Below are 72,089 nucleotides of genomic sequence, written 5' to 3'. Positions count from 1 at the left end.
ATGCTGAGATCACACACACACTGATGCTGAGATCACACACACTGATGCTGAGATCACACACACTGATGCTGAGATCATACACACTGATGCTGAGATCACACACACACTGATGCTGAGATCATACACACTGATGCTGAGATCACACACACTGATGCTGAGATCACACACACTGATGCTGAGATCACACACACACTGATGCTGAGATCAGACACACTGATGCTGAGATCACACACACTGATGCTGAGATCACACACACTGATGCTGAGATCATACACACTGATGCTGAGATCACACACACACTGATGCTGAGATCACACACACTGATGCTGAGATCACACACACTGATGCTGAGATCACACACACACTGATGCTGAGATCACACACACTGATGCTGAGATCAGACACACTGATGCTGAGATCACACACACTGATGCTGAGATCATACACACTGATGCTGAGATCACACACACACTGATGCTGAGATCATACACACTGATGCTGAGATCACACACACTGATGCTGAGATCACACACACACTGATGCTGAGATCAGACACACTGATGCTGAGATCACACACACTGATGCTGAGATCAGACACACTGATGCTGAGATCACACACACTGATGCTGAGATCATACACACTGATGCTGAGATCACACACACACTGATGCTGAGATCATACACACTGATGCTGAGATCACACACACTGATGCTGAGATCACACACACACTGATGCTGAGATCACACACACACTGATGCTGAGATCACACACACACTGATGCTATATATGTGCACCTCTAGAATAAAGCGCGGCTGAAGAACTAACAGAGTTCATCTCAGATTAACAGTTTTTTTTTTTTTTACTTAAGTAAATAGTTTTAAATATAAACTTGAAATGAGTAACATAAAACAACTGAACAAACACAAAAGTAAAATGGTTAATTACAGTTTGTGGTCATTGAAATATAAAACAGGAGAAGCAAATATTGAACTCACCAATGACTGAACTGTGATATTAATCTGGCTGTGAGCTCAGTCACAGTGTCCGTTCACGCGTCCGTCTCCTTTAACATCACGAGAGTCAACAAGCTTTTGCTGATCTTACATTTCTGGGCCTGTATGAAAACTAATAACGCTTTTCCACTGCATGGTACGGTACGGCTCGGTTCGGTACGGCTCACTTATGGCGCATTTCCACTGCATGGTACGGTACGGCACGGCTCGCTTCGGCTCGCTTTAAATGGTACCACCTCTGTTGAGGTTCCAAGCGTACCGTACCGATACTAAATGTGACGTGAAAACACTGCAGATCACTGATTGGTCAGACAGAATCGTCACTTCAGCGTCATTGTATTTGCGATACGAGACACGACTAAACCCGCTAGATTTAAATAGCCAGACATCAGCCAACGCGGTAGCACCTGTTTTTAGAGTATTTACTTGACAAAAGAAGTTAAAAAAAATCAAACAAGAAATGGCTGAATCGTGGTCAGTGGACGAGGTGCAGACGTTCCTCTCGTTGGTTGCCGAGGAGCGGATCCAGCGAGCGCTGATGGGGCAACACGGAATGAAAAAGTGTTCCAAGAAGTAGCACAGCTCTTATCCGCACACGGCTACCACCGGACCTACAAACAGTGTAGGGACAAATTAAAAAAACTAAAAAGTGACTACCGAGCCAGTAGAGGCGGCAACTATTAACGATCAGTCCCACCCACTTTGAAGTGGTACTAACTGCAGTGGAAAAGCAACCGAGCTAAAGCGAACCGAACCGTGCCGTGCCGTGTCGAGTCGAAGCAGCATCTGAGAAGGTTTTTAGATGTATTTACACGTGTATCCATGTGAACTGGAATCATTTTGACAACGTTTTATCTGTACAGAGGTAAAGGGAAGAGAAGGAGGCCTTCACAGGGGAGAGACTAGTTGACATAGAGATGAACACAACAGCCCTGAATGTCAGCAGAGATCGTGACAACTAGACGAGGCCTAGAGACAGACCGCCTGTGAAGACCTTGTCGACTAGACAGCCGTCGGCACAGATCCTCAGCAAAGACCAGATCCAGACCAGATCTCTGCACAGACCCCTATAACAGCTTCATCTCCTCCTCCATATGCCGGCGTGATCTTCAAGCAGAAGGAGCTGGATGAAATATCATAATCACATCATGTACAGAGGAGACCTGGTCCTTCGACTGAGTCTGCTTTCTCCCAAGGGTTTTTTCTCTTTTTCTGTCACATGATGTAGTTTGGGTTCCTTGCTTCTGTCGCCTCTGAACAGTTAATTGGTGAAACTTAATATATTTGGCAATATCATTGACTTGAATGCACTGACACTATTGAAGGATTTACAACAGAATTGAAATGAGGTTATAGGACTTAGTTTGGCACTAGAGTTTTGGGTTATTTACACTTCAGGTCCTAAAGGGTTAAAATGTCTGAAAACACTTGCTATTAAACAAGACTGAACTGAGATATTTATCTGGTTGTGTGTGAATACTCCCCCAACCTCAGTTAGTTTCCGCTCACACCCCCGTCTCCTTTAACATCACGAACATCTACAAGCTTTTGCTGATCTTACATTTTCAAATGAATTCAGATCAGACCACACACACAGATGTTTGTACAGATAAAATAAAAGAGAAAAACCATAGCAGGGTCCATTTGACGCAAAAAACACTAAATCACATGTTTAATGTTTTCCTGAGTTTTTACAACAAAATTCAAGAGTGAAAATTAATACAAACATACAGTAACCTGTAATTGTAGTCGTTCATTTAAAGAAATATAATTTGTATAATTTAAATTCATAATCAGATGTTTTGCTTTGGATTGCAGACTTTGGTATTTTGGTGAATATGAGCAAAATAACTCTTTTAAAACTCTAGTTGAAACACATGTGCTTAGCTAAATGCTAACACATGCTATGATTGGCATAAAACAGGAAGTTGTTGTAACTCAAGCATGTAATGTCCAATCTCCCCCAAACTTCACATGTTTGATAAATGTCCAGGCCTGAAGACTCTACATGCCTAAATGCAGTTATAATCATAGCGCCACCAGCTGGCAGCAGGAAGTGCTAAACTGAAGCGCCGCGTTGACATTCGCGCTTAGCAGCTTTTGTCAACATAAAGCCCGCCTTCTTTGATTTGATTGGTCATCTCAAATATTTTTTGACAATGATGAGCATCCACCAGACGGCTGAGGCATCTCAGATGAGAAGGTCAGTTTAATATTGGTGCTGTGCAATATCTCTGCAGCACCAAAGAAGAGTCAATACTATATTAGGCAATTATTTCATACAGTTCAACTCTGAAAAATACCGGTTACCTCATTTCAAATTTGTCCATTGTCCATCATGGCCTCCTAATCATCCCCATATATATATACTTATTGTCTTCATCACTTTGTCTCCTCTCCACCAATAAACTGGTAACTCGCGTTCTGGCGCAATATGGCTGCCGTCGCATCATCATCCAGGTGGAGCTGCACATTGGTGGTTGTTGAGGAGATTTCCCCGTTCTATGTAAAGCGCTTTGAGTACCCAGAAAAGTGCTATATAAATGTAACAAATTATTATTATTATGAGGCACAGCTGGGTGTCATTTATAAAATAAAAAAAAGTTTTCAAGGAATGTTCGCCACAAGCACCATTTCACACACAAAAAAAACTTTTCTGTGTGACAACGCGAGGCTCAATTTTTCTTTTTTTCTGTGTTAGGACTACTAAATGAACAGAACTATTCGACTGATTTTAGTCTCACAGTGTAAAGGAGGCCAACTATTAAGAGTTAGTAGAGGTCAACGGCGGTCTTTAGTGTCCTTGTTAGCGTGCCCTCCTCCCATGCTGGAGACGCTGGTTTGAATCTTGCTTCGAGCAGGCTGAGTAGGACTGGTTACATGTGGTGCCGTGACCCGGGTGGGAGTGAAGTTTAAGGGGACAAGTGTGACCTGATCTCAATAGACGCACTATACTAATGCAATAAAACATGGAGAGACTCTTGAACCTCAGAGTGAGAAAACTTTATTGATAAAGGCAAGCAAATACATATGGCAAATATACAGCAGTAGTAAAGTGAGATCTGTGTCTCTTTATTCATTTCTTTGTATCTGAGAGAAATATAAACAATAAAGTGACACTTATAAAATCTGACACTGAAGGAGAGCACAAACTCAAATAATCATCAGTATTTATTATGAAGAAGTAAAAAACACTAGAACAAAAAACACACTTGAAGAATCTTTAATATTCAGCGTTTGCTTTAGATGTTGATACTTCCTGAAAATTATAAATATAAAAAAACATAAATTAGTAAATCTCACAAATACTTATACATGCAAAATCAGTTTGTGAGAAATGACATCATCAATCATGCACCTGATGTGTGAATATCTGCTTGATCTCGTTCAGCTCTTCTGGATCTGATGTCATAAACCACAATAATGACAGTAGCCACGCCCACCAGAGCAGAGAGGACCAATCGGATCACAGCTTCAGTAGGACAACAACAGTGGACACATCAAACTGAGATCAGATCAGTCAATAAACACTAATATCAGCGCTGTCGTACCTGCACATGTGTGGCAGAGTGTGTGGATGTCCAGATGTGTGGTCTGGTTGCTGATGGGATTGTTCAGCACACAGCTGTAGGTGTTTTTATCCTGATATTCCACCTCCAGAGGCAGAGAGAGACTGATGCTGAGATCACACACACTGATGCTGAGATCACACACACTGATGCAGAGATCACACACACTGATGCTGAGATCACACACACTGATGCTGAGATCACACACACTGACGCTGAGATCAGACACACTGATGCTGAGATCACACACACTGATGCTGAGATCACACACACACTGATGCTGAGATCACACACACACTGATGCTGAGATCACACACACACTGATGCTGAGATCATACACACTGATGCTGAGATCACACACACTGATGCTGAGATCACACACACTGATGCTGAGATCACACACACTGATGCTGAGATCACACACACTGATGCTGAGATCACACACAGTGATGCTGAGATCACACACACTGACGCTGAGATCAGACACACTGATGCTGAGATCACACACACTGATGCTGAGATCACACACACACTGATGCTGAGATCACACACACACTGATGCTGAGATCACACCCACACTGATGCTGAGATCATACACACTGATGCTGAGATCACACACACTGATGCTGAGATCACACACACTGATGCTGAGATCACACACACTGATGCTGAGATCACACACACTGATGCTGAGATCACACACACTGATGCTGAGATCACACACACTGATGCTGAGATCACACACACTGATGCTGAGATCACACACACTGATGCTGAGATCATACACACTGATGCTGAGATCACACACACACTGATGCTGAGATCACACACACTGATGCTGAGATCACACACACTGATGCTGAGATCACACACACACTGATGCTGAGATCACACACACTGATGCTGAGATCAGACACACTGATGCTGAGATCACACACACTGATGCTGAGATCATACACACTGATGCTGAGATCACACACACACTGATGCTGAGATCACACACACTGATGCTGAGATCACACACACTGATGCTGAGATCATACACACTGATGCTGAGATCACACACACACTGATGCTGAGATCATACACACTGATGCTGAGATCACACACACTGATGCTGAGATCACACACACTGATGCTGAGATCACACACACACTGATGCTGAGATCAGACACACTGATGCTGAGATCACACACACTGATGCTGAGATCACACACACTGATGCTGAGATCATACACACTGATGCTGAGATCACACACACACTGATGCTGAGATCACACACACTGATGCTGAGATCACACACACTGATGCTGAGATCACACACACACTGATGCTGAGATCACACACACTGATGCTGAGATCAGACACACTGATGCTGAGATCACACACACTGATGCTGAGATCATACACACTGATGCTGAGATCACACACACACTGATGCTGAGATCATACACACTGATGCTGAGATCACACACACTGATGCTGAGATCACACACACACTGATGCTGAGATCAGACACACTGATGCTGAGATCACACACACTGATGCTGAGATCAGACACACTGATGCTGAGATCACACACACTGATGCTGAGATCATACACACTGATGCTGAGATCACACACACACTGATGCTGAGATCATACACACTGATGCTGAGATCACACACACTGATGCTGAGATCACACACACACTGATGCTGAGATCACACACACACTGATGCTGAGATCACACACACACTGATGCTATATATGTGCACCTCTAGAATAAAGCGCGGCTGAAGAACTAACAGAGTTCATCTCAGATTAACAGTTTTTTTTTTTTTTACTTAAGTAAATAGTTTTAAATATAAACTTGAAATGAGTAACATAAAACAACTGAACAAACACAAAAGTAAAATGGTTAATTACAGTTTGTGGTCATTGAAATATAAAACAGGAGAAGCAAATATTGAACTCACCAATGACTGAACTGTGATATTAATCTGGCTGTGAGCTCAGTCACAGTGTCCGTTCACGCGTCCGTCTCCTTTAACATCACGAGAGTCAACAAGCTTTTGCTGATCTTACATTTCTGGGCCTGTATGAAAACTAATAACGCTTTTCCACTGCATGGTACGGTACGGCTCGGTTCGGTACGGCTCACTTATGGCGCATTTCCACTGCATGGTACGGTACGGCACGGCTCGCTTCGGCTCGCTTTAAATGGTACCACCTCTGTTGAGGTTCCAAGCGTACCGTACCGATACTAAATGTGACGTGAAAACACTGCAGATCACTGATTGGTCAGACAGAATCGTCACTTCAGCGTCATTGTATTTGCGATACGAGACACGACTAAACCCGCTAGATTTAAATAGCCAGACATCAGCCAACGCGGTAGCACCTGTTTTTAGAGTATTTACTTGACAAAAGAAGTTAAAAAAAATCAAACAAGAAATGGCTGAATCGTGGTCAGTGGACGAGGTGCAGACGTTCCTCTCGTTGGTTGCCGAGGAGCGGATCCAGCGAGCGCTGATGGGGCAACACGGAATGAAAAAGTGTTCCAAGAAGTAGCACAGCTCTTATCCGCACACGGCTACCACCGGACCTACAAACAGTGTAGGGACAAATTAAAAAAACTAAAAAGTGACTACCGAGCCAGTAGAGGCGGCAACTATTAACGATCAGTCCCACCCACTTTGAAGTGGTACTAACTGCAGTGGAAAAGCAACCGAGCTAAAGCGAACCGAACCGTGCCGTGCCGTGTCGAGTCGAAGCAGCATCTGAGAAGGTTTTTAGATGTATTTACACGTGTATCCATGTGAACTGGAATCATTTTGACAACGTTTTATCTGTACAGAGGTAAAGGGAAGAGAAGGAGGCCTTCACAGGGGAGAGACTAGTTGACATAGAGACGAACACAACAGCCCTGAATGTCAGCAGAGATCGTGACAACTAGACGAGGCCTAGAGACAGACCGCCTGTGAAGACCTTGTCGACTAGACAGCCGTCGGCACAGATCCTCAGCAAAGACCAGATCCAGACCAGATCTCTGCACAGACCCCTATAACAGCTTCATCTCCTCCTCCATATGCCGGCGTGATCTTCAAGCAGAAGGAGCTGGATGAAATATCATAATCACATCATGTACAGAGGAGACCTGGTCCTTCGACTGAGTCTGCTTTCTCCCAAGGGTTTTTTCTCTTTTTCTGTCACATGATGTAGTTTGGGTTCCTTGCTTCTGTCGCCTCTGAACAGTTAATTGGTGAAACTTAATATATTTGGCAATATCATTGACTTGAATGCACTGACACTATTGAAGGATTTACAACAGAATTGAAATGAGGTTATAGGACTTAGTTTGGCACTAGAGTTTTGGGTTATTTACACTTCAGGTCCTAAAGGGTTAAAATGTCTGAAAACACTTGCTATTAAACAAGACTGAACTGAGATATTTATCTGGTTGTGTGTGAATACTCCCCCAACCTCAGTTAGTTTCCGCTCACACCCCCGTCTCCTTTAACATCACGAACATCTACAAGCTTTTGCTGATCTTACATTTTCAAATGAATTCAGATCAGACCACACACACAGATGTTTGTACAGATAAAATAAAAGAGAAAAACCATAGCAGGGTCCATTTGACGCAAAAAACACTAAATCACATGTTTAATGTTTTCCTGAGTTTTTACAACAAAATTCAAGAGTGAAAATTAATACAAACATACAGTAACCTGTAATTGTAGTCGTTCATTTAAAGAAATATAATTTGTATAATTTAAATTCATAATCAGATGTTTTGCTTTGGATTGCAGACTTTGGTATTTTGGTGAATATGAGCAAAATAACTCTTTTAAAACTCTAGTTGAAACACATGTGCTTAGCTAAATGCTAACACATGCTATGATTGGCATAAAACAGGAAGTTGTTGTAACTCAAGCATGTAATGTCCAATCTCCCCCAAACTTCACATGTTTGATAAATGTCCAGGCCTGAAGACTCTACATGCCTAAATGCAGTTATAATCATAGCGCCACCAGCTGGCAGCAGGAAGTGCTAAACTGAAGCGCCGCGTTGACATTCGCGCTTAGCAGCTTTTGTCAACATAAAGCCCGCCTTCTTTGATTTGATTGGTCATCTCAAATATTTTTTGACAATGATGAGCATCCACCAGACGGCTGAGGCATCTCAGATGAGAAGGTCAGTTTAATATTGGTGCTGTGCAATATCTCTGCAGCACCAAAGAAGAGTCAATACTATATTAGGCAATTATTTCATACAGTTCAACTCTGAAAAATACCGGTTACCTCATTTCAAATTTGTCCATTGTCCATCATGGCCTCCTAATCATCCCCATATATATATACTTATTGTCTTCATCACTTTGTCTCCTCTCCACCAATAAACTGGTAACTCGCGTTCTGGCGCAATATGGCTGCCGTCGCATCATCATCCAGGTGGAGCTGCACATTGGTGGTTGTTGAGGAGATTTCCCCGTTCTATGTAAAGCGCTTTGAGTACCCAGAAAAGTGCTATATAAATGTAACAAATTATTATTATTATGAGGCACAGCTGGGTGTCATTTATAAAATAAAAAAAAGTTTTCAAGGAATGTTCGCCACAAGCACCATTTCACACACAAAAAAAACTTTTCTGTGTGACAACGCGAGGCTCAATTTTTCTTTTTTTCTGGGTTAGGACTACTAAATGAACAGAACTATTCGACTGATTTTAGTCTCACAGTGTAAAGGAGGCCAACTATTAAGAGTTAGTAGAGGTCAACGGCGGTCTTTAGTGTCCTTGTTAGCGTGCCCTCCTCCCATGCTGGAGACGCTGGTTTGAATCTTGCTTCGAGCAGGCTGAGTAGGACTGGTTACATGTGGTGCCGTGACCCGGGTGGGAGTGAAGTTTAAGGGGACAAGTGTGACCTGATCTCAATAGACGCACTATACTAATGCAATAAAACATGGAGAGACTCTTGAACCTCAGAGTGAGAAAACTTTATTGATAAAGGCAAGCAAATACATATGGCAAATATACAGCAGTAGTAAAGTGAGATCTGTGTCTCTTTATTCATTTCTTTGTATCTGAGAGAAATATAAACAATAAAGTGACACTTATAAAATCTGACACTGAAGGAGAGCACAAACTCAAATAATCATCAGTATTTATTATGAAGAAGTAAAAAACACTAGAACAAAAAACACACTTGAAGAATCTTTAATATTCAGCGTTTGCTTTAGATGTTGATACTTCCTGAAAATTATAAATATAAAAAAACATAAATTAGTAAATCTCACAAATACTTATACATGCAAAATCAGTTTGTGAGAAATGACATCATCAATCATGCACCTGATGTGTGAATATCTGCTTGATCTCGTTCAGCTCTTCTGGATCTGATGTCATAAACCACAATAATGACAGTAGCCACGCCCACCAGAGCAGAGAGGACCAATCGGATCACAGCTTCAGTAGGACAACAACAGTGGACACATCAAACTGAGATCAGATCAGTCAATAAACACTAATATCAGCGCTGTCGTACCTGCACATGTGTGGCAGAGTGTGTGGATGTCCAGATGTGTGGTCTGGTTACTGATGGGATTGTTCAGCACACAGCTGTAGGTGTTTTTATCCTGATATTCCACCTCCAGAGGCAGAGAGAGACTGATGCTGAGATCACACACACTGATGCTGAGATCACACACACTGATGCAGAGATCACACACACTGATGCTGAGATCACACACACTGATGCTGAGATCACACACACTGACGCTGAGATCAGACACACTGATGCTGAGATCACACACACTGATGCTGAGATCACACACACACTGATGCTGAGATCACACACACACTGATGCTGAGATCACACACACACTGATGCTGAGATCATACACACTGATGCTGAGATCACACACACTGATGCTGAGATCACACACACTGATGCTGAGATCACACACACTGATGCTGAGATCACACACACTGATGCTGAGATCACACACAGTGATGCTGAGATCACACACACTGACGCTGAGATCAGACACACTGATGCTGAGATCACACACACTGATGCTGAGATCACACACACACTGATGCTGAGATCACACACACACTGATGCTGAGATCACACCCACACTGATGCTGAGATCATACACACTGATGCTGAGATCACACACACTGATGCTGAGATCACACACACTGATGCTGAGATCACACACACTGATGCTGAGATCACACACACTGATGCTGAGATCACACACACTGATGCTGAGATCACACACACTGATGCTGAGATCATACACACTGATGCTGAGATCACACACACACTGATGCTGAGATCACACACACTGATGCTGAGATCACACACACTGATGCTGAGATCACACACACACTGATGCTGAGATCACACACACTGATGCTGAGATCAGACACACTGATGCTGAGATCACACACACTGATGCTGAGATCATACACACTGATGCTGAGATCACACACACACTGATGCTGAGATCACACACACTGATGCTGAGATCACACACACTGATGCTGAGATCATACACACTGATGCTGAGATCACACACACACTGATGCTGAGATCATACACACTGATGCTGAGATCACACACACTGATGCTGAGATCACACACACTGATGCTGAGATCACACACACACTGATGCTGAGATCAGACACACTGATGCTGAGATCACACACACTGATGCTGAGATCACACACACTGATGCTGAGATCATACACACTGATGCTGAGATCACACACACACTGATGCTGAGATCACACACACTGATGCTGAGATCACACACACTGATGCTGAGATCACACACACACTGATGCTGAGATCACACACACTGATGCTGAGATCAGACACACTGATGCTGAGATCACACACACTGATGCTGAGATCATACACACTGATGCTGAGATCACACACACACTGATGCTGAGATCATACACACTGATGCTGAGATCACACACACTGATGCTGAGATCACACACACACTGATGCTGAGATCAGACACACTGATGCTGAGATCACACACACTGATGCTGAGATCAGACACACTGATGCTGAGATCACACACACTGATGCTGAGATCATACACACTGATGCTGAGATCACACACACACTGATGCTGAGATCATACACACTGATGCTGAGATCACACACACTGATGCTGAGATCACACACACACTGATGCTGAGATCACACACACACTGATGCTGAGATCACACACACACTGATGCTATATATGTGCACCTCTAGAATAAAGCGCGGCTGAAGAACTAACAGAGTTCATCTCAGATTAACAGTTTTTTTTTTTTTTACTTAAGTAAATAGTTTTAAATATAAACTTGAAATGAGTAACATAAAACAACTGAACAAACACAAAAGTAAAATGGTTAATTACAGTTTGTGGTCATTGAAATATAAAACAGGAGAAGCAAATATTGAACTCACCAATGACTGAACTGTGATATTAATCTGGCTGTGAGCTCAGTCACAGTGTCCGTTCACGCGTCCGTCTCCTTTAACATCACGAGAGTCAACAAGCTTTTGCTGATCTTACATTTCTGGGCCTGTATGAAAACTAATAACGCTTTTCCACTGCATGGTACGGTACGGCTCGGTTCGGTACGGCTCACTTATGGCGCATTTCCACTGCATGGTACGGTACGGCACGGCTCGCTTCGGCTCGCTTTAAATGGTACCACCTCTGTTGAGGTTCCAAGCGTACCGTACCGATACTAAATGTGACGTGAAAACACTGCAGATCACTGATTGGTCAGACAGAATCGTCACTTCAGCGTCATTGTATTTGCGATACGAGACACGACTAAACCCGCTAGATTTAAATAGCCAGACATCAGCCAACGCGGTAGCACCTGTTTTTAGAGTATTTACTTGACAAAAGAAGTTAAAAAAAATCAAACAAGAAATGGCTGAATCGTGGTCAGTGGACGAGGTGCAGACGTTCCTCTCGTTGGTTGCCGAGGAGCGGATCCAGCGAGCGCTGATGGGGCAACACGGAATGAAAAAGTGTTCCAAGAAGTAGCACAGCTCTTATCCGCACACGGCTACCACCGGACCTACAAACAGTGTAGGGACAAATTAAAAAAACTAAAAAGTGACTACCGAGCCAGTAGAGGCGGCAACTATTAACGATCAGTCCCACCCACTTTGAAGTGGTACTAACTGCAGTGGAAAAGCAACCGAGCTAAAGCGAACCGAACCGTGCCGTGCCGTGTCGAGTCGAAGCAGCATCTGAGAAGGTTTTTAGATGTATTTACACGTGTATCCATGTGAACTGGAATCATTTTGACAACGTTTTATCTGTACAGAGGTAAAGGGAAGAGAAGGAGGCCTTCACAGGGGAGAGACTAGTTGACATAGAGATGAACACAACAGCCCTGAATGTCAGCAGAGATCGTGACAACTAGACGAGGCCTAGAGACAGACCGCCTGTGAAGACCTTGTCGACTAGACAGCCGTCGGCACAGATCCTCAGCAAAGACCAGATCCAGACCAGATCTCTGCACAGACCCCTATAACAGCTTCATCTCCTCCTCCATATGCCGGCGTGATCTTCAAGCAGAAGGAGCTGGATGAAATATCATAATCACATCATGTACAGAGGAGACCTGGTCCTTCGACTGAGTCTGCTTTCTCCCAAGGGTTTTTTCTCTTTTTCTGTCACATGATGTAGTTTGGGTTCCTTGCTTCTGTCGCCTCTGAACAGTTAATTGGTGAAACTTAATATATTTGGCAATATCATTGACTTGAATGCACTGACACTATTGAAGGATTTACAACAGAATTGAAATGAGGTTATAGGACTTAGTTTGGCACTAGAGTTTTGGGTTATTTACACTTCAGGTCCTAAAGGGTTAAAATGTCTGAAAACACTTGCTATTAAACAAGACTGAACTGAGATATTTATCTGGTTGTGTGTGAATACTCCCCCAACCTCAGTTAGTTTCCGCTCACACCCCCGTCTCCTTTAACATCACGAACATCTACAAGCTTTTGCTGATCTTACATTTTCAAATGAATTCAGATCAGACCACACACACAGATGTTTGTACAGATAAAATAAAAGAGAAAAACCATAGCAGGGTCCATTTGACGCAAAAAACACTAAATCACATGTTTAATGTTTTCCTGAGTTTTTACAACAAAATTCAAGAGTGAAAATTAATACAAACATACAGTAACCTGTAATTGTAGTCGTTCATTTAAAGAAATATAATTTGTATAATTTAAATTCATAATCAGATGTTTTGCTTTGGATTGCAGACTTTGGTATTTTGGTGAATATGAGCAAAATAACTCTTTTAAAACTCTAGTTGAAACACATGTGCTTAGCTAAATGCTAACACATGCTATGATTGGCATAAAACAGGAAGTTGTTGTAACTCAAGCATGTAATGTCCAATCTCCCCCAAACTTCACATGTTTGATAAATGTCCAGGCCTGAAGACTCTACATGCCTAAATGCAGTTATAATCATAGCGCCACCAGCTGGCAGCAGGAAGTGCTAAACTGAAGCGCCGCGTTGACATTCGCGCTTAGCAGCTTTTGTCAACATAAAGCCCGCCTTCTTTGATTTGATTGGTCATCTCAAATATTTTTTGACAATGATGAGCATCCACCAGACGGCTGAGGCATCTCAGATGAGAAGGTCAGTTTAATATTGGTGCTGTGCAATATCTCTGCAGCACCAAAGAAGAGTCAATACTATATTAGGCAATTATTTCATACAGTTCAACTCTGAAAAATACCGGTTACCTCATTTCAAATTTGTCCATTGTCCATCATGGCCTCCTAATCATCCCCATATATATATACTTATTGTCTTCATCACTTTGTCTCCTCTCCACCAATAAACTGGTAACTCGCGTTCTGGCGCAATATGGCTGCCGTCGCATCATCATCCAGGTGGAGCTGCACATTGGTGGTTGTTGAGGAGATTTCCCCGTTCTATGTAAAGCGCTTTGAGTACCCAGAAAAGTGCTATATAAATGTAACAAATTATTATTATTATGAGGCACAGCTGGGTGTCATTTATAAAATAAAAAAAAGTTTTCAAGGAATGTTCGCCACAAGCACCATTTCACACACAAAAAAAACTTTTCTGTGTGACAACGCGAGGCTCAATTTTTCTTTTTTTCTGGGTTAGGACTACTAAATGAACAGAACTATTCGACTGATTTTAGTCTCACAGTGTAAAGGAGGCCAACTATTAAGAGTTAGTAGAGGTCAACGGCGGTCTTTAGTGTCCTTGTTAGCGTGCCCTCCTCCCATGCTGGAGACGCTGGTTTGAATCTTGCTTCGAGCAGGCTGAGTAGGACTGGTTACATGTGGTGCCGTGACCCGGGTGGGAGTGAAGTTTAAGGGGACAAGTGTGACCTGATCTCAATAGACGCACTATACTAATGCAATAAAACATGGAGAGACTCTTAAACCTCAGAGTGAGAAACTTTATTGATAAAGGCAAGCAAATACATATGGCAAATATACAGCAGTAGTAAAGTGAGATCTGTGTGTCTCTTTATTCATTTCTTTGTATCTGAGAGAAATATAAACAATAAAGTGACACTTAGGTGTGTGAATGGGTGAATGTGAGGCAAAATGTAAAGTGCTTTGGAGGCCATTGGGTCTGTGAAAGTGCTATATAAATGCAGTCCATTTACCATTTACCATTTATAAAATCTGGCACTGAAAGAGAGCACAAACTCAAATAATCATCAGTATTTATTATGAAGAAGAAAAAAACACTAGAAGAACAGAAAACACACTTGAAGAATCTTTAAAGTTCAGCGTTTGCTTTAGATGTTGATACTTCCTGAAAATTATAAATCTAAAAAGCCATAAATTTGTAAATCTCACAGATACTTATACATGCAAAATCAGTTAATGACATCATCAATCATGTTCCTGATGTGTGAATTTGTGCTTGATCTTGTTCAGCTCTTCTGGATCTGATGTCATAAACCACAATAATGACAGTAGCCACGCCCACCAGAGCAGAGAGGACCAATCGGATCACAGCTTCAGTAGGACCACAACAGTGGACACATCAAACTGAGATCAGATCAGTCAATAAACACTAATATCATCAGCGCTGTCGTACCTGCACATGTGTGGCAGAGTGTGTGGATGTCCAGATGTGTGGTCTGGTTGCTGATGGGATTGTTCAGCACACAGCTGTAGGTGTTTTTATCCTGATATTCCACCTCCAGAGGTAGAGAGAGACTGATGCTGAGATCACACACACTGATGCTGAGATCACACACACTGATGCTGAGATCACACACACTGATGCTGGACAATACACTGATTCCTGCGTACCAGGAGAGAGTCACATGACTCACATTCACCACTGATGAACATGAGGATGAACAGTGTGAAGTTACTGATGATGACAGGAACAGGCAGACGAGCTGAAAACATGAGAGAATAAAGATAAATGAGGATGAATGAAGATATTCAAGCAGACGAGGAAGAGACATTGAGATGTAGAGCGTTTTTAAAAATCTGAAATAGAAAGTTAAATATTAACCTGGAAAAAAAGCTATTTAGCATGTTCAGTTGTGATGTGTGTGATGGTCAGAGATCCAGTTTGATTGTCCAGTCATAAGTCTGTCTCTGAATCTCCCATCAAGAACATCTTCATATACAGTGAATCTGTCGGTCCGTTTATTGATTTCTGCTATTAAAGTGTTTTAAACCTCCATTGAGTCCAGAATTTGGAGAAAAGGCATTTTGAGAGTGACTGGTTCTCCCTCCTTCACTGACACGGACACACACACACTGATGCTATATGTGCACAAGCTTTTGCTGATCTTACATTTCTGGGCCTGTATGAAAACTAATAGCAGAGTAAATGTTGCATGAGAGTTGGATTGGAGATTCGTATCTACAGATGTGTTATTTAGTGCTGTGAGCTGTAAATCCTCTGACTAGGGCTGTGCAATATTGACCAAAAAATCATATCTCAATATAATTTTGTATTGACAAAATCCATATTTGCACTGCAGAAGTGACACAAAAGCAGCATCTGAGAAGGTGTTTAGATGTATTTACACAGACTGATTAATTAATGCAGCTCAGATGTAGCATAAATGTGCATAATTTGCAATTACATAAATAATGCAATGATATTTTTTTTATATAATGCAATGATATTAATGTTATGAATATAAACTATTGAATACTAAAACATGAAAAGTTTAAATTATAGTTTAAACATGAAACTCATTCCGCCAGTAGGTGGCAGCAAGTCACTGTTTTAATGAGTAAGTCATTGAATCATTCATTCATCTGATTCTTTCAAAAAAGCTGATTGAGTCAAGAACGAAGCAATGACTGTATTTACAGTATTAACCGGTCATTGGATCATTGACTCACATGACTCAGATTCATTCAGTAACACACATTCAGCTGGGAGACACACAACTGCTCTTCTGATTGGAACTGTAACCCAGTAGAATATAATTATATCGGTAATGGGTTTATTTCAATGTATTTATTTTTGTTTTTAATTTATTTATTCTAGCCCAGAGCTAAAATGTGAATGAAATATAGGCCTGCATCTCAATATATTGATGTATAAAGGTTTGTGTGTTCCTTTAAGAGCGCAGATCATATCAAGTTTGATTGATATACACATGTGAAAAACGTGGTTTTAACCTACAAGTTAGGTCTCTCTTTATTTTATTGGTTTATGAGTGTTAAGTCCCGCCTTCACCGGTGTTTTGTGTAACGTGAGTGGTTGATCTGGAGGAGAGATTGCGGTTGATCTGATTAAAAGACTAATTGTGCATGTGTGTGTGTGTAAAACACAAGTTTTTAATAAATGTTGCCTTTCTTCATTCTTTTTGTGGTACAAATCGTCAATAGACAATGTTTCAAGTTATTCTAAAGATAACTGATGAGAGACTCAAAGACTGAAGACACTCGCGTTAGTTGTTGTTTGTTGATCTGCGTGAGGACCAGAGAGTGCTCAGTTTAACGGGAGAATCGGGAGTTTGCTGGCCGGAGGAGACTGTGCCTCGTCTTCAGAGAGAGCCGCGCACCGGAGGAAGATTTCCCGGAGATTTCTACAGTGCAGCTGAGTCACTTATTGCTCCACAACGGAATTCAGGTACATTTGTGTGCGTTTGTTTTTCCCGCTCAGGACAGTGAAGAGCCAGTGTGTCGTTTCTAAGGTACGTCAGTCTCAGGCCTACAACGGTGTGTGTTGTGAATAACTGGTGTGTGTGGGCCGACGGTGTTTCATATTCGTTCATATGGTGTAATTCAGTGCTTAAAAAACTGATTTTTCAGAGTGATATTTTGATACTCTGCGTTATTTTGACCATTTTATCTCATGCGTGACAGACAAATTCAATAATTTGTCACCTGATATATTTCAATATCAGTGTAATTTTGTCAATTTTCGATTTTACATGAAATCTGATTCTGAACAAACAGACCATTTGAGCTATTTTGACATTTTGTTGTTCCTATTAAGTCCTTTATATTTTGTTACTTTAAAAGTTTTATTCTTTCATATTGCGATATTGAGAGCCATAACACCAAGCTAAAGTCAATAATTACCATTCCATGATATTAATAATTTCACTAATAAGCAAGCTTCATTGCAAGTGACAAAAAGGTCATTTCATATTTTATTCCAAAATTAGAACATTTCTGTAAACGGAAAAGCAGAACGCATTTAAACAGCAGCTTTACACCATACCGCCTGTCTGCGCCGTCGCTCCCACCACGTGCATCACGCGCTGTGCGTAGCACCAAGAGCTGAGGGGGCACCAAAATATGAAAAATTAATAATTATAATGCCGATATTATTTCAGTATAGAAATACAGACATCCCAAGTCTCCCGGAAGTTCCGGCAGTCTCTCGCATGTTGATAGCGGCTCACTGATGCCCGCAAATTAGTTAAAATCTCCGGAATCTAGAGCGAGCGTGCCCGCGAGACAGAGACTGTGCTCTAAACCGCGCAGCGCGTGCACGGCAGAGAGGGAGAGAGAGCACGAGACCGTGGTGCGCGTGCCTCATGAAGTGCATGTAATATCTCCCGCTGGTGCTACTGTGCTATACCCTTCACGTCGCATGTTCCGGCGATGTGCGAGTGAGCGATAGTCACATCGCAATGTCGATGTTAAAACAGAATATCGTTCAGCCCTAGGGGACACACACAGAGATTTTGTGTTTACACCACTATTTTGTGAATACGTGCTGGTATTCAGTGACATGTTTCGTTTTGAGGTGGTAGAACAGATTAGTCGTGTGTGTTACCGAACTGTTGCCCCACACACTCTGTATCGATTGGACCTCACTACATACACCGTCTGTATAGTCTGTTTGCTGCTGCTCGTCGGACGGCTTAAATCCGAACCAAGTCCAAATAATTGATGTTGCACCGATCTTTTTCACCAGCTCCTCCATTTCGCTTTCAGCCATGTTTACACAAGATGACGACGAATATGATTAGTTTCAGCCGGTTGCAGCTCGTGGCTCTAAATTTCGCGGGTAGATTGCGTCATCAACATGCATTATCGCGATAGTGCAATAGAATTAAAATCTCTATCGTAGGCCAATTTTGTATCGTTTATATCGCCCATTACTACTTTACATCATTCGATCCAGTTAAGTTTCTATTTTTTTTGTGTATACTCGCAATAAAAACAAAGTGTTGTCTTTCGCCAAATAAAGAAAATAAACATGATGCGAGTTCTGCCTTCTCTCTGTCAGTGAAGTCCATTCTGAAACGCGTCCGAAAATGAACTGTAACTCAGCGAATACTTGTCACTCAGGAACGAGAGATTTGTCTTTATGAAGCTAGAATTCTCTTCTTTTAAATTAAGTAATTTATATAAAAAACTAGGGATGTTAACCGATGACCGTTTGACCGATGGTTGACCGTATCAACTTTAACCGATCAAAGTTGTCGGTAGTCGGTAAAAAAAAAAAAAAAAAAGTTATCTCTAAATTAGGCTATTATAGACAGTGGACTAAACGCTACTACAGTTAGCCATTTCATTCCAATATCTTTTTGTGTGAAGTGAACAAATCCCTCACTCAATTTTTCAAAATTCGCCTGTTTGTACTTAATAAACCAATAACAACATTTGGCGCGAGGTCACAGCGTTTGGGTTCGCGTGCTCACAAGGTTTGTGAAAAGTAAAGGCTACAGGCTAACACACTCGAGGTTAGAGCAGGGCAGACGACAGGAGGAAGCGTGCGAGGAAGAGTAGTGTGTGGGACCATTTCACCAAACAGAATGACACAGATGTGAGTTGCAACTTGTGTGATACAGTGCTTAAATACAGTAGTAGCACATCATCTATGATGTATCACCTGAAAACGCGACACCCGCAAGCCTCTTCGGAGCTGTCATTTTCTTAAATGAGCCGCGGCAATGTTTCAAATGAGCTTCTAACGCTAGACAAACGCCTTTATTTTCAACGCGATCACCTTGTACCCAAACCATTTCGAAACTAAGGAGCCATTTGTCCTCCGATTACATACAAGCTCCTCGGCGCCACGTTTGCGGGATTCATGTTTCGCGCTGTAGGGGAAAAAGTGATGTGTGTGTGTGTGTGTGTGTGTGTGAGAGAGAGAGCGGGAGGCAGAGCGGCAGAGAGACGCGACAGAGCTGCGAAATTGCAGGCGCGGCTCGAAATATTTTAAACTAATCGGTTAACCGGTTTCAACCAGCTAATGAGGCTCGGTGGTCGGTCAAGAAATTGTTTTAGTTTTCGCCATCCCTATAAAAAACAAATATTCTCAGTTTATGTAATCCGTTTGAAACCAAGGAGAGGCACAGTTTTTCGTTCTCCCTTCATTATTTTTAATGAGCTGAGGCCGCCACGGCCTCTGATAGTTCATCACGTTTTGAGGATGGCACGCTTCTCCGGTAAAGTCGCCTTTCAGATGATTCTGGACAGCGAGGACAAATTCACCTTTTCCTCAGAGGAAGAAGATTGCAATCAAGACGACGAACGGCTGCATTTTCAAGAGCGAACTTCCCGCCGAGGATACAAGTTCGGAGTAAGTTGTTTAGTGTTATATCATTCTTTTTCTGATTATATAGAACTCATATTAATTTTCTGACTATATTTTGCTTAGTTTTGGTTAGCTTTTGACATCTTACAGGAAAAATTGCCTTACAATATCCGGGCTAACATTCGTGTATATGCCATATACTATATGTTCGTGTAAACTGTTTCAATGTGGTATTACTCTCTAAACATATTTGTATATATATTTCACTCCGTTTTGATTAGCTTATGACACTGATTATCATGCTAAAAATACTGACTTATGCGTAATGTAGCTTATTTGCGAATATCTGCTTAGGTGTAAATATGATTTAGTGCAAATATATTTCAGCCTCCGGTAAAATATGATAGTCTAAATACTAGACAGTAGACATCATATTTTTTATATATAAATGTTCGGTTTTGATTAGCCTATGACACTTATCTTGCTAAAATATTGCCTTATGCACAGATGATTGTGAATACAGGTGTAAATGTTTGAAATGTTCTAAATGCATGCGGTCTATATGGCCCATCAACAAATACTCGCGGTGACGTGGTCTATGGCCCATAAATAGATATTTCTCCGTCCTATGGCCCATCAACAGATATATACATGCATTGTGCGTCCATACCCATTAATGGCCCATCTTTGGATAATGTATGCTAACAGGTTTTTAATTTTTTTTTAGGAATGTGTCTGCATCACGCTCTCCTCCTCCAGCACCACAGAGGGGCACCTGCGCAGGTGTCGTTCAGGTGTCAGTGCGCTTCGAGAACCGTGCACAGACGTAATATTTTACTGATGAAATGTAATTGTGTTTACATCGTCATAATATACAAGTAGGGCCTACCTATATTCTTGTGAAATGACAAAAACTGTTGTCTTTTTTTTAATCCATGGCCATTAGTGATTGATAATGATAATAATACAGTTTCTTTGATTGTGTTATCAACAGATGTGACGATGAACATGTCCAAACACCTGTCCCGAAGAGAGCCAAGGCAAACAAGCAGGCAAGCAACAGGTCCAAGTCCACCCTGTCGTGGAAAACCGAGACTGATGTGGACATGGTTGCACAGACTGCGTGATTCCTGCCCACACGGGAAACTGGACCGCAACTGAGCTCTGTTGACTCACATTCGCCCATGAGTCTTTTCAAACTATTTTTTTCAGAAAGTGCTGTCAACTCTGTGCCACAACACCAATGCTCAGGCTGCCAAGGCAACTGCAAAGGGCTGCAAATATAAATGGACAGATGTCAGCATCAGTGAGATGTACCGTTATATTCGGCTGCTGTTTTACATGGCCATGGTGAAGGTCAGCTCCATCAGGGACTACTGGCGGCAAATCAGGTTATATAGCAGCTTATACAGTTATATATAGGTTATGTCTATATAGGTTATAGGTATATGTAGAATTTTATATAGGTATCCGTCAAAAGTTTGAAAACATTTATGCTCATCAACTCTGAAAATACAGAAAAAAACAGTGATATTGTAAAATAGTATTACAATTTAAAATAGCCTAACTGTATATTTTAAAATGTTATTAATTTCTGTGATTCATCATTACTTCAGTCTTCAGTGTCACATGATCCTTCAGAAATCATTCTGATATGATGATTTTTTTTTTTTTAATCAGTGTTGGAAACAGTTGTGTTGCTTAGTATTTTTTATAACCTGTGATAGTTTTTTCAGGATTCTTTGATGAATAAAAAAATATTAAAGAACACCATTTATTTAAAATATTTTGTAACAGTATACACTACCTTTCTTTTTTTGAAAGGATGTGTTAAGTGATAGTAATGACTTATAATGTTAGGAAATATATTTTATTTTGAATAAATGCTGTTCTTTTTAATCAGTGAATCCTGAAAAAAGTATCACAGGTTATAAAAAAATATTAAGCAGCACAACGGTTTCCAACATTGATTATACCTGATTATCATATCAAGATATTATACTGATTTCTGAAGGATCATGTGACACTGAAGACTGGAGTAATGATGCTGAAAATTCAGCTTATATAAATAAATTATATTTTAAAGTATATTAAAATAGAAAATCATTATTTTAATTTGTAATATTTCACAATATTACTGTTGTTTCTGTATTTGTTTTAATCAAATAAACACAGCCTTCCAAAAATATAAAAAATGGTAATGTGTCCAAACGTTTGACTGGTACTATATGTTTATATATGTACGGTAGCACTGTGGTCTTATGAGGCACAACATTTAGTTCCTCCACATAGAGGAATTACAATAAAACAGATGGAAAAACAAAACCTTTGAATCTCTTCTCATTCTCAGATTCTCCTCTCTGCCTCACAGCACCGTGATGGGGCATTAGCCATTGGGGGAGTGTCTATTGTCTCCCCACATTCATATTCATGGCCATCAACACCCCTACGCATACAGCAGTGCTGACACAAAAACTGACTTACAAAGTTTAAATCGTTATATTGTTGTTTTGTGAAAGAGTGATCAGAATGATTTTCACATCATTTTTTAGTAAACATTCTAGCCTACAAGAATGGTAACTCAAAAGTATTGTGCCAAACTATTCAGTATGCGTTATATGGGCTCATTGCAGTGACAATTTTTTTCCCCAAAACTTACTAACCACGCATATTTTTTTTTCTATAAAATGCAAACATGTACCTTCCATTTTGCTCACATATTATTGTAGCAGAGTTTGTGCTGAATACAGCATAATTACGAGTTGGCCAAAGGTATGTTGTAAGTAGCTGAGATAAGCACAAATGTCAGGGCATGTCAAAACATCTCAAGGGCCCCAAAAACCCCTCAGACCCCAGAGGGTTAAATTACAGACAGATAGACGATAAACTTTCAGAGGTTAAAATGTGCTTGTTCGTTTATTTTATGTATAACTCAATATGAATTATCCAATATCCATATGCAGAATTATCACATTAATGATAAACTAAATGCTTTGAAAATAATCCGTTAATGTCCAGTGCAGATATAGATATTGATATTGAATAACTAGTTTGCAGATGCAATCAATAGAAACGGACAATTATAAGCTTATTATATAAGCTGTGCATTATAATATAACGCAGTGAAAGCATGCACTCTTAAAGCGCTCGTGCTGGAGTTTATCATACTATCTGGGGGAAAAATGCTTCAGCCACAAACTCTGACACACACAATGACCACAAACATCCAGCAGAAGCTGTTTATCCCCCCAGCAGATCAAACCACATTTCTGTAGATAAACAAAGAGAAAAAACATTACAGGTTTGTGGCACTTCATGCTACCAACACTATTTAGCATGACTAATTCCTCTACTCTTGTCAGCCCAACTGGAAATGTTGAGCTGAACAATATTGTGTGAATGAGTGCACATGTAAGAGTAAATCCTTACGGCTGTTTTAGTGCTAGGCCAACTGGCTTCGGTTATAGAGTCAGCTGACGGGGATTGGGTTTAAGAAAACTGGCTCCGCTATCTCTCACCATGGTCAGCATCACTTCATGTGATCAATGCTTGTCTATGCTACCAACACTCGCTTCACACGACTGGCTGCATTTAAGTGCTGCATGTGTTATCGTGCGCTATAAGTGTGTGTGCAGGCTGGCGAGGCGTGTCCTCCTTTGGGCTCAGACCAAGAACACTACACCCTCAAGTGGCAAGCCTCATGTGGCAGATGTTCGGCCGAGTGGAAGTGGATCTGTTTGCTTCGAGCATGACTACGCATTGCCCGCTCTGGTTCTCCCGGTCTCCTTCGTTGCCTCTGGGAGAGGATGCTCTGGCGCAGGAGTGACCCAGGACCAGCCTTTATGCCTTCGCTGATCTGACTGCTCTCATCGGTTCTGCTCAGAGTACAGACGGACGAAGTGAGACATCTGATGATGGCGGTCCCGTTCTGGCCCACTCAGACAGGGTTCTCAGGCCTCATCCACACTACTGCGCTTTAGTTTAGAAACGGAGAATTAAAACGAATACGATCTCCGTCCACACCAGCGTTTTAGCTGCGTATTAGAATTGATCTCCGTCCACAGTAAAATGACTGAAAACGCGGATCACGTGACCATTCACCAACACTGGGCGTGCGCGTGCCGGTGTAAACAGGCGTATGTAGGCAGTTATAGCATTGTAAAATGCATTATTTACGTGCACAACAGCTGCTAGCAAAGACATCAACGTCAGTAATGCTTGTAATTCATTATCCATGTTGCAGTCACGAACGTTACGTAGTCCAGGCTGTTTTTGTATGTTTTCTTCCCGGGGACGGGTCATGTGATGGGTGACTGACGAATCAGGGAAGGATACGCCATGACTGATGGCACCCAATCATAGAGCCGAGCGTGAGCCTCTGCGTCATCGTTTCTAAAGTCCTCCGTTTTGACCGTCTTCACTAAAACGCCCTCCGGAGATTCAAAACGCTAAATGGGGTCGGCAGCGTTTCTAAACTTCTCCGTTTTAGGTCTTCGTTTTTGCCGTTGTAGACTGGACGGGAGGTGCAAACGTAGCAAAAGATCTCCGTTTCTAAACGAAAACGCAGTAATGTGGATGGGCCTCAGATCTGGTCAGTCTGTCCTCAGGCCCAACCTGCTGATTTGGCAACCTCACCCTTATTTATGGTAACTGTGGGTGTGACATATTAAATTTAATAAAACAATTAGAGACTCTTGAATCTCAGAGTGATAAAACTTTATTCATGAGGGCAGGCAGAGACATACAGAGACATAAATGTGACACTAAATAATTAAAGCATTCTTTGCTAATCTACAGTATTAGACAGTATTACTCATTAAAGATCACTTGGAGGAAGTATAAAAGACAAAACAAATCTAATTATTTTTGAAACAGTAATAGAGTAAAGACAGATGCAGTTGTGATCAGATCATCATTTGTGAGAAACGGAGTCACAGAGTTTAATGATTGTTCTGTGAAACGTGTAAATCACGTCACCTCAGATTCCAGCAACACAAACACAAAGAGTCAAAGGAGTAAAACAACCCTGATGAAAATGACATCAAAATTAATGAAAGAAATTGCTGCAAATTCATCATGAGAACTGATAATGTTTTGAGAACATTATTCAGAAACATTATTATGGGATACGAGTCGGTGAGTGTATTATTAGATACGGGTCGGTGAGTATTATGGGATTTGGGTCGGTGAGTATTATGGGATTTGGGTCGGTGAGTATTATGGGATACGAGTCGGTGAGTATTATGGGATACGGGTCGGTGAGTATTATGGGATACGAGTCGGTGAGTATTATGGGATACGGGTCGGTGAGTATTATGGGATACGAGTCGGTGAGTATTATGGGATACGGGTCGGTGAGTATTATGGGATACGGGTCGGTGAGTATTATGGGATACGGGTCGGTGAGTATTATGGGATACGGGTCGGTGAGTATTATGGGATACGGGTCGGTATTACAGCAGAATTACAGAATAATAATACAACACAAAACGCAACCTTACAAAACAAACATACACTACAAATATACAAAACAAAAGAAATAAAAGAAATGCTCAACCTGTCCCCCACACCCACAAACCACAGTAGAAATACAAAACCTCAACATCATAAAAACTGTGTAAATTTTAGGACATCCTCAGATCTATAGTATCAGTGCTGTAAAGAATTTGAATAAATGTAATTAGTAACTACTGAACTACTGCTAACATCAGATGCTCGAAGACTTACTCAAGTCGTATTGGAACTGGTTACTTGTAACTTGTAATGGAGTAATTTGTTTGCTGTAAGTCATGTACTTTTATTCAAGTATGGTTTTCAAGTACTCTTTACACCTCTAAATAATATATAATAGATTATACAATATGTATTACTTTAAAGCAGCAGCTTTACAGTATATTAATATTGAAAATGTTTAATGACTTGAATGTCGAGCTGAATCTGGCCGAGCATGTACGTCTCATCGCACCGGCACTCAGTTTGTGTGTCTTAAATTAGTTGCTTACATTTACAAAATGAGCCGATAGCAGACATAAGCCATTTTAATCAAAATAAAGGTCTATATGTTATAAAATGTCAAAGAAACTTAATGAAATGTTTAGTGAAATTAGAAAATATTTAAGAGATTGTTAATTAAGTTATATAGCCTACATGTTTTTATATCCACATATTTTGTTCTAATGTCACAAGTAATAATTAGTTGACATGTAGTTGCAAAGTTACTTATAGTCTACAGAATGTTCAAAAGGGACCATCAAAATAAAGTGTGACCGACCCTTCTTCTCACCGTTGATTCCTGATGGTGAAGAAGACAATTACTCGAGTCGCTCCCTGACGTTTCACAGAATAGTACAATGGCGAGCGCGTCGAGTATAAACGCCTCATCCGTTTGGGGAGGTGCGCGCAGTCTGCGGAGCCAGGCGAAAGTATAAACAAGGCTTCAAGCGGCCTTAGAGGTCCGTGTACTTTTTGATAGTTTGTTTTCAATTTGAAATTAAATGAGCAAAAACGAAAACGTGCCTTTATTAGTTTTTTCACAGGTCAAAAAGGGATAAATGACTTCAAAATCCGTTTTGCACATGTGGGCGTTCATGAGACGCCACTTTCAGCCGATTGGTCAAGCAAATCTGAGCCTGTGACGTCATGAGTAATTCCTCAGGTCTGTTCAACAAAACAATAGTCCTATGGCTCTGCACTGCTTCCTATACAGGGCAGGTCCTAGATTGAGCTTTCTTCTATGCAACTTAACGTGTTTCACAGAAAAAATTATTACAGAAATATTAAATATTAATCTGCACCCAGCCGGTTTTATTTACCTGTGCAGAGTTAAATCTGCTAGACAGCGCAGAGCGGGTGAAGCACAGACCAATGTTCAGTCAAGTGTAAATACACAGCAATCATAACTCATAATTCATAACAGTTTTGGACAAGGGGTGGTCATTTGCAAATACCGTGTAATGTAAAACTGCTGATGGTGGTGGGTACTGATGATGGTAAATTAAAATTTTACTGTAATCATAGCCACGATAGTGAGACAGCGAGATTATTGACAGGATGATTGTGGAGGAAAAAACGCAAGATAGTCTAACTTGTTAGGAAAAAAATATTTCTTTGTTTAATAGAAGTGAGTTTGTCTTTGAAAACAACAACAACAACAAAACAATCAAATAACACTGTGAACCATGTATACGAACTATGTGTCTATTGGTTTGTCAAGTTGTCATAACAATGACATCTCAAACAATGTCCTATTTGCATTAAAATTTCATAATTGAGCGAAGGACACTTAGGGTGTATTCACACCAGGAAAGTCCGATAGTTCACTTGCTTTGGTCTGGACCAAATAATTTTTTTTGTTTTTTTGTTTGGTACAGTTCACTTTCACACTGCTCTTTTTGCAAGTGAACCAAAATGTGTAAACAAAACCACACGTGTTCTAAGGTCATTGGACAAGGATTCTCAAGTAGAGAAATCAGGAAGTGCAAAAAAAAAAGGCTCGGAGATATAAAAAAAAAAAAAAAAAAATGTAAAATAAATTTGGAGATATTTCGTACTGCAATATTTGTTCTTTTACTGTTTTTGTGTTATTCTCTACAAACGCAATATGAAGAAACTAATGAGTATCATATGACACAATGTCCTCTATACAATGTTATAATTCGGATTTTGAAAAGACGACGATGTGCTGCAAGACGGTTCCGGCAGAGAGAACATGCTCTCATGTGCGCCTACCATGGGATGCTGACAGTGGGTATAAAGTTTAGATTCATAGAGCGGGGCTATGTTCACACATTCAAATAATGAGATTCTTATTGTATATAGGCTACTGCTGACAAGTGCTGTCAACGTTAACGCTTAAGATTAAGTTTGACCAGTTTAACGTAAATTAACGCAGCACCCCCCCCCCCCCCCACGCTCGTATTCATGCAAATGCTTTTAAAGCATTTATGCGCGATTAGACTAAAGAGAACGCTCTGTATGTGAATGTCCTGATGCGCACACACTCATTCATTCATTCCATTCCAATGATGCACACACGACGCGCAGAAAGACGCGCAACAGTAGTGGCCAGACAGCGCGCCGGAATGGAATTCTCTTTCGCACTTGAACGAACAATATAGGGTCGATATTGATATTGGGCCGATATTGGGTTGGTTCATGTTCACATCGTAAACGAACCGTAACAGAGTTCGTTTGGAACCGTACCGAGACCACCTCTTCAGCTGGGTCTCGGTGTTTGGTCCGCACCCGAGTTCGATTGCTGTATTCACACCTGCCCAAAAGGTCCGCACCAAGGGGGGAAATGAACTAGAGTTCGATTCAATCGAACCAAACAAGGCAGGTGTGAATACACCCTTAATGACAGTTGCCATAAACATGCATAAAACCTCCTTCATATTCATGATGTGTCTGACTTATGCACACTCCTTCAAGTAAAGTGTTACCGTTTAGTTAATGCATCTTGATTTAAGAATTTTTAGATATTTCAAGTAAAGTGTTTCCCTCGTTTCACAGTATTCGTCACATAATACTGAACACAGCGCCATCTAGAGGCTTTCTTGAGTAACAGACACAATCACGGGATCTCATTACAGAGACTGAGTAAATAACTCCTGATAACATGTGAGTTCAGGGTGAGCCACTAGATGGAGGAGTTGCTCCTCAGACGAGACCAGAGACAAATCACACTAGAGATTTAAAGACTTTATCGTTCCCTGTTTGAGGAAATGGAGCATCGATATGTTGTTTATGTATTTCACTGTGATCTCAAATTATATTATAATGTGTCCTAAATCAGTGATTTCTCATGTTACAGCAGAAGCTGGGGAAGATGTTTGTTTATTATTGTGTTAAAATAAATTAAGATAATGATAATGTAAACATTTACAAATAATTTTTCAAATAATATTTTAATAATGTAAAGCTTTATATGTTCCACACTTCTGAAATCTTTAAACTATATATAAAGTCTGTATTCCTCCAAGAGGCGCTCGACATGATAAATGTAATAAAACATGGAGAGACTCTTGAACCTCAGAGTGAGAAACTTTATTGATAAAGGCAAGCAAATACATACAGCAAATATACAGCAGTAGTAAAGTGAGATCTGTGTATCTTTTTTCTATCTGAGAGAAATATAAACAATAAAGACTAACACATAAGATTTTTTAAAAATTCCAAAAATAATCAAGCTCAAATATTCAGTATTAATTATGACAAAAACACACTTGAAGAACCTTTAAAGTTCAGGATTCTGCTTTAGATTTCAATTCTTCCTGAAAAGATGAACATATCAAGGCATAAATATATCTGACATACATTAATATATGCAAAATCAGTTTGTGAGAATGACATCATCAATCATGCACCTGATGTGTGAATATGTGCTTGATCTCGTTCAGCTCTTCTGGATCTGATGTCATAAACCACAATACTGACAGTAGCCACGCCCACCAGAGCAGAGAGGACCAATCGGATCACAGCTTCAGTAGGACCACAACAGTGGACAGAGTCTGAGGAATAAACACATCAAACTGAGATCAGATCAGTCAATAAACACTAATATCAGCGCTGACATCAACTAATATTTCTGAATACACAGAAATATGATCAAATCTAATCAACAATATTATATTCGGTTCCAATTGAGTTTTTATACGGTCTGTCATCTCAAACTATAAACAATTCAAACAATTCAATATGTTAATAGTAAATAAGAATATTTGAAGGAGAAGAAAAATGATTGGAACAAGGAGGAAGTACAAGCACTGCTTCCCAATTCGCATACTATCCGTCCTAAATAGTATTCGAAAGTAGAATTAGTACGTCCCAAATCGTAGTATGTTGAAATAAGTGTTCCACAGATACCCGGATGGACTATTTCCGGTCAGAATCCGAAGTGCAGATCGATGAACACTCTAACGGCTAATATTGCCCATAACCCATCGCGCGTTGGGCGAGGATTCGGTCAGAACTACAAACACGAGTGAAAAGTGTAAAAAAAAACAAAAAAAAACTACAGACATGGAGGACGCGCGAGTCCGGCGTTATGTAGAGAGGTTTAGATAAAAGGGTTTGAGTGATTAATTATCAGTATCTAACCTGACGAAAATGTATTTATTCAATGTTGGCTACATTATATTGCATCTACAGCAGTTGTGAACTCTTGTAAAGACACGTTTAGCCATTAACTTTTAAATGCATCATTATATTCAAATTGCAAACACAGGAGAGTCTCCGCATGAAAGACCCGCGGCTGGCAGATGAACGTGCGACTACATTTCTCTCCGAAACGGTAGGAAATTAAATTAGATTGAATGGAGGATTTTAACTGTGACAAGATGATTGACAGGTCAGTTTACAGTGACAGAATGCACGCGACAGATCTGTCCGTTAAAGATGAGGAAGTAGTGTGTCTCAAAGCTTGCCTACTTTTTTGCTACACACTCAAAAGTATATACTTTTTCTTCACAAAAAGGGTACATACTTTTAGGTCGTAGTATAAGTAGGCGAGTTGGGACCCGTAGTCACTTGTGGTACAGCGTTTTAAAGTCATATCAGAAGGTGGCGGTAATGCACACTTAAAAGTTGTTTGCCAACCGCCATTAAAAGAAAACAGAAAAGAAGCGTTTTAAAGTGAACATGGAAGATATTTGTGTTTTTTTTTCTTCTCAAATTTCCCCTGAGACTATTAATCGTCTATTTTAGGAGTGTCCCAAGACCCAAATATTTACGAGAGAACTCTGTAATTACAAATTAAATATTATAAATATAAAAATTATAATGTTTTTACAGATAAGCTATACGAAGCACCTGTGAAAATAAATCTGTATATGCTACACTGTTGAAATATTTAAAATATACATAACGTTTGTATTCCTCTGAATAAATCATGGAGAGACTCTTGAACCTCAGAGTGAGAAACTTTATTGATAAAGGCAAGAAAATACATACAGCAAAAATACAGCAGTAGTAAAGTGAGATCTGTGTGTCTCTTTATTAATTTTTTTTTTTGTTTCTGAGAGAAGTTATAAACAATAAAGTGAAATATAAACAATAAAGTGACACTGATCAAATCTGGCACTGAAAGAGAGCACAAACTCAAATAATCATCAGTATTATTATGAAAAAAACACTAGAAGAACAAAAACACACTTGAAGAATCTTTAAAGTTCGACGTTCTGCTTTAGATTTTGATACTTCCTGAAAAAGATAAACATAAAAAGCCATAAATGAATAAATCTCGCAGATACTTATACATGCAAAATCAGTTTGTGAGAAATGACATCATCAATCATGTACCTGATGTGTGAATATGTGCTTGATCTCGTTCAGCTCTTCTGGATCTGATGTCATAAACCACAATACTGACAGTAGCCACGCCCACCAGAGCAGAGAGGACCAATCGGATCACAGCTTCAGTAGGACCACAACAGTGGACAGAGTCTGAGGAATAAACACATCAAACTGAGATCAGATCAGTCAATAAACACTAATATCAGCGACGACATCAACTAATATTTCTGAATACACAGAAATATGATCAAATCTAGTAATCATCAATATTATATTCGGTTCCAACTGAGTTTTTATACGAGTCTTTATTGAGTCTGTCATCTCAAACTATAAACGATTCAACAATTCAATATGTAAATAGTAAATAAGAATATTTAAAGGAGAAGAAAAATGATCTTTACTCACCATAGACAGAAACAATGAATACTTTTGATGAGAATCTTCTTGAATACATCATTAGATATTCTCCAGCATGTTCAGTTGTGGTGTGTGTGACGGTCAGAGATCCAGTTTGATTGTCCAGCTTCAGTCTGTCTCTGAATCTCCCATCAAGAACATCTTCATATACAGTGATTCTGTCGAACCGTTTATTGATTTCTGCTATTAAAGTGTTTTCATCTCCAAATCTCCACTGAATCTCATCAAAATACTTCACTTCAGTGAGACTAGAGTTTAGAGAGACTGAATCTCCCTCCTTCACTGACACTGACGTCACTTCATCTGTCAAACACACACAGAACAAACAGAAACAGAGTTTATCACAGATTAATACTGTTAAATCACTTTATAATGGTTTACTAAATTGAAAAGTTTAAATTTTACATTTAAAATAAACAATATAAAATAACAAAAACAAAATGGTGTATGAATCATTTAAATTGTCTCATTAAAAAACAGGTGTAAACGTTTTTGAACTCACCGTAGACAATGAGCCTGAAACTCTTGATCACACTGTTGATCTGTAGATAATAATCTCCTTCATGTTCAGTTGTGGTGTGTGTGACGGTCAGAGATCCAGTTTGATTGTCCAGCTTCAGTCTGTCTCTGAATCTCCCATCAAGAACATCTTCATATACAGTGAATCTGTCGGCCGTTACATTGATTTCTGCTATTAAAATGATTTCAAGCCACCACAGAATCTCATCATCATCCTTCATTTCAGTGAGACCAGAGTTTAGAGAGACTGAATCTCCCTCCTTCACTAACTTCAATCCTAAATCACCACACACACACACACACACACACACAGGGCTCATCACAGATTTAGAAGGTCACTTGATGGTTTATAAAAAGTAAATAGTTTGAAATTTAAATTTGAAATTAATATCATCTTTAAACACCAAAAGCAAAATGGAGTTTGAAATTATTAATTGTATCTTTGTGCTGATTAAAATATAAAACAAGTAAAACTGATATTTAACTCACCAAAGACAATGAGCCTGAATCTCTTTCTCTCACTGTTGATCTGTAGTTTATAATCTCCAGTATGTTCAGTTGTGGTGTGTGTGACGGTCAGTGATCCAGTTTGATCGTCCAGCTTCAGTCTGTCTCTGAATCTCCCATCAAGAACATCTTCATATACAGTGAATCTGTCGAACCGTTTATTGATTTCTGCTATTAAAGTGTTTTCATCTCCAAATCTCCACTGAATCACATCATCATCCTTCATTTCAGGGAGACGAGTGTTTAGAGAGATTGAATATCCCTCCGTCACTGACTCTGACGTCACTTCATCTGTCAAACACACAGAGAACAAACTTCAAACAAACAGGACTTCTTTATAAGTACCAAAACCAAACGCTCCTGAAGAACAGAGTTTTTCACAAATTAAAGCTTTAAAATCTCTTGATGTTGGTTTGATGAAGCTTCACTAAAATACTTTTAATCATGTAAATGTGACATCAATAATAATCTGCAGTAGTACAAAGACAAAAGATGAAGAATGAAAAGAGAAATATATTTATATATGGAACAATAACTAAAAAAGATAATTTTACTTTAATGTTTAATATCACACTAAAACTAATGCCCTTGCACTCAATTTCTCCAGAATGTAAGATTGTTGTATCATAATAGAAGAATAAGATCCTCTTAGTTTTAAAATACCTACAGTATAAATAATTAGTTAATTCTTCTGGTTATTACCCCTGTATTCCTAAATACATGTTGTAGGTACACTATAATTACTGAAAGTTATGCTGTAAATGTGTTTTAAATGCGCAGTATTTGCGGCTGTAATGTAAAGCGTTATCAAGCAAACTCCAGCAGCTCGAGCTCTTACTAGAACCAGGAAGTGACATCATATCAGCCGTTCTGTCAACACTGCGTTGGCTCTCTATCAAACATCACATACATTTCAAAATCCTGATGATTACTATAAACTACTATTACTATCAGAGTTTAGAGTGACGGAAATAAACTATCATAAACAATGAAAAGAAAAAATGGAGTTTAATTTAATTTTGTCATTAAAAACAGGAGAAACCGATCGGCTATTTAACCCTTTCACGCGAGATTCTGACTGGGTGAGTTTTTTCAAGGCATTTATTTTATAACGTTTCCCGCTTATTGTTTCCATGGCGATCCGTCATGCTGGTCATGATCTTGATTTAAAATGTGAGATGGGCGCCGCCATGTTTGTTTGCGCCGCAGTTCAAACCGTCTGAACAGTTTCTGACAGTCATGTGACGTCACTGAACATTGAATCCCATATGTGGGACCGTATCACTCAAAAGGTTTACTCACCGTAGACACGGAGATAAAATATCTTTCTGATCTCACTGTTGATCTGTAGTTCATATTCATAATGTTTAAATGTTTTTGAACTCACCAACGACATAGAGACTGAATCTCTTGATCTCACTGTTGATCAGTAGTTTATAATCTCCAGCATGTTCAGCTGTGGTGTGTGTGACGGTCAGAGATCCAGTTTGATTGTCCAGCTTCAGTCTGTCTCTGAATCTCCCATCAAGAACATCTTCATATACTGTGAATCTGTCGGCCGTTACATTGATTTCTGCTATTAAAGTGTTTTCATCTCCAAATCTCCACTGAATCACATCATCATCCTTCATTTCAGTGAGACCAGAGTTTATAGAGACTGAATCTCCCTCCTTCACTCCATACACTGTCTCCACTTCATCATCAGCAAACGCTCCTGAAGAACTCTTTGACGTCACTTCATCATAATCATCTTCGTAATCTTCATAAATAGGATCACTATAAGACACTCCTGAAGAACAGAGTTTTTCACAGATTAAAGCTTTAAAATCACTTGATGTTGGTTTGATGAAGCTTCACTAAAATACTTTTAATCATGTAAATGTGAAGTGATTAATATTCTGCAGAAGTTTGAAAACAAAAGATGAAGAATGAAAATGAGAAATAGTTAAACGGTTTTATATCAAGAACTGCATTAAGATCGACTTTAATCTCAAAATCTCTCAGCAAAATCACACATTATTTGTTTCTATGCAAGATTAACAGTGAATGTAAATGACTAATTACTAAAACTAATTTAACCAGTAAAAACACATTTACCAGTAACTTAACCAGTAATTTATCACATCAGAACAGAAACAACTTAAAACATAAAAACACATTTAAACTCACCATCCAGACGCCACAAACACAAACAGAGCAAAACTAATTTGAGAAACATTTTCTTCATCGGTTCACTGGAAAGCCGACGATAGTAACTCTTAATGTCTAAACACTCAGATTGATCAGAAAGACTGAACTGAGATATTTATCTGGTTGTGTGTGAATCCTCCCCCAACCTCAGTTAGTTTCGCTCACACATCCTTCTCCTTTAACATCACGAACATCAACAAGCTTTTGCTGATCTTACATTTTCAAATGAATTCTGGCCCTGAATGAAAACTAATAGCAGAAGAGTGAAATATTGGATTAGATATCTGTGTGTTATTTAGTGCTGTGAGCTGTCAATCATATTTGACCTCTGACTTGTGACTCTTATTTGACTGTTGATGGATTCACTTTATTTCAGTGTAAAGATGTTTTGTGTGGAAGATTGTGAGCTTCTTATTAGCAGGAGAGAAAATGAAGAAACGCTTCAGCCACAAACTACCGACACACACAGAGACGACAGACATCCAGCAGAAGCTGTTCATCCACCGACAGATCAAACACACACACACACAGATGTTTGTACAGATAAAATAAAAGAGGAAAACCATAGCAGGGTCCATTTAGACACAAAAGTCAGTAAATCACATGTATAATGTGATTTTCATCTGGAGAAACTGAAAAGTGTCGATTTGACACCGACTGGTAGAAGTGATCTTTGATGTCAATCTTTCTTTTTAAAGCCACATTTCTTACTAGAACCAGGAAGTGAGATCATATGAGCCGGTTCTGTCAACACTGCATTGGCTCTCTATCCAACATCACATACAGTTTAAATTCCTGCTCATAACTAACAAATCCCTGAATGCTTTAGTTCCTCAGTACTTGAGCTTTTCTGTCACTTTATAATCCTTCACATCCAGTCTCACAGTTCTGGCCAGTTGATAATAACTGGGGTATCAAAATCAACTGGAGGCTGTAGATCCTTTTTCTATTTAACGCCAAACTCTGGAATAGTTTTCCTAGCTTTGTTTGGGAGGCAGACACACTCTGTCAGTGTAAATCTAGAGTAAAGACCATCTCTTTAACCTGGCATACACACAACACATTATCACATCCCTATAATTCACATCCAGTAAAGGATTGTTAGGCTGCATAAATTAGCTCAACCGGAAACAGGAATGCTTCATGTACTTGTACTTGTAAGAGGAACGGCAACTACACTAATATCAGTCTGTTGGTCTCTTTCTTATCCCGAGGTTACTGTTGTCAGCCGGATCTGGCCCGTATCTAGATCAGATGGTGGATCTGCACATAGAGATGAACACAACAGCCCTGAATGTCAGCAGAGATCGTGAGAACTAGACGAGGCCTAGAGACAGACCGCCTGTGAAGACCTCGTCGACTAGACAGCCGTCGGCACAGATCCTCAGCAAAGACCAGATCTCTGCACAGACCCCTATAACAGCTTCATCTCCTCCTCCATATGCCGGCGTGATCTTCAAGCAGAAGGAGCTGGATGAAATATCATAATCACATCACGTTCAGAGGAGAACTGGTCCCTCGACTGAGTCTGCTTTCTCCCAAGGGTTTTTTCTTTGTTTCTGTCACATGATGTAGTTTGGGTTCCTGTCCTCTGAATACTAAGTTGGGGACAATATTTGGCAATATTATTGACTTGAATGCAGTGACACTATTGGATGTGAATTGAACTGAGCTGGATGATGACATCACTGTTTTGCTTAAACTCATTTCACAATTGATGAAATTAACTGAACTGAATCAACACCGAACTGACTTCAGCTGAACAACAGCACTGTTGTCTTTTTAGAGCTGCTATACAACAGAATTGAATTCACAATTTAAATGTTTACAGTGTGTATTATATGCACGCAAAAAAATATTTTTGGCGTATAAATGGCATCAGAAATAAAATTCGTGCCATAGATACACACTTTCATGAGATCGTGTTGTATGTTCCCACCAGTCCTGAGATCTTTAAACCCCTTTAAACATGCGTAATGTTTCAGATCTATGTCAAGTGAATCATGAATCGGAAATGGGTCACAATTTAAAAAACGTGTAAACGGACATAAAATCCCTCAAATTTGTCCTAGGTTGCACCGGTACACCTAACGTCCTCGCATCCGCTGCCTCTCCAAGAACGAAGCGCTTGTTCTCCTTTGACGGAACTCACACTCATGGTTGGATCATATCGTGGTCTAAACCAATCAGAGACAGAGATGGGGCGGGTCTTTGCCTCTGTTTGATTGGCTGTAGTCCAGATATTCCTGTAGGCCTACACTGCTCGTGCTCGTGCTGTGTGATTGAAATTGCGAAAAATTGCGGATATAGGCAACAAATCAGAATTGGGCATCAAGACCTCCAGTGTAAACGAGGCCACGGCAATCAGCATCAGCAAAATAAACGCTAGAAAACAATGAAAAGAAATAGACATCGAAAAGTACAGTATACTTGTGCTTCAAATACAAAAAGTATTTACCTACACCTTATTCTTGTTCAAAATCGTTTACATAATATATATGAATGTATATGGAGCATGATAAAAAGGTGTTGAAGGCGACACGAGCTGAGGAAAAATATGAGTGCACCTTAATTTTGTGCTAGTGCATCTAAATAAAAAAGATAGGCGCACCAGTGCAACCAAGGCAAAAAGTTAGTCTGGAGCCCTGCCTTTGCATTAAAGGTCCTTGCAACGTGCTTTTGCAGCGTTGAGCATTGCAGCCAATCACAGACATGTCTGTTGAACGCATCGGCCAATCAGAGGCGTTTAAAAAGTCGCTGTTGTGTTTTGCGCGAGCTCACCGAGTTCTACACTTTTCACAAACCTGTCATTATTATTGGCAATAAACCTAAGATGCAAATAAGAGATTCACGGCAATGTATTTGATATTCTTGATGCTGCTCTGATGCACTCCATTACGCATCGCTCTGTTTGTTGTTATGATGACATAAAGTTCAAGTAAAAGTTTTAAATAAATGTTATTTTTAAATCAGCCTTCAGTGTGATATTTTACCATATTATCATGCTTAACGCTGATCATTTATAATAATAATTGTAATGTGAGGATCAGATGCAGATAAATCAGAGAATATCATAGGCTCGGACGGTTGGCGGGTGGATTATTTATTTTTAACAGCGGATTCGGGGGACTCAAAGTGCACTAGATTAATGAATTTATGCCCCGGACCCCCCTAGAGGTACCGAGCTGTAATTACACTTGACATTCTGTCCCCCTCACTTTTGAAATTATGGCTACGCCCCTGGATACAATAAGCCTTTCTTTTTCTTAATTCCCTTAAATCGCTTTTATAATTAATTAATTCCTTTAAATAAAAATACCCAATTTTAGCTTGGGCTAATAATAATAATTCATAATAATAATAATAATTAAATACATTTATATAGCGCTTTTCTCTACACTCAAAGCGCTTTACATAGAAGGGGAAATCTCCTCAACCACCACCAATTTGCAGCATCCACCTGGATGATGCGACGGCAGCCATATTGCGCCAGAACGCCCACCACACACCAGCTTACTGGTGGAGAGGAGACAGTGATGAAGCCAAGTAGTATGAGGATGATTAGTAGGCCATGATGGACAGAGGATGCAGAACGCCAGGGTTACACCCCTACTCTTTCGAAAGACATCCTGGGATTTTTAATGACCACAGACCTCGGTTTAACATCTCATCTGAAGGACGGCGCTCTTTGTCAGTATAGTGTCCCCGTCACTACACTGGGGCGTTAGGACCCACAAAGACCACAGGGTGAGCGCCCCCTGCTGGCCTCACTAACACCTCTTCCAGCAGCAACCTGGTTTTCCCAGAAAGTCTCCCATCCAAGTACCAACTAGGCTCAACCCTGCTTGGCTTCAGTGGGCAACCTGTCGTGGGCTACAGGGTGATTTGTCACGACCACAATGGAAGGCCCGCCTCTCCATTCATTCGATTGGACAGTGGAAAAAACGCAATGGCGTCGGGCGCTTTTTCCGCTCGGAGTTGATTTTTTTTCAACTTCAAAAACGCGAGGCGCAGAAGGCGGTAAAACGCGAGGCGCAGCAGGCGGTAAAAGGCGAGGCGCAGCAGGCGGTAAAACGCGAGGCGCAGCAGGCGGTAAAACGCGAGGCGCAGAAGGCGGTAAAACGCGAGGCGCAGCAGGCGGTAAAACGCGAGGCGCAGCAGGCGGTAAAACGCGAGGCGCAGCAGGCGGTAAAATGCGAGGCGCAGCAGGCGGTAAAACGCGAGGCGCAGAAGGCGGTAAAACGCGAGGCGCAGTAGGCGGTAAAACGCGAGGCGCAGAAGGCGGTAAAACGCGAGGCGCAGCAGGCGGTAAAACGCGAGGCGCAGAAGGCGGTAAAACGCGAGGCGCAGCAGGCGGTAAAACGCGAGGCGCAGAAGGCGGTAAAACGCGAGGCGCAGTAGGCGGTAAAACGCGAGGCACAGTAGGCGGTAAAACGCGAGGCGCAGAAGGCGGTAAAACACGAGGCGCAGAAGGCGGTAAAACGCGAGGCGCAGCAGGCGGTAAAACGCGAGGCGCAGAAGGCGGTAAAACGCGAGGCGCAGAAGGCGGTAAAACGCGAGGCGCAGTAGGCGGTAAAACGTGAGGCGCAGCAGGCACATAAACAGTGCACAGGAGAACACTAGAAAAACTGCCCCTCACTGCAAAAAACGCGCTAGGTGTGATCCGGGCCTTACACCCCTACTCTTTCGAAAGACATCCTGGGATTGTCCAGAAGGTCTCCCATCCAGGTACCAACTAGGCTCAACCCTGCTTGGCTTCAGTGGGCAACCTGTCGTGGGCTACAGGGTGATAGGGCTGCTGGCTAAAGCCCCGGATATCCACTGACCTTAGAACCGCCCCCATCACCTAATATTGGCGCAAAACTCAATCTCGCCTAGAGCTAGAGCCGGCCCTGTGTGTGTGCGTCCTCTCTGCATCAGTGAGCGAGTCACTGTGTTTCCGGCGGGATGTGTGATAGTTCGCAAGGGTAAACTGAGGAGCTTTGCGGGATTCCTTCAATTATATCCGTTTCCATGGATATGTTTAATAGCAACAGTTTCGGTGCCGTGTGAGTCAGAATTGGGGGCGGCCAGCTTCAGAGGATAAGCGTCTCCCTGTGTGTGTGTGTGTGTGTGTGTGTGTGTGTGTGTGTGTGTGTGTTGTGCTGGTGGGTTCTTCTCCTGTGTGTGTGTGTGTGTGTGTGTGTGTGTGTGTGTGTGTGTGTGTTGTGGGTTCTTCTCCTGTGTGTGTGTGTGTGTCAAGTCAAGTCACCTTTATTTATATAGCGCTTTTTACAATACAGATTGTATCAAAGCAGCTTCACAGTGATAACATGAAAATAATACAAAAAACAATTTCATCATCGTCCACCTTTAAGGCAGATCTATAATATTGTTGAATATTAAATGTCCCCAACTAAGCAAGCCAGAAGGAAAGGCAACAGCGGCAAGGAACCAAAACTCCATCAGTTGACAGAATGGAGAAAAAAACCTTGGGAGAACGCAGCCTCAGTCGGGGGCCAGTTCTCCTCTGGCCAATCAGTGAACAGTGTATAATTATGATTCAGGAGCTGTGTGTGTGTGTGTGTGTGTGTGTGTGTGTGTGTGTGTGTGTGTGTGTGTGTGTGTGTGTGTGTGTTGGTGGGTTCTTCTCCTGAATGCTGTGCTCTCAGTGAGCTGTGTGTGTGTGTGTGCGTGTGTGTGTGTGTGTGTGTGTGTGTGTATGTGTTAGGGGTGTGCAATGCCACTGCCCTCACAATTCAATTCGATTACGATTCACCAGCTAACGATTCGATTCAATTCGATTCTACGATGCATTGCGATGCATCAAAATTCTACTGCACACAACAAGGCAAATTTTTCATCAGTCATGAGGCAATACAAGCAGTCATATATTGAACAACAGATTTTATTAGCTGCTATGTGTGTATTATCACTCTCCTGTATCTTTGACATAAATGTCATTAAACTAAATAAAATTGAATGGTAGGCTACAGGGTATTGTATATGGCATTTTCAAACCTGAAAAAGAAAACATAAATCACTGCTTTCTAGGGCTGTAATCTCCCAGTCGATTGTTGGTCGATACATTCTTGCTTGACCAAAATTTTGATTGGTCGATTTTTTGCCGTTCATTTCATCAGTTTTGCCGCGTTCATTTCATCAGTTTTGCCGCGTTCATTTAATTCGTTTTGCGCGTTCGTTTCATCAGGTGGAAAGCACTAATTGCTAATGGGGGTGTTTTCAGAGCACCCCTGTTTCACAGGTAACAGGTCATCTCCCTCTGCCTCAGCCGTCTTGATTGTTGTTGTTGTTATGCCCACGAAAGTAACTTTATTGTCCAACTCAAGGCCAGAAAATAAACAGTGACATAATCGATTATGGCACTTTGCCGCATCGATGCTGAATCGTGCATATCCCGCATTGCGATGCATCGCCGAATCGATTATTGTTGACACCACTAGTATGTGTATGTGTGTTGTGGTGGTGGGTTCTTTGCCTGAATGATGTGCTCACAGTGAGGTGTGTGTGTGTGTGTGAGTGTGTGTGTGTTGTGGTGGTGGGTTCTTCGCCTGAATGCTGTGCTCACAGTGAGGTCTGTGTGTGTGTTTGTGTGTGTGTGTGTGTGTGTGTGTGTGTGTGTGTTGTGGGTTCTTCGCCTGAATGCTGCGCTCACAGTGAGGTGTGGCGTGCCGTTGTGTGAGTGTGTGATTGCTGTGTCCTTCATGTCTAGTAGTGCCAGTACCTAATTCTGAAGTCGTAATGTCCATGTGTGTCATTTGAGTGAATTTGATTTCTTTGATTTGTTGGTGTTTTTGTTAAATAAAATAGGATATTTTATTGGTTGCAAATAATGTCTTCCATTTTTATACTTAACCCATGTCTGATACCTGACTCAGCTGTGATGAACCTGTGAAACTTGCTCTAATGTGAAGGGCATTTCCCTGGAAATAGGAGGCGTAGTCGGAAACTTTGTAGCAGCCCACCTTGTCTGTTTATCCATGCTAACGTGTGTAGGTTAAGAAGAATTTACTAAAACTTTTAGTGCACAATAGCAACCCTTAAAATGTCTGACAACACTTGCTATTAAACAATAATTGGTCATGATCTTGATTTAAAATGTAAGATGGGCGCCGCCATGTTTGTTTGCGCCGCAGTTCAAATCGTCTGAACAGTTTCTGACAGTCATGTGACGTCACTGAACATCAAATCCCATATGTGGGACCGTATCACTCAAAAGGTTTACTCACCGTAGACATGGAGATAAAATCTCTTGATCACACTGTTGATCTGTAGTTTATAATCTCCTTCATGTTCAGTTGTGGTGTGTGTGACGGTCAGAGATCCAGTTTGATTGTCCAGCTTCAGTCTGTCTCTGAATCTCCCATCAAGAACATCTTCATATACAGTGAATCTGTCGGCCGTTACATTGATTTCTGCTATTAAAGTGTTTTCATCTCCAAATCTCCAGAGAATCACATCATCATCCTTCATTTCAGTGAGACCAGAGTCTAGAGAGACTGAATCTCCCTCAATCACAAACACTGACGTCACTTCATCATCTCCAAACGCTCCTGAAGAACAGAGTTTTTCACAGATTAAAGCTTTAAAATCACTTGATGTTGGTTTGATGAAGCTTCACTAAAATACTTTTAATCATGTTAATGTGAAGTGATTAATATTCTGCAGAAGTTCAAAAACAAAAGATGATGAATGAAAATGAGAAATAGTTAAACGGTTTTAATAATCAAGAACTGCATTAAGGTCGACTTTAATCTCAAATAAGAGAGTTATCTCTCAGCAGAATCACACATTATTTGTTGCTATACGAGAATAACAGTGAATGTAAATCCTTTCTGACTAATTTAACCAGTAAAAACACATTTACCAGTAACTTAACCAGTAATTTATCACATCAGAACAGAAACAACTTAAAACATAAAAACACATTTAAACTCACCATCCAGACGCCACAAACACAAACCGAGCAAAACTAATTTGAGAAACATTTTCTTCATCGGTTCACTGGAAAGCCGACGATAGTAACTCTTAATGTCTAAACACTCAGATTGATCAGAAAGACTGAACTGAGATATTTATCTGGTTGTGTGTGAATCCTCCCCCAACCTCAGTTAGTTTCCGCTCACACACCCGTCTCCTTTAACATCACGAACATCAACAAGCTTTTGCTGATCTTACATTTTCAAATGAATTCTGGCCCTGAATGAAAACTAACAGCAGAAGAGTGAAATATTGGATTAGATATCTGTGTGTTATTTAGTGCTGTGAGCTGTCAATCATATTTGACCTCTGACCTGTGACTCTTATTTGACTGTTGATGGATTCACTTTATTTCAGTGTAAAGATGTTTTGAGTGGAAGATTGTGAGCTTCTTATTAGCAGGAGAGAAAATGAAGAAACGCTTCAGCCACAAACTACCGACACACACAGAGACGACAGACATCCAGCAGAAGCTGTTCATCCACCGACAGATCAAACCACACACACAGATGTTTGTACACATAAAATAAGAGGAAAACTATTGCAGGGTCCATTTAGACACAAAAGTCAGTAAATCACATGTATAATGTGATTTTCATCTGGAGAAACTGAGAAGTGTCGATTTGACAGCAACTGGTAGAAGTGATCTTTGATGGCAATCTTTCTTTTTAAAGCCACATTTCTTACTAGAACCAGGAAGTGAGATCATATGAACCGGTTCTGTCAACACTGCATTGGCTCTCTATCCAACATCACATACAGTTTAAATTCCTGCTCATAACTAACAAATCCCTGAATGGTTTAGTTCCTCAGTACTTGAGCTTTTCTGTCACTTTATAGTCCTTCACATCCAGTCTCACAGTTCTGGCCAGTTGATAATAACTGGAATATCAAAATCAACTGGAGGCTGTAGATCCTTTTCCTATTTAACGCCAAACTCTGGAATAGTCTTCCTAGCTTTGTTTGGGAGGCAGACACACTCTGTCAGTGTAAATCTAGAGTAAAGACCATCTCTTTAACCTGGCATACACATAACACATTATCACATTCCTATAATTCACATCCGTTAAGGGATTGTTAGGCTGCATAAATTAGCTCAACCGGAACAGGAATGCTTCATGTATTTGTACTTGTAAGAGGAACGGCATCTACACTAATATCAGTCTGTTGGTCTCTTTCTTATCCCGAGGTTACTGTAGTCAGCCGGATTTGGCCCGTATCCAGATCATATGGTGGATCTGCACATAGAGACGAACACAACAGCCCTGAATGTCAGCAGAGATCCTGACAACTAGTCAAGGCCTACTGGTGGAGAGGAGACAGAGTGATGAAGCCAATTAGTATATATATATGGGGATGATTAGGAGGCCATGATGGACAGAGGATGCAGAATGCCAGGGTTAGGCCCGGATCACACCTAATGCGTTTTTCAGGTTCGAAAACGCGAGGCGCACAGCACTGCTAAAAAAATTCCCCATCACACCTGAAATAGCAGTTCGCTGCGGTTTTTATGTTGCGGTGTTTGTTTTATGTTTTATGCTGCGGTTTTATGTTGTTTTTATGTTGCAACCACCGAGTCAAATGTCAGTCTAATAGCGAGCGCGCGCACAAAAAAAACTTTGGTTTGTTGTCAAGTAAACTGTCACATTGTAGACTCGTAAAATCGTAGAGCTCCGGGTAACCCGAAAGAGCCACCACAAGTTTCTACTCCATCATAGTCTGTGGACGTTGAAGCAACTGTAAACTTCCGTCACGACCACAACGGAAGGCCCGCCTCTCCATTCATTCGATAGTCTGCGAGGCGCAGCAGGCGGTAAAACTCGAGTCGCAGCAGGCGGTAAAACGCGAGGCGCGGTGTGTGTGTGTGTGTGTGTGTGCGTGTGTATGTGTGTTGTGGTGGTGGGTTTTTCTCCTGAATGATGTGCTCACAGTGAGGTGTGTGTGTGTGTGTGTGTGTGTGTGTGTGTGTGTGTGTATGTGTGTTGTGGTGGTGGGTTCTTTGCCTGAATGATGTGCTCACAGTGAGGTCTGTGTGTGTGTGTGTGTGTGTGTGTGTGTGTGTGTGTGTGTGTGTGTGTGTGTGTGTGTGTGTGTGTGTGTGTGTGTGTGTGTGTGTTGTGGGTTCTTCGCCTGAATGCTGCGCTCACAGTGAGGTGTGGCGTGCCGTTGTGTGAGTGTGTGATTGCTGTGTCCTTCATGTCTAGTAGTGCCAGTACCTAATTCTGAAGTCGTAACGTCCATGTTTGTCATTTGTGTGAATTTGATTTCTTTGATTTGTTGGTGTTTTTGTTAAATAAAATTGGATATTTTTATTAGTTGCAAATAAAGTATTCTATTTTTATACTTAACCCATGTCTGATACCTGACTCAGCTGTGATGAACCTGTGAGCCTTGCTAATGTGAAAGGCATTTCCCTGGAAATAGGTGGCGCAGTCTGAAAATTTGTAGCAGCCCACCTTATTCTGTGGTCTCTTTATCCATGCTAACGTTTATCCATGCTAACGTGTATAGGTTAAGAAGAATTTACTAAAACTTTTAGTGCACCTCCAGTTAAAGCTGCCACAATAGCAACCCTTAAAATGTCTGACAACACTTGCTATTAAACACGACTGAACTGAGATATTTATCTGGTTGTGTGTGAATCCTCCCCCAACCTCAGTTAGTTTCCGCTCACACATCCGTCTCCTTTAACATCACGAACATCAACAAGCTTTTGCTGATCTTACATTTTCAAATGAATTCTGGCCCTGAATGAAAACTAACAGCAGAAGAGTGAAATATTGGATTAGATATCTGTGTGTTATTTAGTGCTGTGAGCTGTCAATCATATTTGACCTCTGACCTGTGACTCTTATTTGACTGTTGATGGATTCACTTTATTTCAGTGTAAAGATGTTTTGTGTGGAAGATTGTGAGCTTCTTATTAGCAGGAGAGAAAATGAAGAAACGCTTCAGCCACAAACTACCGCCACATCAAACCAGACACACAGATATTTGTACAGATAAAATAAAGAGGTAAACCATTGCAGAAAGTTTTGGTCTTGGGAAAATATAGATGCTCTTCTGCCTGAAGATGATGTGCAGTGGGTGATGGACATTGTCCAAGATGGACAAAAACTTGCTAAGGGTCCTCCTCTCTGCCACAGATGTTAAGGAGTAAAGTTTCACACCCACCACAGCCTCCTTCACCAGCTTGTCCAGCCACGTGGCGTCCCTTTTCTTAAAGCTGCTCCCCCGACATACCACAGCATAGAAGAGGGCGCCAGCAATGACCATCAGGTAAAACATCTGCAGGAGCTTCTGACAGATATTGAAGGACCCTAGCCTTCTCCGGGAACAGAGTCGACTCTGTCCCTTCCTGTATAGGGCATCTGTGTTCTTGGACCAGTCCAGTCTGTCGTCCAGCTGCAGACCTAGGTATTTGTAGGCCTGGACTACCTCCACACAGACGCCGTCGATGAACACAGGCTGCAGGTGGGGTTTATATAGCGCTTTTAACAGTATGGATTGTTTCAAAGCAGCTTTACAGTGATAATATAAATTAGTGTAACAGTGAAGGTGTGAAGATCATTAGTCATTAACTTACACTAACACGACACCGTTTTAACAGAAACGCAAACCCGCGAAAACGCAGACGGCGCACACATGCGCATCACGTGTTCGGTCGATAGGTATGCGCATTTGAATATATATGTGCGCAGGCGTGTAGTCCTTCACAAATCAACCCTCAACAAACTACTTGTTAGAACTTAAAAATGTAAAATTCAGAGATTTTTGTCGCTGCGTAGCCACGCGAACCGGAATTATCCCGACAACGTTTTATAGAGGTAAAGGGAAGGAGGCCTTCACAGGAGAGAGACTAGTCTATTCTACTAACCCGAACCCTAACCATAACCTACCAGTCTACTGACAGTCAACTACAGTCTACTAATACTCTAATGAGAGTTAGTTGACATGTATTTGCAAAGATACTTAAGGTTAGTAGAATGTCTAAAGTGGACTATCGAAATAAAGTGTAACCAAAAGTACTACTAAGAGTATAAGAAGTCGCTGAGCGTCATTAGATTAACGGCAACAGACTCTGGCCTCATTGAGAGACTTTGACGCCTGTCTCTACCGATGAAACTGCAAACTATTCTTCAGTAAATTTTCACTTATTTGAGTGAACCTCACGACTCCTGGTCTTCTTTCATCATATCTGGTCCTGGGTCTTTAAGCTGTTATTCCCCTAACAGGTTATGGTTGATGTAACGCAGGAGTTTCCTACCTCACCTCCTTCACACCCACGTAGGGAGCCGTCTTCTGAGTATTAACAACTACATTTCCCATCATGCAGCCCATCTGAATAAAACACACACACCTGGTCATCACCAATTGCCTTCACACCTGTATCCCATTTGCTCTTGTATATAACCAGCTCTCAACCCTCATTCATTGCGATGTATTGTATTGCCCTGGCTTTCTTACTGAGCAATTATCTACGGGTTTTCTCTTGCTGGTTTAGATCTTGGACAGTGTGCGGATATCTACGATCAATCTCTGGCTAGTTTGACCTTGGACTGTCCCCTGGCTTTCGATTATACTCTGGCTCCCTCGATCCTGGACTGTTTACTGTGTTCTGACGAATCTCTGCCTGGCCTGGACTTCTACGCCTGTGTATCTGAGTACTCTTTGCCTAGCCCCTTCTACTTGTCTGCTTCAATCCAATAAAAGCTGCAAATGGATCTTATCGACTCTGAGCTATCCTTACAGTTGAATGGTAAATACCTGAATGGTTTAGTTCCTCAGTACTCGCAAGAGCTTTTGTACTGAAAGAATTTACAACAGAATTGAAATGAGGTTATAGGACTTAGTTTGGCACTAGAGTTTTGGCTTTACACTTCAGGTCCTAAAGGGTTAAACTGTCTGAAAACACTTGCTATTAAACACGACTGAACTGAGATATTTATCTGGTTGTGTGTGAATCCTCCCCCAACCTCAGTTAGTTTCCACTCACACATCCGTCTCCTTTAACATCACGAACATCTACAAGCTTTTGCTGATCTTACATTTTCAAATGAATTCAGATCAGACCACACACACAGATGTTTGTACAGATAAAATAAAAGAGAAAAACCATAGCAGGGTCCATTTTGATGCAAAAACCACTAAATCACATGTTTAATGTTTTCCTGAGTTTTTACAACAAAATTCAAGAGTGAACATTAATACAAACATACAGTAACCTGTAAATTTAGTAGTTCATTTAAAGAAATATAATTTGGCTACGAGAAAGTTTTGGTCTTGGGAACATTTTATAATTTAAATTCATAATCAGATGTTTTGCTTTGGATTGCAGACTTTGGTATTTTTGGTGAATCTGAGCAAAATAACTCTTTTAAAACTCTAGTTGAAACACATGTGCTTAGCTAAATGCTAACACATGCTATGATTGGCATAAAGCAGGAAGTTGTTGTAACTCAAGCATGCAATGTCCAATCTCCCCCAAACTTCACATGTTTGATAAATGTCCAGGCCTGAAGACTCTACGTGCCTAAATGCAGTTATAATCATAGCGCCACCAGCTGGCAGCAGGAAGTGCTAAACTGAAGCGCCGCGTTGACATTCCCGCTTAGCAGCTTCTGTCAACATAAAGCCCGCCTTCTTTGATTTGAATGGTCATCTCAAATATTTTTTGACAATGATGAGCATCCACCAGACAGCTGAGGCATCTCAGATGAGAAGGTCAGTTCAATCTTGGTGCTGTGCAATATCTCTGCAGCACCAAAGAAGAGTCAATACTATATTCGTTATAATATATACTATATTAGGCAATTATTTCATACAGTTCAACTCTGAAAACTACCGGTGACCTCATTTCAAATTTGCCTATTGGCCCCTGTCCATCATGGCCTCCTAATCATCCAAATATATATATATATATATATATATATATATATATATACACAATATATACTGATTGTCTTCATCACTTTGTCTCCTCTCCACCAATAAACTGGTAACTCGCGTTCTGGCGCAATATGGCTGCCGTCGCATCATCATCCAGGTGGAGCTGCACATTGGTGGTGGTTGAGGGATTTCCCCGTTCCATGTAAAGCGCTTTGAGTACCCAGAAAAGCGCTAGGCTATATAAATGTAACAAATTATTATTATTATGAGGCATAGCTGGGTGTCATTTATAAAATAAAATAAAATAAAAAAATAAAAAAACAAAAATGGTTTTTGTCACCATTTCACAAAAAAAAAAAAACTTTTCTGTGTGACAACGCGAGGCTCAATTTTTTTTTTTTTTCTGGGTTAGGACTACTAAACGAATAGAACTATTCGACTGATTTTAGTCTCACAGTGTAAAGGAGGCCAACTAGTAAGAGTTAGTAGAGGTCAGCTGCGGTCTTTAGTGTCCTTGTTAGCGCGCCCCCCTCCAATGCTGGAAACGCTGGTTTGAATCTTGCTTCGAGCAGGCTGAGTAGGACCGGTTCCATTTGGTGCCGTGACCCGGATGGGAGTGAAGTTTAAGGGGACAAGTGTGACCTGATCTCAATAGACGCACTAGAGAACTGGATGGGAGTGAGGTTTGAAGGGGTTGAGTGTGACCGGATCTCAAGAGATGCACTAGAGACTGCTGTCATTAACACACTTGTTAAAGGGGTGCTTTTTTTCTTTGCATGGTTGCGTTTATGGGATGCAATATAACATGTCTTCGTTTTTTTTTTTTTTTTTGCCTTATTTTTCATAAATTTCATCTTTATTGTAAGCCGCTTTCTCCTCTGTCATTTGAACGACCGGTTGACTTCCTGATTCTATGAAACCACTCCCTCAGAAACAGGCATGGGCTCAGATTGGTTAGTTGGGCCGGTGTGTTGTAATTGGCTAAACTGCGTAGTGCACGTTGTCCGGAAACTTTACGCCCATCACCTTTACGGGCAAAAGTCGCATGTGCTCCAGTCAAATGTAAATAATGGTGTAAATACTGCCGTACAGTTTGAGCCAGAATCAGACCCAGAAAGCGGCAATGAACAGAGTCAAGCAGAACCTCCCCAAACACGGCTCTTACAAAACGTTTCTGAATGGTACATTTTTTATTATTATTATTCTATTCTATTCTATAATAATTTCGATACTTGAAAATCGAAAATGCCACTGCTGCTTGTTAGCTTTTGAGATACGGTTTTCTCCTGATTAAACATTTAATATAACAGAATAAATGACTGAGTTATACCGCAGCTGAAGTTTGCTGTTGCGATTACATATCATTTTTTGAACTTTATACACGTGTGTCTTATACACACAAATAGCATCGAACTAACTGGCTACTATAAACAAACTAGCGTTGGCATTGGTTTACGTTCTTGATCAAATCGAAAAATTACGTCATAAAATATACATGGAAAATACATTTACAAAATTAGTACATAATTACAAATTCAGGTCCAAAATGTTTGTACGCGTTTGTCATAGACACACGAAATAGCGGCTACTAACGCCAGCGCTGGCATTTGTTTACGTCCTTGATATAACTAAAACATTACATCTGAAACTATACATCCAAATACATTTAAAATGATTAAGTCTTACTTACAGGTTGTGGCCCAACAACGGCTGCCTCTGGGTTTACAGTTGGAACTGCTTCATGTTTTAGTCACAGTTTCTTGTTTAATCCGGCATTGAATTCGTGGGGATTCTGGAAGCTGTCTTCCGTAAAATGCGCAGCACAGAGAGCTAAATTATGATTGTAATTTTCAGGAACATAATCAAACATAAATTTTAGCCATTGTTGACGAACTACTGCGTCCGTAGGAAGCCGAATACAGAAGACCTGACAGCTGGGTGAAAATAACACACTTTCGACGGCATAGCTACAGCTCTCCACTATAACTCTTCCTCTTCCACAAAGCCGCAGAAATATGGCCACGCCCCCTTTTTTTTCCATATTCCAGAGGGAGGGTTGATGTAAATGTATGGGTTAGTTACGTATAAAACCCGGGAAGTATCTCGTTGTAGTCCCACTCGAGTCGTTTTTGTAGGCATTAAACTTCCTGATTTTTAAAAGACGATATCTCTGCTTACGTTGAACTTTCAGCGCAGCAACTTTGCAGATACTGTTCATGCACCAACAGCAACATTACACACTTTAAAATGAAAAAAGTGAAATCGCAATCAACCACCCCTTTAATGCGCCCTCCTCCAATGCCAGAAACCCCAGTTCAAATCTTGCCTCGAGCAAGTCGAGTAGGACCAGTACAATTTGGGGTTCAGCATTTGGGTAGTTCTATCTAGTGTTACCCAGCTCCTGGGTTAAATGTAACAACCCAGCTGTTGAGTTGTTTAATCACAGCCTTTTTGCATCCTCTTCAGGAGAGAGCAGATCTCACCACCATTGAATTGGTGCATCTTCAGTACAATACAGGTTTGTGTGCATTTTATTGTATGTATAACATAATTACTTTGCTGTAAATCATTTCATTTTAAGCAAAGCATACAGGGACACAACCTAAATGAGTGTTGCTTCAGTCTTTTCACGTCATGGAAAACGCCTGATGCCTTGCATAAAATAAATCATTTTATTGGGAAAGATACTAAATCTAAACACTTTGGGTGATAAAATATGTCCGCAGAGCTGTTCACAGTTTGTTTATGGCCAGGTTATGGAGTCAGTCACTGCTTCTTTAGGCTATGAGTGAAATGCATGACGGCAGACTGAAGTCCAGCTCCGGCACGAGAACCGGCAGCGTTCAGATGGAAACGGATAATAGAGACTGGTCGATACATAATGAATGTACAAGATTTACATTAGAAAAACTTGCAGATATACTAAACTAATTTAATAAATGCGAACAAAATAAAACTATTGCTTTCATGAGTGAGAACCAATGTTTAAAATAATGTAAAGTTTTATAGCCTATGTGGAGTAGTGCAGAAATTGTTAAACTACATAAAGTTACTATTCCTCCAGGAGGCGCTCAACATAATGTAATAAAACTTGGAGAGACTCTTGAACCTCAGAATGAGAAAACTTTATTGATAAAGGCAAGCAAATACATACAGCCAGTGGCGTAGGTTTGATTTTGAAATTGGTGGGGACGGGGACATCAATATATAAATATATTTTAAGTTTTGATCGAAATTATTGCTAGGGATATATCAGTGTCACTGAATATTGGTAGGGTACTACTAAATTCTACGCCCCTGCATACAGCAAATATATACAGCAGTAGTAAAGTGAGATCTGTGTGTCTCTTCATACATTTTTTTTTAGTATCTGAGAGAAATATAAACAATAAAGTGACACTGATCAAATCTGACACTGAAAGAGAGCACAAACTCAAATAATCATCAGTATTTATTATGAAAAAACACTAGAAGAACAAAAAACACACGTGAAGAATCTTTAAAGTTCAGCGTTTGCTTTAGATTTCGATACTTCCTGAAAATGATATAATAAGCCATAACTTAGTGAATCTCACAAATACTTATACATGCAAAATCAGTTTGTGAGAAATGACATCATCAGTCATGTACCTGATGTGTGAACATGTGCTTGATCTCGTTCAGCTCTTCTGGATCTGATGTCATAAACCACAATAATGACAGTAGCCACGCCCACCAGAGCAGAGAGGACCAATCGGATCACAGCTTCAGTAGGACCACAACAGTGGACAGAGTCTGAGGAATAAACACATCAAACTGAGATCAGATCAGTCAATAAACACTAATATCAGCGCTGCCGTACCTGCACATGTGTGGCAGAGTGTGTGGATGTCCAGATGTGTGGTCTGGTTGCTGATGGGATTGTTCAGCACACAGCTGTAGGTGTTTTTATCCTGATATTCCACCTCCAGAGGTAGAGAGAGACTGATGCTGAGATCACACACACTGATGCTGAGATCACACACACTGATGCTGAGATCACACACACTGATGCTGAGATCACACACACTGATGCTGAGATCACACACACTGATGCTGAGATCACACACACTGATGCTGAGATCACACACACTGATGCTGATGTAAGGCTGGAGAAACTGGTTGGAGAGATAGACTGGTATAGGAAACAAAGGACCTTGCTGGAAATTAACATCTGACCTCCCCTATACAGTCTCACTCCCTCTCACGCCTAAAGACTCACAAGAATATATGTGGTTTAATGTGAATGATTATTAAATTTAGTATCATTTTAAATGTCTCAGAGTGAGTGGTACAAATGTCTCATTTCCAACTAAGTTAAACAAAAAGAAATCAGGTTTTGAGAAGTTTAGAGAAACCGGCACACAAAGGAATGTTGTCTCTAGGCAAATGGTCGTCTCCTACCCCTAAAAGGTATCAACTCTGAATGTACTGTTCTTAGTGTAGTTTATTTTTAGAGCCACTAGGTGGTGCTAGTCCATGTATATTTTTGATGTTGTCAGAGAAAGTAACCTCTGACCTTAATTGCAGCCATCTTGTTTACTCAGTTGATGTAAAGCAGTCACACGGTTAAAGCAGATTAATCTCTTCATCATCTTTGCAATCATTTATAGAAGCTTTGTCTGTAAGTATGCGTTTACTAGTTTTTCATCTTTTGTTGGAATTAGTGCTAATCATTTTAGGATAAAATTGATATTAAGAGAGACTTTTCAGTACGATGTTACATGCATCTAGATTATTATTGTGTTTATTATGTTCAGTTATAACTTAAGCGAACTGTTACAATTATTAATGTACAGTCTTTAGATAATTATTTCTCCCTTTTTTCTGTATTTCAGTTTTACTCTGTTTCACTTGCATTTGAAGTGGTGGAGTCAATAAATCCATGCTTCAGTTCAACTTTCTTGTGGAAAGAGTCATCTGTCTGCCTAGTTGAAGAAGGGGAACTCTTTTACGAGGGCAGAATACTGAATGTAAATTCCCATTATTAGCATGTGAAAGAGGTTTTGGCTATTTAATGGAATGCGGCAGGAGAATCGGGGCGCTTTCTGTATCTAGACTGGCCCGTGATGGCTGGGAGTGACCGAGACTTCCAGCCTCATGTATTTGCATCAGGTTGGGTTCGCATCTCTTCTTTTTATTCATGTTTTATATTGATTATCTTTGAATTGATTATACAATTGACCTGATACCTGATTTAATAAATTGTTACATTTGATTATTCAAACTGATTTTGACCTTGTTCATTTAATAGTCTAAAAGTAATAATCAAACATTCGCTCACTTTTAGTGATGCATAGATATTATCAAAATCTTTCATTTATGGAGTCAGATGAAATAACGAGTAAATACATATGAGAAATGTATTGCATTTAACCCAAATTACTTTGAGATGCTGGAAAGACGGAACGCGCAAGAAACCTTCCCGTGCAATTGGAAACCCCCATTGGACCAATATAGCACGGCTTACAAATTGGTGACCCCGACGTGATTTCAGATGGATTTCGCGAGCAAAGTCTTTTCCAGAAAAGTTTTGGGAATCTAAAATCAACACAGAGGTTTGAACATCTTCTCTTTCTTCCGCCGCTGTGGTAAGTCAACTTTTTCTACCTTTTTAGAAGTGTTTAAGAAAATGTTTGCATTGTTACGGGTTCGGAAGGCTCTTTGTCTAGAAACACGTGTGAGGACGTGATTAGATTAGCAGCGGCAGCGCAGATGAAGATTGAAAACACTTATATAGATTTGAAAGATCTCCTTGTTTGCCTAAGCAACAAGAAACAAAACCTAAAATTGGAATAACATCTTCCAAATAATGAATAACTCGACGAAGAACCGAAAAAATAAAGCCTAAAAGTTTTAAAATCAGCCGCATGTTTCTTGCCATTGTTGTATTGGCTTGTAAACAAACCAGCAACACAAAGAGAATGAGCAAACAACAGAAATAAAAATCTAAGTTTGTAAACGATGAAAAACGCGTGATTTTATAAATAAAAAGGCAGGTCGATGAATTGTTTATGAAAAGCAAAGAAAGTTTGGAAAAACAGGATGATATGATTTACACAGGCTAGAAATCAGATCTAGGCTAAGCTAAATGCTATTGTCCATGCTGCTTCCAAACGCTTAACTCTTTGTGTCGCCGGCCCACGGTAGGCCCAAAGTCACATTGAAAACATTAATATCCTATACTGAACCTAAAATAATCTTGACAAACTCTATATTACATTTGAAAGCTTGAACTTTAACAAAGATGAGATTAAAAAGCATGCAATAATTCTGTTAATTTTCAAATTTGAAATTGTGCGTAACACATTATGCTCATAGAACACAATTTAGTCGTTTGTACAACAATGTGCACATAGGCTAAATTTAAGTTTATTCTTTAAACACAGGATTGCTTTACTGTAAGCGTACTTGGAACACTTAGGTAAAACGGCTGTAGATATTCTCTAGGCCATGTGTCCTGTGTTGAACTGAATTAAAAACGTGTATCTATGCTGAATTTGTTTGTATCCTTGGTGGAAAGAAAGAAAAACTCCACGCGAAGGAGCAAAGAATTGCCACGTGGCTATAGTGTGATTCACAATGAATTTGAAAATCAAAAACAGCGAACGCGCATCTTATTAATCCTGAAACAACAAAACACTCATATTAAAGTTCCAGAGAACGTCGCGCATTAGGGTTCAGTAACTCTGAATCTTGAACAAAAATGTATGCATTGTTACGTTTGAGTTCACTCTAAATGACTCTGAGATTGTTTTTCCCAAATAGATTATTGGATTCGTATATTTCCACAATTCTGCGACCAGATCAGCGACGGGCTGAGACCTGGCATCATTGCAAGTGTACTTGAATGCAGGAGTGGGTTAATTTCCGTTTAGAAATAGCGAAAGTAATCTAAATTTCGGTACGCTCATATCTCTGTTCTTAGTTTAATGTTACTTTAGAGAAGTGTCTACTAAAGTAAATGATTGGATTAAGTTCCTGAGGGGGCATTCAAGGAGGTTATGAAAAAGTATCTTTTATTGTGTACGTATGAATTACGGCAAATCTTAGATAAATAACTTTTTACCTCTGATTGACAACCAGGACTGGCGAGTTTGTGTCGAGAGACCTGTGAAAGACCAGGACCTCTAAGTGATATAGTCTCCTAAATCTAAGCGGATAAACTATAATCAGAGTTTTAAAAAAGAATCCTCAAACGTTAAAAGTATAATTTTACCTACACGTAGTCCTTAAAGAGACTAAAAATGAAAGAATAGGCATTTGAAATCTAAAAAGAGAAACAGCGAACGTGCATCCCATTAATCCTATAACAAAAAAAAACCTTTCCATCATTGTGAAATTAAGCAAATATAAATTGGAACATGGATAATGATCATGTCCTTTTTAAAGTATGGGCCGAAAAGGTCGAGCCTACACTGTACAAACTCAGTAGAAAAGGTCTTAACATAGACACTATTGACAATGAAATTTTCACTTGGTGGAAAACAGTGGGTAGTAAGCAGAAGAAATCAAAACATGGTGAGATAATTGAGGCTTTAAACTTCATAAGTTATAAACAGCTACATAAGTCAACCAAATTTCTATCTTCGCTTATGGAGGTTAAATGTGAAGAAGTGCATTCTAAAAATGCGGAGGCACAAATGTCAGAGGCAAAGATTCAAGATCTTCAAACACAGCTAGATAGATTACTATCTGAACAGTTAGCCCTGACTAAAAAGTGCAAAAATCACAAAGACACCATTGCAGATCTTAAGGCTAAGCTAAATGCTAAAAAGTCCAAGTCTCCCATAACGCTCAACAGCGATGGGACAAAAAATGTGCACTTCTTAGATGAGGCAGCCTGCTCTAACAATCGTGTATCTTTTCAGACAGATGAAGCATGTGATAAAATTTTGAAAAGAGTGCCTGTCTCAGCCCTTAAGGTGATACAGCACCCAAACGGCACAGAGTCAAACATCCGACGTCCTTTAACGGTAACTGAATGTAACTTGTTTAAAGCAGAGATCGGACCATTTCCTTTGAAAGGGCCATTCGAACCGTGGTGGCGACGCATTGTAAGTCTAAAACATGCATTTCAGCTCGAACCAAAAGATATTTGGCAAATTGTATTCAGCTCAATTCCAGATGTTTTGATCTACAAGATACCACAGGTTTTGATGACAGGCACCATTGTGCAGTCAATGTGTCAAAATGAGCCTGAGAGTGAAATCTTTAATAGACTCAAACAATGCCTTCGTGATCTGCGTGGTTGTAGTCCTGTTGGATGGGAACTGATTTTCAATTGGAAACAGAGTACTGAAGAGTCGTTTGAGACATATGCAGAAAATATGTTTGAACTTTTTGAGGAGTATTCTGGAATTGAAAATGTTAACCACAACAATGTAACTCTCCTTGAATAACTGCTTACAAATGCAGGTCCGCGTGTACAGCAATCGCTCACGTATGGTGCTTCTCCAGCTCAAAATACATTCGAAGGTATTATAAGCTGGGCAACACGAATTGAATCACGAAAACAAATGCATTGTGAGGTAGCTGTGTTAGAATGTCATGAAAATCATCCGTCTGCAGGAGAATCCAGGAAGCCACACTGTGGCAAACTGAGCAGATTCTGTAATTCCTGTCACAAAACAGGCCATACAGAGGAAAAGTGTTGGTCCCTGGGCAGAGGCAGACCTCCACCCTATTTCAAAAAACGCAGACAACCACACTCTGACAGAAAACAGCACTCTGCAGATAACCAAAGCTCAAAAGCATCTAAAACTTCTACTGAGCTGACAACGTTGATTACTCAAGGTCTTCAGCTATTAGCGTCATTTGCTAGTTGGGTAGCAGCCCAATAGCAAATGGCTTAATAGGTTAACATCTGAATTCTTTTAAATATAGCGATTGTATTATAACTCGAAATATAATATCATCCTTAAAATTGAATTTCATTTGTGGGCTCCCCAGTGCCAAACCGGAGGGGGGTATATCTTTATTTTTGCCTTTACCACTGCAAACAACACTGCAAACATGTGGCACAGGTAACAGCCAAATAAAATTGAATCTGATCAGAGAAGTAAAGTAAGGAGGAGCTGAAACAACAGCAACAATTTAGACCTGGTCAATGAAACTCGGTTTCATGTGAAAACAGGAATTAAAATTTTTTAAACCGTTGAAAATATCTGAATTAACTGTGGTTCTCTCTGCATTTGTTTCTGTCTCAGGTTTTAACACTGAAATTCCTCGGAGGACGGACGCCAGGACGGACCGGACTCCACCTGCACCAAAAGCAGGACAGCGGGATTGTAGAATATAACCTGAAATTCTGGAGATGGGTGAAAAGACAACTCAAGAGGCCACTCACACATCACAGTAACACACTACTGCATAACTATGGCCTCCCAGTTTAGAACTGGATCTAAATTTACAACACAATTGTCAGATTAGATTCCACCCATCTCCTAGGCATGAACACTGAACACACACCTCCATTACAGCTGAACACTACACATAAGAAGATAAAGATGGCATAGAGACCAAAAGTGACACTTCACTAATGATCTATTGTCCATCATCACACTAACAGATCCAGACAGCTTCACACATATATGATGGTAAAGCTGATCCCATGATGACAGTACACACTACCAACTCATGGGAAAACACTGTAACATACACATGAATGGCTACAGTCACAAATTGATAATGCAAATTCTAAAGCAGAGGCAGACCTGCTATTAAAAGTTAATAAAATGTTAACTGATTGTTATTGGTGTGGTTGGAAAATCATAGGGCCCATGATTTCTCAACAATGCCTCAAATAACAGACACATTATAAAAAACAAACTAGATCTGAAGTGTGAACGCGTCAATCAATCACAAAAAATTACAATTCAATGCTGTCATCGACTGTGACTTAGCCAGCAACACACACACACACACACACACACACACACACACACACACACACACACACACACACACACACACACACACCCCAACACACATACACACACCCCAAAACACACACACACCCCAAAACACACACCCCAAAACACACACACACAAACACCAAACTGTTGAATGACTAAACACACACAAACACACACACACTATTACAAGGAATGAACGATCTCCATTCTTGTATTATGCATTGGAAGATTACAGATTACTGAACAAACAATTATTATTATATATGTATTTCTTCATGATTTTTGATTAGATATTATTATTACTGTGAATACAAGATTTGTTGATGCGTACCATCGATTTGATTATTTAGATTACACCGACCTCTTGCTGCATTTTCTTTGAGTAAGTCAGATCAAGAATATTTAAATTCCACTACCATTTAATATCATCACGGGGGTAGTGAAGAATTGGATATTTAAAATGGGACCACCCTACCTGACCTTGAGGAACACTTGAGACCAGATGTACCATTCACACTTGCTGACATGAACATGATATTTTATATTGAACATGACATGCCTTTGTTTTGTTGCATTCTTATGCATTTCCTTAAAGAGTTTAAGTTCATAAGTGCTCAATCGTGAAGTGGACATTTAAGATGCTTGTCAGGTGTCTCACACAAAGCAGTGTGGAACAAAGGAGAAGCCCTTCTTCCACTGAGGTCTGCCCAGACAACCGCACCGCTGGAGGTGACCGGACTGGTCAAGGAGGGAATCAGATTATCATCATGGAGAAGGTGCCAGAGAAGCAGAAGTTTCTCTATGGAGGAATGACACGTCAACTGAACAAGTCACAAAGGTCCAGATTGACTCTATGAACTTTGCTTACATCACAGGATCACAAGAAGAAAACCTGAACGCATTCATCCACCTGCTGGACTCAAGCTACATACACCTGGTGAGACCAGGTGTTCTGCAGGTGAACACAACCCGCTGAGCTTCTACAGATGCTAACATTGCAAAGACACTTTTTGAGTTACATCTCAAGGATTACAACAAACGTCTTACTGTGACCCCGTAAGTGTTCCCCGAATGTGACCCACGGGGTCAAGGAGGGACTGTAAGGCTGGAGAAACTGGTTGGAGAGATAGACTGGTATAGGAAACAAAGGACCTTGCTGGAAATTAACATCTGACCTCCCCTATACAGTCTCACTCCCTCTCACGCCTAAAGACTCACACAAGAATATATGTGGTTTAATGTGAATGATTATTATGTTTAGTATCATTTTAAATGTCTCAGAGTGAGTGGTACAAATGTCTCATTTCCAACTAAGTTAAACAAAAAGAAATCAGGTTTTGAGAAGTTTAGAGAAACCGGCACACAAAGGAAGGTTGTCTCTGGGCAAATGGTCTCCTACCCCTAAAAGGTGTCAACTCTGAATGTAAATTCCCATTATTAGCATGTGAAAGAGGTTTTGGCTATTTAATGGAATGCGGCAGGAGAATCGGGGCGCTTTCTGTATCTAGACTGGCCCGTGATGGCTGGGAGTGACCGAGACTTCCAGCCTCATGTATTTGCATCAGGTTGGGTTCGCATCTCTTCTTTTTATTCATGTTTTATATTGATTATCTTTGAATTGATTATACAATTGACCTGATACCTGATTTAATAAATTGTTACATTTGATTATTCAAACTGATTTTGACCTTGTTCATTTAATAGTCTAAAAGTAATAATCAAACATTCGCTCACTTTTAGTGATGCATAGATATTATCAAAATCTTTCATTTATGGAGTCAGATGAAATAACGAGTAAATACATATGAGAAATGTATTGCATTTAACCCAAATTACTTTGAGATGCTGGAAAGACGGAACGCGCAAGAAACCTTCCCGTGCAATTGGAAACCCCCATTGGACCAATATAGCGCGGCTTACACTGAGATCACACACACACTGATGCTGAGATCACACACACACTGATGCCATATATGTGCACCTCTAGAATAAAGCACGGCTGAAGAACTAACAGAGTTCATCTCAGATTAACAGTTTTTTTTCTACTTAAGTAAATAGTTTTAAATATGAACAAACAAAAAAGTAAAATGGTTAATTACAGTTTTTGGTTATTGAAATATAAAACCGGTGAAGCAAATATTGAACTCACCAATGACTGAACTGTGATATTAATCTGGCTGTGAGCTCAGTCACAGTGTCCGTTCACGCGTCCGTCTCCTTTAACATCATGAGAGTCAACAAGCTTTTGCTGATCTTACATTTCTGGGCCTGTATGAAAACTAATAGCAGAGTAAATGTTGCATGAGAGTTGGATTGGAGATTCGTATCTAGATGTGTTATTTAGTGCTGTGAGCTGTAAATCCTCTGACTGGGCTGTGCAATATTGACCAACAAATCATATCTCAATATAATTTTGTATTGACAAAATCCAGCTTTGCACTGCAGAAGTGACACAAAAGCAGCATCTGAGAAGGTGTATAGATGTATTTACACAGACTGATTAATGCAGCTCAGATGTAGCATAAATTTGCATAATTTGCAATTACATAAATAATGCAATGATATTAATGTTATTAATCTAAAATATTGAATACTAAAACATGAAATGTTAAAAAATATATATATATATAGTTTAAACATGAAACTCAATCCGCCAGTAGGTGGCAGCAAGACACTGTTTTAATGAGTGAGTCATTGAATCATTCATTCATCTGATTCTTTCAAAACGGCTGATTGAGTCAAGAACGAAGCAAGTGATCGACTGTATTTACAGTATTAACAGGACATTGGATCATTGACTCACATGACTCAGATTCATTCAGTAACACACATTCAGCTGGGAGACACACAACTGCTCTTCTGATTGGAACTGTAACCCAGTAGAATATAATTCTACCGGTAATGGGTTTATTTCAATGTATTTATTTTTGTTTTTGATTTATTTATTCTAGCCCAGAGCTAAAATGTGAATGAAATATAGGCCTACATCTCAATATATTGATGTATAAAGGTTTGTGTGTTCCTTTAAGAGCGCAGATCATATATCAAGTTTGATTTAAATACACATGTGAAAAACGTGGCTTTAACCTACAAGTTAGGTCTCTCTTTATTTTATTGGATTATGAGTGTTAAGTCCCGCCTTCACCGGTGTTTTGTGTAACGTGAGTGGTTGATCTGGAGGAGAGATTGCGGTCGATCTGATTAAAAGACTAATTGTGCATGTGTGTGTGTAAAACACAAGTTTTTAATAAATGTTGCCTTTCTTCATTCTTTTTGCGGTACAAATCGTCAATAGACAATGTTTCAAGTTATTCTAAAGATAACTGGTGACAGACTCAAAGACTGAAGACACTCGCGTTAGTTGTTGTTTGTTGATCTGCGTGAGGACCAGAGAGTGCTCAGTTTAACGGGAGAATCGGGAGTTTGCTGGCCGGAGGAGACTGTGCCTCGTCTTCAGAGAGAGCCGCGCACCGGAGGAAGATTTCCCGGAGATTTCTACAGTGCAGTCACTTATTGCTCCACAACGGAGTTCAGGTACATTTGTGTGCGTTTGTTTTTCCCGCTCAGGAGAGTGAAGAGCCAGTGTGTCGTTTCTAAGGTACGTCAGTCTCAGGCCTACAACGGTGTGTGTTGTGAATAACTGGTGTGTGTGGGCCGACGGTGTTTCATATTTGTTCATGTGGTGTTATTCAGTGCTTAAAAAATGATTTTTTAGAGTGATATTTTGATACTCGGCGTTATTTTTACCATTTCATCTCAAGTGAATGTGTGACAAACAAATGCAATAATTTTGTCACCTGATATATTTCAATATCAGTATGATTTTTGTCAATTTGTGATTTTACATGAAATCTGATTTTGAACAAACAGACCATTTGAGCTATTTTGACATTTATTTTGTTGTTCCTATTAAGTCTTTTACATTTTGTTACTTTCACAAGAGTTTTATTCTTTCAAAAGAATTTATTTTTGACAAATTAACCTTGTGTGACTGGGCTATAGTTAAAGGGGTGGTTGATTTCAATTTCACTTTTTTCATTTTAAATAGTGTGTAATGTTGCTGTTGGTGCATGAACAGTATCTGCAAAGTTGCTGTGCTGAAAGTTCAACGTAAGCAGAGATATCGTCTTTTAAAAATCAGGAATTTTAATGCCTACAAAAACGACTCGAGTGGGACTACAACGAGATACTTCCCGGGTTTTATACGTAACTAACCCATACATTTACATCAACCCTCCCTCCGGAATAGAGCATCACAGTCCCGCCCACAGCCGGTGCCGGAAGTAAAAATTCAATACAATTTCTCCATAGACATTTGGGGTATAAGCCATAAAAACGTAACCATACATGGTAGACTTAAAACCAGCAACGGCTGTACTAAGCGATTGTATATGCTCATATAAACGCCAAAAGTTCATGGGGCACTAACTAGGGGTGGGAATCTTTTACCATCTCACGATTCGATTCGATTCCGATTCTTGAGGCCACGATTCGATTCAAAATCGATTTTCGATTCAAAACGATTTTCGATTCAAAACGATTCGATTCGATTTTATCCATAATGATTTCTAATCGGGTTTCTGATCATGATCTACTCTCATCTGCTTTGCTATACAGAATGACAAACGGAGACATTAAAGTGTCTTTTTCACATTTATTAAGTTCAAGACAAAAGACAAAAAAAAACATATTTCTCAGTCAGACTCAAAGTTATGAAAAAAACAAAAATAGTACCCCTAAGCTACCTGTCTCTGAAATGTTCATGACAGTGTCTTTTGCAACAATAGAACTGTAAACTGTGCAACTGATTATATGATTTTCAACAAATCATGAAAAAAAACTGGACATGAACTCAAGTGTCCAAGGTTACTGTCCATTTGCAGATGCAACATTCAGGTTCTTTTGCAGGAAAATAAGCTGATCAACATGTGCAGGAGTGAGACTGCTTCGCTGTGCTGTCACTATATCTCCAGCGGTGGAGAAAACTCTCTCAGCTGCAACGCTAGTGCCAGGGATACACAAGTATCGCTTAGCCAGTCCAGCTAAGAGAGGAAAAGCTGTCTGGTGGGTCCTCCACCAGCTAAGCGGGTTCTCTGACAGAGACGGGAGGGGCTTCAAGATACTTCTTCAGTTCCTCTTCAGCTCTGGAGCTGGCAGATCTACGGACAACACTGACCTCAGTAAATGTCTTGCCCAATAGTGTGACCAGTGCAGAGGGCCTTCTTTTTGGAGCAGGGCCTTCTTGCTGTGGTGTCTCAGACTCAACCTCAGCCTCCTCTGAGTTCACTTGTCTCTACAGAAACAATTCAACAATCATGTCAGTCATAATCAATTATGTACAAAATAGTCACACAAGTCCCTCATTTTATTTAACTAAAATTATTATTTTATTATTATTATAAATTTATTATATAAAACCTGCAAGATGAGATGGCATCATTTAACTTTGACCTACATCCATTTTCAGCTAGCATAAATGTCTTACACATTTTAGAAAATATATATTACTCAAGAACAGATAATTTACCTCAAGTGCTGCAGCCTCTGCAATTACATTGGCATGAATTTCCAGCTGGTCCTCCTCAGTGAGGAAAGGCAGGGCCTTGAATCTGGGGTCCAAAAAGGAAGCAGAGTACAGCATGCGCTTATCCCGTGCAGAACTGTATCTTTTCGCCAGATCATCGTGGATTGCCTGTTTGATTTCCCGAATAACTGGTGTGTCAGCAGCAGCAACGCCAGCTGCCTCCGTGTCGTGCAGCAATTGAGCATGCAAAGGAGCAATAACTGAGAGTGTAGGCGTAGAATCCTCTGACATTATGTGGGTTGCGTCTTTCATTGGTTTCAGCGCCGATGCTATTTCCTCAGCATTGGAGATGTCGGTCTCGCTGAGTGTGCAGATGTCACTTCCAGATTTTCTCACCTGGGGGGAGAGCAGCGCGGCACAAATAGCAGGCTGCTGCTCTAGGAATCGTTCTATCATGTCCAGCGCGCTGTTCCAGCGTGTAGCGACATCCGTTTTCAGTTTGTGCACCGGTAACTGCAGAAGTTTCTGCTTTTCCAGCAGTTCATGATTTGCAATGGCGCTGCGGTGGAAGAAACCTGTAATTCGCCTAATCCTCCCAAGCAGTCGTGACACCGTGGTGAGCTTCAGAGCTCGTTGTGCAGCCAGGTTGAGAGTATGGGCAAAACATGTAATGTGTGCCAAGTTGTCAATCTGTGCAGCGGCGAGCATGTTGGCAGCATTATCAGTCACAATCACCAGATCCGAGACCGTCAGCTCCCATTCATTAGCAACGGAGTGAAAAATGGCATTGACATTTACGGCTGTATGGCTCTCGTGCATCACGCGAGTTTGCAAAACACGGGATTCGAGCACCCACGTATCAGTTATGTAGTGAGCGGTGAATGTCACAAAAGACTTGGTTGCTCTTGATGTCCATGCGTCACATGTTAGTGCCACTCTGGTCGTTTTGGTTAGGGCACTGGCGACCTTTCTTTTAGTCTCATTGTAAAGCTGTGGCACAGCTGTCTCAGTGAAAAACTTGCGGGACGGTATGGCGTACCTCGGCTCCAATGTCTGTAACATGCAGACGAACCCCTCGTTTTCCACCACACTGTAAGGCCTTAGGTCTTTGGCGATGAAGCAGGCGATAGACCGAGTTATTTTTTTTGCCCTCTCGGAGTTGGCAAGGAGTTTTGTGAAGCACTGCAGTGTGCGTTGGTCTGCAGCTGGCGGCTGACTCTGATCCGTGTCGCTGAGCTCCGGGTGATGCCTAGTAATATGAGCCCGCGCATTTGTTGTGTTGCCGAAGTACTTTGTCTTCGTTTTGCAAAGCTTGCACACTGTGTGTGTCATGTCCAGCGCAGTGCTTCCAAGCATTCGGTAAAAACCGAAATGAAGCCAAACTTTAGCTTTAAGTGAAGACGGGGCTGGTTGGATCTCCGTCTCATCCATATTTGCTTCCTCTTTGTTTTAGTGATTTGCCGCTCACGTTCAAAAACCGGTTGCGTGGTGACGCCGCGTATTTTAAAAAAAAATTTTTTTTTATTTATTTATTTATTTATTAAATCGATTCTTGGACATTTCAGATCGATTCTGAATCGTTGCAAATGAGAATCTAGATTCTTCTGTGAATCGATTTTTTTGGCACACCCCTAGCACTAACCTTGATTTGAGATAAATGCCTTTTATTCGCGATGTCTTGGATAAGTACTTCATTACCCACAATCCTAAACAATCCCACAATCCCACAGTGATGCATCTGATTGGTGGATGTCGCGTAAACCCCGCGAAGGTCCGGAGAGCGTTGCCATGGAAGCAGGATTCTAACAGTAGAGACGGAACGGACTGTTTTCTTTAGCGTAAGCCATATTAATAGTTTTTAAATCAATACATTCCTTTTTAAATTAATATTTTGTGACAAATTATTTATTTATTTGGTAAGTAGCCATGTAATAAGCTGGATATTGTATAGCGAGTTGGTTGTTGTTATAGCGAATACAACTCCCTTCAGGCTCCGCTTCGGGCTCATAATCAGCCTTTCGCGAGTTGTATTCGCTATAACAACCGCCTCGCTTTACATTATCCCTTACTTATCGTTCACTTTAGATAGGCTACTGTAGCCTTCATATGGTATGAGTCATATCAAGCATTTTATGATGCCACTGTCAAAACAATATTAAGCCTAGGCATACCTCTTCATGCATTTACTGAATATTTGTGTAATAATTCATGGCAAGTTAATAAACTGATTATGACGGTCCAAGAGCAGACCATGCAGTGGCGTCATGCCCATTCAAAGTGAGGGGGCACGTGCCCCCTCAGATTTTTCCTCCCTGATAATTTTTTTGTCACAACTTTATTCCTATTATGCTCCATAATAAACCAGAGCTATTATTTCATCCGCAACAGCATCACAAAACTCATCATCCATCCGCACCAACATTTTTGACCAATTTTCAAAACCGCACCCGCCCGCCATCCGCTGATTGGGCGATGGACGGCGCTGCTGACGACAGCCGCGAGACTAGAAAGCTCTTATCTCAGAATGTCAGCAGTGAACTCCGTCTCCGATCGGCGCACAGGGACAAAAATAAATAAATAGCCTAAATTAAACGCATTTCGGCAAACCTGACCTTATCTGATAGGCTACTGTACAATATTCTCATTGTAAGTTAGCCTGATAGAAAACACATTTTGGCACATCATTTCAACATGGTGCTATTTAGCCTACTATGAATGCCTATTTCACTTTATTTTTTTAGCAAATAGATAGAAAGCTCGAATAAAATAACAAGTCATTTACATTATAGGCAAACTCTACGCACTGTCATGTCAGGGTGACGAAGACAGCGCCGCCGCTCCCACCACGCGCTGTGCGTAGGGCGAGCTGAAGGGGCACCAAAAAAATAGCCTAATGAAAAATCAATAATTATAATTCCGATATTATTTCAGTATAGAAATGTAGACATCCCAAGTCTCCCGGAAGTTCTGGGAGTCTCCCGCATATTGATAGCGGCTCACTGATGGCCGCAAATTAGTTAAAATCTCCCGGAATCTAGAGCGAGCGCGCCCGCGAGACAGAGACTGTGCTCCAAACCGCGTAGCACGTGCACGGCAGAGAGGGAGAGAGAGCAAGAGACCGCGCGCCTCATGATTCATGAAGCGCATTTAATATCATTCCTTATTTTCTTTTTTTGGATGTAGGTATAGTCGGATAACAATATTTAACAAATGTATACATATATTTTTCATTTGATTGGTTCAGCCGGCGCCACCCGCCCGAATTTAATTAAAATATTATTTTTCGTCACGTCATCTGCCCGATCTGTAACCGCCAACCGCGCATCTCTGTGTATGTTCAAGCAACTCACTCTCGCACGTTGAGCTGGCAATGAAGTGGTAAGTGGGCAAAGCAACAAATCGGCATTGAATTAGTTATCGGATGATATTAAAAGGTAGCGGGATTATTTGTGGTTGACCTGGAAATTTTTACTTGATCAAAAAGTTATGGATTTGATATTAGCTGCGAATTCAGAGCATTAACTTAAGTTGTGTCAGTGTAGCGTTGCTGCAACGGAGGGTTGCTGCTAGCTCCGTTAAAGGTATTTCTGTCCCTCCCAAACTGCATTGAAATGGTATGTTTAGCAGCCAGAATTTAAAAATTTTCAGGGGGAGAAACCCCCTGACCCCCCCCTAACATGATCCATATAAACAATTGCAACGACGGTCTCAGATTGTGCCCCCCCAGAATTTTGGCTCGCATGACGCCCCTGGGTCCATGCATCAGACCGGTGGCGCTGTGCACTTTCTGGTTTGTTGACCATCACTTTTTAATTTTCACTTGTTGTGGATATTAAGAAAATACATTCAATGTTATTACAATTAAGGATGAACTATAACATCATGAAAATGAGCATGGACCTCAACCTGTCCTGTCAGCAGAGTGTCCTGTGTCATAAAGGGCTCTGAAATAAACACACAAACTAACGTTACACACTGACTGAACACACGTGTGTTGATGACTGAGCTGCACCATGTTGCTAATGTTATCGTTAACCGCTTTCACACACGCACACAATATATTATTATTTTTATTTACACGATTATTACTGAAAGAATGGCTATTAACTACACATTTACTGTATAAAATTCACTCAAAAGGCTCTTTCGCGGTTGGCTTCAGTCGACTTCAGTGAGGCGCGGTGGTTTATGGGATGAGTAGTTCCTTCGCTCGGAAATGAAAATATGTACACAGTCTTGTACCTTTGCCTTTTTTTGGATTTTCTCATCGTTTTTTCACTCGAAATGATATGTTGTATGCTTATGAGTTCAGCCATAGCTGGTTATCCTCAGACATGCTCTAAAACTCTTTAGATACGGATTTTTCCAAAAGTCAATGGCAGAAATGAATGGGAAATTTACTTCCGGCACCAGAGCTCTCTCGGGCTGTGGGCGGGACTGTGATGCTCTATAGCCTTCGAGTATGAGATGTGACCCAGGCGGCCACCTCCCATAGACAGTATATAAGATGGACACAGCGACCCCATAGATTTCAACGGAGAAAAGTGAAGCCCATTTGAAGCATCACTTCCTGATCGCCAGGCGAACTGCGCAGACTCAAACGTACTCGGTTACTAACGTAATCTCGGTTCTCTCTAGAGAGAGGAACGAGTACTGCGTTGTCGTAGCAACGCATTCGGGAAAATCCTTTTCCACGAGAATACTGCAGCAAAAAATTATCCTTAATTTTGTATCAATGTAAAACGCATTGCCACAGCATACAGACCTAGGCGAGACGGCTCGCGCGCCTATTGGCTGCTGTGCGGCAAATGCTTAAGCCAATGGAGCGAGCCCATGAGTGACGTCACACCCAATGAGGGCACTTCGCGCCCTCCTGCGTCACGTCCCGCCGAAACGGGCGTGGCTTAGGGCTATATATTTCGCTCACAGGCTTATGAAGCGAAAGCAACCAGAGCGCATACACGGCAAGAAACGCAGTACTCGTTCCTCTCTCTAGAGAGAACCGAGGTTACGTTAGTAACCGAGTACGTTCTCTTACGAGAGATACTCTCGTACTGCGTTGTCGTAGCAACGCATTGGGGAACACCCTGTAAGACGCCGTGTGTGCAGTGATCCGACACCATAGACCCAGAGCACTGAGCTGGGGTTCATACAGTACATAATCACCTTTAGGACTCACAGAGAATCCTGAAAGAGGTGGGTTCCAACCACCATCTCCCACAAAAGTGACTGCATCCAGCAGATCAGTATATAGATGACTGCGCTTAGCAGATCAGTATAAAGTTGACTGCGCTTAGCAGATCAGTACAGAAAAAACTGCGCTCAGCAGCTTCAGCATAATTATGCCATAATAGACGACTGAAAAGTCAGTCTAACAAATACGGCTATTTAAACCGAAAATATCTTGGCCTGTAAGGCGGGTACCTCAAGGTTATAAAACCTGATAAATGTAGACGGTGAGGCCCAGCCTGCCGCCATACAAATATCCTGTAAGGCAATCCCACTCGACCAAGCCCACGAAGAAGCCATACTTCTCGTGGAGTGCGCCCTAACACCCAAAGGGCACTGAATGCCTTTGGATGCGTACGCTAGAGCTATAGCGTCCACTATCCATCTGGATAAGCTCTGTTTCGAAGTGGCCAGTCCCTTGAGACGCCCACTGAACGAAACGAAAAGCTGCTCTGTCTGTCTGAAAGCAGACGAGCGTGACACATAAGCTCTCAACGCCCTAACCGGGCAGATGAGATTTCCGTCCATACTATCCCCGGTGACCGGAAGGGCAGACAGGGAAATAACCTGCGCCCTAAACGGTGTGTTTAGGGATTTCGGAACGTAACCATGCTTAGGTTTGAGCACGACTCTGGAGTCATTAAGCCCAAATTCCATGCACGACGCGCTCACCGAGAGCGCGTGTAAGTCCCCAACGCGCTTCACTGAAGCGAGAGCCAGGAGAAACACCGTCTTGAGCGACAGGTGTTTCATATCAATCTCCTGAAGAGGCTCGAAAGGAGGACCCTTCATGGCGTCCAGCACCGTGGAAAGGTCCCAAATGGGAACTGTGGGAGGTCTGGGTGGATTAAGTCTCCTAGCTCCTTTAAGGAACCGAATGACTAAATCGTTCCTTCCTATGGACTGGCCGTGCGCGGTTTCAGAGAAAGCCGCTATAGCCGCCACGTATACTTTGAGTGTGGAAGGGGATCTCCCGCTATCCAACCTCTGTCACTCCGCAGTCTGGCGGTGACACGCCGCGAGACGTGCACCAGCCAGAGAAAACTGACCATTTCGACGCATAGAGCCGTCGCGTAGACGGAGCTCTAGCTTGTGTGATCGTGTTTAACACTCCCTGAGGGAGGTCAGCGGATACCCGTTGATGGCCCACACATGAAGGGACCATAGCTCCGGGTGAGGATGCCAAATCGAGCCGTTTGCTTGAGAGAGGAGATCCCTCCTCAGAGGCACTGGCCACGGGGCGGTGCTGGCTAACTGCATCACAGCTGGGAACCAGGGTTGATTCAACCAAAGCGGCGCTACTAGCAGCACTGAGCATCCTTCTTCCCTGATCCTCTCCACCACCAGTCAGGAGGGAGACAGGGGGAAAAGCATACAGGGGACGGCGCGGCCACTGATGAGCCAGCGCGTCCTTGCTTTTTGAGAAAAATTCTAGACAGTGAGCGTTCTCTGGGGACGCAAAGAGGTCCACTTCCGCTCTGCCGAATTTCCTCCACAACAGTTGTACTATGTGTGGGTGTAACGACCATTCTCCTGCCGGAACGCGGTTCCTGGACAGTACATCTGGTCCAACATTCAGGTGCCCTGGCACGTGCGCAGCCCTTAGTGAAAGGAGGTTGCAGCGCGCCCATATCAGAAGGCGTCTGGTCAGCCTGTATAACGACAGGGACCTGAGGCCGCCCTGGCGATTTATGTATGACACCACAGACATGTTGTCTGAACGTATCAGTACATGGCAGCCCATAATCAGGGGACGAAAGCGAGTGAGCGCTTTGCACACTGCTAACATCTCGAGGCAGTTTATATGGAAGAGCTTCTCCCGCTCTGACCAAAGGCCAAACAGCGGTCTGCCCTCGAGCAGCGCTCCCCATCCTGCGTTGGATGCGTCCGTAGACACCACCCTCAGACTCGAGGAAGTCCCTAGGCTTACACCTGACAGGTACCAGTCTTTTGACTTCCATGGTTTCAAAGCTGCAACGCAAGCTTGATTGACCTTGAGGCGAAGCC

General features: G+C 40.9%; 2 protein-coding genes across 2 annotated transcripts; both read right to left on the bottom strand.

Annotated features, from left to right (window-relative positions):
- Nucleotides 1–31,502: 31,502 nt before the first annotated feature.
- On the bottom strand, nt 31,503–47,834 carry LOC306988241 (uncharacterized protein; the record flags this gene model as incomplete). The annotated part of the gene is made up of 11 exons (XM_079593047.1): nt 31,503–31,799; nt 31,899–32,042; nt 32,298–32,612; nt 32,812–33,105; nt 33,318–33,626; nt 34,723–35,124; nt 42,755–42,969; nt 43,059–43,078; nt 44,514–44,525; nt 46,680–46,973; nt 47,778–47,834. The coding sequence occupies 11 exons, from the start codon at nt 47,832–47,834 to the stop codon at nt 31,783–31,785; spliced, it is 2,079 nt and encodes a 692-aa protein (XP_079449173.1). The 3' UTR covers nt 31,503–31,782.
- A 16,575-nt stretch (nt 47,835–64,409) lies between these two features.
- Nucleotides 64,410–66,284, bottom strand: LOC306988240 (E3 SUMO-protein ligase ZBED1-like; the record flags this gene model as incomplete). Its single annotated transcript, XM_079593046.1, has 2 exons — nt 64,410–64,622; nt 64,857–66,284. The coding sequence occupies 2 exons, from the start codon at nt 66,282–66,284 to the stop codon at nt 64,410–64,412; spliced, it is 1,641 nt and encodes a 546-aa protein (XP_079449172.1).
- Nucleotides 66,285–72,089: the final 5,805 nt, after the last annotated feature.

The sequence above is a fragment of the Phoxinus phoxinus genome (genome assembly GCF_949152265.1).
Source record: "Phoxinus phoxinus genome assembly, chromosome: 20".
NCBI classification, from domain to species: Eukaryota; Metazoa; Chordata; class Actinopteri; order Cypriniformes; family Leuciscidae; genus Phoxinus; species Phoxinus phoxinus.
This window is presented reverse-complemented; position numbering and strand designations above follow the sequence as displayed.